The following is a 72,089-nucleotide window of genomic DNA, read 5'->3' as shown; positions in this document are numbered from 1 at the left end:
GCCTACAACTTTTTTTAGCTGAAAAAAATCAAAAATATCCACAGTTAAGCGAAAGTACGTGGTTGAATGATTTACATTTTTTCGCTGATTTCACAATGCATTACAATAAGTTAAATACTAAATTGCAAGGCTGTGGAAATATTGTATTATTATTATCCATGTTTGGGCATATTAAAGCATTTGAGAAGAAACTCGCTATTTTTTCTGTAGACCTTGAACAAGGTCAGCTGAAATATTTTCCTCAGTTGTTGAAGCACTTTACCAGCACCAATTAAACTTATGAACAAAAGCCAACTGCACTCAACAAGTATGTTTTACTGACGAAAGAGGCCAAAAATGTAATGTCGGAAAGGTTTGCCCAGTTCCGAAAGCTAGATACTACATTGCAGTTCATTCTTTTCCCGCATGCAATTCAATTTGAAAATCTTGAATTATCAAACTTCGAATGGCTTCGTCTTTACAACTTGGAAATTATAGACTTTCAAGAAAGCGCAGTTTGGAAAACAAAACTTGTAGACTTAAATCATCTCCTACAAAAAATTGAAATGAAAACGGATATGGATGGTTGTGAATTTCCTGCTGTTGAAAACCATGCTGAAAATATAATTCTTACAAAGTGGAACTCCCTGCTAAATTCGTTTGAAACTATGAAAAGATTTGCGGTAGCTCTGTTAATGTTGTTTGGTTCTTCATATTCGTGCGAATCTTTATTTTCGCACATGAATTCTATACAATCAAGCACACGGAATCGTCTCAGCTCAGATATGAGTGCTGCATGTGTGAAGCTAAAAACTACGGATTACCAACCAAGGATAATAAGACTTGCAGAGAAGATGCAGCAGCAAGTTTCGCATTAACATGTAATTAAATGTATGACCCACTTTTGCTTTTTCAAGGATTAAGGTCTCTTTTGTGACCCATGCACTAAAAAAGGTTCGTCATCCCTGAACTAGGTCTTGTCTAATGCGCTTTGCGATACCCCAAATTTTAGCATAATAACCCCAACAGTCCATCATGTTACTCGAATACTAAAAAATAAATACAAAAAATACTTACAGAATTATTCACTGATGCAGGATACAAATTGTTGATGTACAGGAGGTTTGTGTACCAATACTTAGAACACAGGTCTACCTGAGAGTGGCCCACGCCTGGCCACAATGGACCTTCGCCTAATTTCAACCAAAGCGTAACAGAAATAAATAGGATGAAAGCATAGGTAGGGGTCAACCTGAAAGAACATGTTGAGTCATAAAAAAAAACAAGACCTACGTTGAGAATGAAACAATAAAAGTCCGTCAAACATGTAGCGCAAAGTATCCTTGAAGTAAACATCAGCATTAGAAATCAAATGGACTTCAATTAGAAAATGATTTCTTCCATGAACTCACATAAATGATGGAATGATTAAGGCAATTTTGAAAACGTAACGTTAGAGTTCAACATTCGATCAAAAATGGCGCATTGACTGCAGCACAAGTTTGTTGTAGGCTGGTGATGCACTACGCGTAACGTTTTTGTCAAATGTAAAAGTAGAATTTTCTGGCCAAAAAATGGTAACCTAGACCGAAATGATACTTAATCCATACAATCCAGTGGTTCTCAAACTTGTTTTAGTGCCACGAGTTCAAAATTTGTTTTGTCTTGCGACACACCAACAATGAATTTCTTAAGACTCACATATTAAAAATTTGTGTTGTTTGAATCGTAGCCTACTACATCAATGATATTTAACACAACAGTTTTATTTTATTTTTAATGGCAGTTTCAAAATCGTAAAAGCATGTGATACACATTACACACAAACATCTTCGGAGCCGGCGTTGAAAAAAAAGTGGACAGAGTCAAGCCGGTACCGGATTTCATTCCATCACCATTGAAGCCAGAATTCTAAATAACAAGGCAGCACTCAAGTAAAAATCTGCTATATCCTACCTCATATAGCGATGGAGGTAAAGCTTGAGTACACTTAATTTTCCATCTGTTTTGACAAGATGGGCCATTGTCAAATAAGCCATCAACAAACCGGACAAGAAGAAAAAAGTGTCCACAGAAAACGATGCATTCACGACAGCTTGAAACTCCCAGTGATCGTACAAATATTGGAAGATAGAAGAAGGATTGCCTGAAGAGAAAAAAAACAAAAGTTAAAAAGGAAATTTTGATCTAACAAATAATGAAACTTTTTCTTGAGATGTTGTGGTTTTAAACTTTCAAAAACACGTAAGAACTTGTTTCGTGCAAAAGTTAAGAATGTATTTTGAGCAACTAATAACGCGCAATCAAAAGGCTGGTAATTCGACGCGTATCAAGAGCACGGAGTTTGATCTAAGCTTAATGACGTTAAGGAGGGTGGGAACAGGAAATGGGTTTCTGCTTCCTTGTCGATTTCAGGATTTCATAAAGAAAACAACTTCTTGATCAAAATCAAAAACTTACTGATAGAGTTTATAAGTAGCAACAGGGAATGTCCCAGAATGATCCAGAGAATGCTCATGAACCGCATGCCATGCAAGCAGTGGATGTCAGTTGGCTTTGACGTTGTGTCAAACAATAATCGTGTATTTTTCAGAAGCGAAAACGACGTTAACAAGGCATGGGTTTTGGCTGCAAAGCAGTAAATATAATCTTGACGTTGAATACACATAACAAAACATGTACTCGTCTATTTATATCAAATATAGTTATTACTATCTGAAGCCTTTACAAATTGTTTCACCTAACGGATCATCAGAAGGTCTTATTCAAATAGAATCTTGAATAAGACCTTCTGATGATCCGTTAGGTGAAACAGTTTGTAAAGGCTTCAGATAGTAATAACTATATTTGATATAATTCGCTCTGCTTTGCCTTTTTGCTTAGCATTGAGCACTTTTTGTAGTATTAATAGTTTTCATTGTTTTTACTCGTCTATTTATGTGCACACAATAAAATATGCAGTTATGTTAACGATTTTCTGACTGTTGTTAATGTGGGTCTGCTACTATTCGGTGAGTCCGATTCGGTGAGTCTGATTCGGTGAGTTCCTAACCTCTAACCCCTTTCCTTAACCCCTAACCCTAAAACGGCAATGATAATTAGGGTACGGTACCCGATAATTAAAAAAAAAAATTAAAAAAATTACTGAATAGGGATCGGACTCACCAAATCGGACTCACCGAATCGGCCTCATCGAAACGGGCCATTCCGTGTTAATGCACGGACATCAGTTTAAAAAAAAAACATTGTAAAAAGCACACAAAAAAAAATACGTAACCAGTTTGACCATGATAAAATGCTAGATCTACCGGTAGGTGCGAACATACCAAGCCTGCAATGAGAAATCACCCTAAGGCCATTGCACTTAAAACCTCTTTAATTTACTTAAGCTATGGCAAGCATGGTATTGGACAAAAAGCCGCAAGTGCTTATCTGTCCATTATCTTAAACTGTCAATTATGTGTTCTTATTATACAAGCAGCACTCTGACTAGAAAACCGCACGGTTCGTTGTGATTCTAGTCTATCTATTTGCTCATTATGCATTCAACTTGTAATATTGAAATACAATGGTGAACTGCATTAAAAGCCATGTAACATTAACACGATAAACGTATAATACTTTCATATAATCCAAAAGCATATATTTGTTATATTTCTTACTCGACTTCTTTACTGATTCTTCATTGGGGGGAGTAGCTGACATGTACTCGTATATAGTGGAAAAAAGAGCTAAACAAAGCAGTAGGCTGCAAAGAACTCTGCCGAAAAGCAATGTTAAAATGAAATGTAGCATAGAAATTTAAATATTAATGTAAATAATATTAATAATATTTGATCTTTTAATAATATTTAATTCTTTTGTATCTTTTGATTTTTGATCCTTTGTAAATATTAATAATATTTGATCTTTTCTATTCTTTTACTATATTACCTACTTTTTTAACACTTTCATTAAATTCTATAATCATTAATCATCTTAATAGTATATCATTCTTTATTATTGTTGCAGTTTATACTGATGAAGCCACACTTGTGTGGCGAAAGCTCTGTATTTAAATAAACCAATTCTTCTGATTTGGTGTGATATTGTTTACTTTCTTAATGTAGCAGCTTTAAAATGAACGGTTTGAATTTTGCAGCTAGCAGCTACCCCTTTTCTATGTTACGAAAGTTTGACGTTTTGTTCAGCAAAGAGTTAATCAGAAATGACCTTAATTAAATGAATTTAAGTTAACTTCTATTGTGCGATCTTGTAATAAAAATCAATATAAACTACTTTTATATCCAGGTCCTTAAAGGGCGGGGAAACCAAAATTAACTTTTGCAAGTTTTTTGTTTCAGCGTGATGTCATTGTGTACACTGTACAACATGCGTATTAGAAAAAAAATTCCAAATTTTGTTGCCCTCGTCTCGCTAAGGCCGCTTTTGTTTGATCCCCGTTGGTGAGGCAGCGCGCGCATCCAGCTGTGACGCTGTACTCTGTGACGTTACAAGGTACATACAGTATTGTTCGAATTAATTGAAACTGTCAAAAAAACAGGCTGAATTTGTGTATATTTGGTTTATTGCGATAATTTAACAGATGTGTTAAATTATCCCGCCCTTTTAATACCTAATGTGGCCTCCACCTTTTATCAATATTGCACGAACACGGTTTGAAACAATTTTTAAGTGTTACAAGGTCAAAGCCTGTGTCACAATCAATGTGCAAGGCGTCGCGTCGGGCTACTTTGCGTCTTGACAGAATGTGCTGTTTTCATTATGGAATTTTGAGCAATGTGTTATTATCGGGTATTGACCTGAAGTAACCTTTGAATGAGAAATCTGTATTATGTAACATATTTCCAGAATCGTCTGTAAGCATGCAAATCTGGAATGTTCTGTTGTTTTTCATAATTTCTGAGCGTCGTTTGTCATGACGTCATAAGGATGTTTACCCGTAGATGTCCGATTGCGAAATATTTATTATGTAAGATTCTTCTACCCTACGTGACATTCTTTAAACTTCTTTGAGCTTCTGCTTTACATTAATGCAACTTGACAGAACAATGTGACATTACGTAACCTTCTCGATGTTACTAGACCGAAACAACCTTCTATAAATAGTGGTGTAATTTGCGTAATGATTATTATGGGAGTCGTATTATGAGTTGATTGTTATCATGAGTTGGTGATGAGAGATCATTGTTGTAGTAGTAGCAGCTGTTAATAGTCGCAAAGATTATTGTTGATCGAGAGTTGAAGTATTAAATACGAGTAAAGCAAAGTTGATGCTAATATAATTTCTGATTGAAATTAGAATCGTATGAGAAGCTGTGAGTGGATCACGTTAGACTCGATCAAAAGCCGCAAGCGTTGGAATCTATTGCTGCTTACTGTTACTTTGATTAATTGCTGGAAGTGGTGAACCATTCGTTGGAGTCCTTCAAGCGTTTTCATATATATCATTTCACTAGTAGAACTATCCGTGAATTTAATTGACTGCTTTTCGGTTTAACCCATTAAACTACGTCATTGAACCTTTCCAAGTCTTTTTCCTGGTAAGAGATAGAAAGAAATCGTGACAGCCTGCAACACATAACAGCAGTGTAAAAAAAATCAACTGTTTTTTTTTCGGTAGATAACCGCTGACATTGCAGCATCTGAAAGATCAGGCCGCGAAAAAGTCAGCACACAAGTGCCCTGGAACAGAAATAGCTTCCCAGTTTCTTTGGTTGGTGGACATATTCTCCGGATCCGTTGTCAGCAGGACATTCAGCAGCTCTTTAACGTAACCTTAACAAAAACGTTAAGTGAACGTCTTTGCAAGAATTGTTAAGGTTCATTTTACAAGCATTTATCTTCAGCCTGTTTTCTTGACAGTTCAATTAATTCGAACAATACTGTACTGTATGTACCTTGTGACGTCACAGCGTACAGCTGGATGCGCGCGAGGCCTTGCAAACGGGGATCAAACAAAAGCGGCCTTAGCCAGACGAGGGCAACAAAATTTGGATTTTTTTTCTAAAACGCATGTTGTACACAATGACATCACGCTGAAACAAAAAACTCGCAAAAAGTTAATTTGGGTTTCCCCGGCCTTTAAAAAGGGGAAAGTACAATTGAAATTGTCCTATTTTCGAAAAACATAAACGAAGGCAGTATGATAATCATTTTTTTCATCAATGTATGAAATATCTTAACTTCATTTAACAACACAAACAAAACTAGTCATTAGGTATGAACACAAAAATCACGTGGCTTTATATTCCAACAAACCGTATAATATAGATAGTTAGGGCAATATATGGTTTGACCCCAAAAAAATTGCAACAAAAGATTTTTCAACTGATTTGATTAGTTTTGGGTGTCAGTATTGACATATTCAAAATCTTAAGCGATCCAACTTACGGAAAGTGGTTATTTTCAAGATGGCCGCCAAACCATTAAAATAACAGTAAATTGACCAAAACTCGGTCATCATATGACCAAAACATGGAGTTTTGGTGTCTATATCTAGGTTTTTATACCCTGTGAAGTCAATGAGACCATTTTCAGAATTGTTAATTATCTGATAGCCTATAAATTCAATATGGCAATCCAAGATGGCCGCCAAATCAATAAAATAACAGTAAATTGACCATAACTCGGTCATCATATGTTTAAAACGTGTAGTTTTGGTGTCTATATCTAAGTTTTTATACCCTGTGAAGTCAATGAGACCATTCTCAGAATTTTTAAATTATCTGATAGCCTATAAATTCAATATGGCAATCCAAGATGGCTGCCAAAACAATTAAAAATGAACAATAACAATGTAGGGGAAGGGAAGGTAATTTGATACGGAAGGTAATTTGATACACCCCCCCTACAGAAATGTACAAAAAATATTAGTCAAAAATATTGTCATTAGGTGGAAGATCTGTGAAAATAATGCCTACAAAATTTGCACCATGCAGCTAACTCGTGCTTTTATGGCATAAAATTGTAAAAGTGTGTTTTTTGAGTATTTTCGTAAAATTTTTAACTCATGATTATTTTCGTCTGGAAAATTAAAGAAAAGTTCCTGAAAGATGAAACCAAACTCATTTGACAGTTCATTGATAAGGCTTCAAGGGCATGTCACGTTTTTTCTGCAATGTGCATCCAAGCATACAAAAATCAGAATTTTATAACTTTTTTTGAAAAAGGTAAATTGATACATGTGGAGAAGGTAAATTGATACAGTATATTAAATTATTTTTTGTGACTGTAATAAATGTTGCCATTGATCTAGTTGATTTAAATAAGTTATTCTTTATTAACAAGACCTGCTACTTTGGGAAACAACTATTATATGCGCTTTCATAGGCCTACACGCTATCTGTTGTCAAAAAATGAGAAAAGCGCAAAGCACCCCCCTTGAATAAGAACTCCAGTCAATGATCCTTCCCATGTCCATCCTGCTGCAGAAGCTTCTTCGCACACATAGGCCTCAACAGTCATCTTTGCACCCAAGCACGCCAACCACATATAAAAATTTTCATTTATTGCTTTGTTGTCAAAGGGGATTTCTGTATTAGTTTTACTGTATCAAATTACCTTCCGGGTGTATCAATTTACCTTCCGTGGAAGGTAAATTGATACATTTGAGTGACGTTTTTAAAATTTCAATTAAAAAAAAGTAACAAAAATAGAAAAGTGAAAATGTTTTTAAAAAGTGTGTAAGGGATCAGACTTTCGTTTCAGCTTAAAATCAATAGTTTGTGTCACGTAATTTTCAGTTAACAGGCAAAAATGTTAAAAGTGTATCAAACTACCTTCCCTTCCCCTATTGGTTATTAAAAACCGATGAATTTCTATACATATTTGAGTAAACTAAGCAGGCATAAAGAGTTCATACGATGTGGTCATGTACATCAGTAGACTCTTGACATAATCAGCGTAAAGAAAGCACATGGATCAAGTATTACTAAATCTCATCGCTGTCACTCTCCATGTCATCGTCTGTAATTATGTGATTGCTGTATGGGTTGACACATGAACCAGTTTGGCATGGTCCACATTCAGCATGACATGGTAGCCCATATCTCCGGCAACTGCAGTGAGGTGGACACGATTCGCAATTGCTGTGTATCATTTTCAGTAGGTTGTACGGGGGAAGCTTTCATGTCCGTCATGGTTGGAATCATCTGATTATTGTCTACTTTCCATCCCCAGTCTAGAGCATCCATACCATCGTCAGTAGCCTACCCATCCAGACCATAATCTGGTAGTAAACTCTGAGGCAGTGGAATTTGGTAGAGGATGGTGTAGGTTAGGGTGCACCATTTGCCCCAAAAATTTCAAAACTTCTGTCATTTCATCCTAACTTTTTTTTACTTGTGAGGTTAGCTTAGTAAAAGACAACTTCAAAATTTTGTGTCGTTTAGATAAAGTTTGACCCCCCCAGCCGGCCATTATTTAAGGCCACTTACAACACTTTTTGATGATTTTTGCCACTAGAGCGCGCTGTGGATAATAATCAACTAACAGTTTAGTTTCGGCAGATGCCTTTCTTCTTACTCATTCATTAAAAAAAAAATTGGTCAAAATAGGATGAGAGGGTGCAGAAATATAGGGAATTTTATATAATTTTATGCTTAAGATCGCCCCTAGTGGTGATAATACATTATCAAATAACTAGCTTGTTTGTTATCCAAATCAAATGAAACTGGTGTCTAACCCCCCATTTTCGAGGGTGGAGATTTCATTTTTGATGCTTGGTTTTAACAGATTTGGTACTGAATGACAAAAACATCATATTTTTTATTTTACACTACTGTATGCAAAAGATGAAATTGTGTTATTACGGAGAGTTGCGGTTTTTTATATTAGCTTACACAAAATGAGATGTTTAATGGAGAAGTAAAGCAATGGCTTATTGCAGGGGTTCTTAAACTGGGGTCCGTGTACCTCCAAGAGGTACGCGGACTAGTTTTAGGGGGTCCATGAAGGCAAATGGAAATCTTAGTGTATAATTTCAAAAATGAATTGTTGTTTTGTTGTCTTTGCCACATTGTTGTTTTTACCGCTATTTGAACATTGCAAAATTTTATCAGTTGCAGCTAAGCTAGACGTCAGCTAGGCTCGGTTAAGATTGTGAAAGGTTTTTGGTAAAGAGAGCCATGGCTGCTATAATCCCTTTTGCAACTACATATTTATGTGAGTCTGGATTTTCATCCTTGGTAACTATCAAAACAAAGAGTCGAAACCGATTGGATGCAAAGGATGACATGCGTGTTGCCCTATCAAAGACGAAGGCACAATTTCATGTTTTTGTTGAAGACGAACAGCAGCATCCTTCAAATTAAAGAAATTAAATCAAAGATATTGAAAAACAATCTGCATTCGCTATTTTTTAAATTTAATGAAACATAAATTTTGTTACCTCAAATCAAAGATAGTTACTACTCTCTTCACCCTAAAAGGAGGATCATCAGAAGGTCCTAATTCAAATAGAAATAAATTTTGTTACCAATTCATTTCAATTTTATTTGGTTATGTCCAATTCATGCTGATCTAAAAAGTTTCTCGGACTAGGCCATAAAGGGGGTCCACGCAAACCAATTTTGTTTTAAGGCAAAGGGGTCCGCGTTAAAAAAAGTTTAAGAACCCCTGGTTATTGCAATAAACTATCAAATAATAAATATACAAATAATAAATATACAAAAGAATTTGCCTATATCATTGTCACTTCAATTGAGGCAAATTACACTGGGAAACAACTTTGAAACAAATTTTTGTTGACTTTGATTTCACACTTGATTTAGGCTAATTCCGGTGTGCTGATTTCAAAATTGTGGCCAGTTTTTTTCTATCACGCCAAGTGTTTGCTCTACAGCATACATCCAAAGTATGCAACTTTTCACCACTTTAGCCATATAGCTTTTTTATACGTAATTAGGAATGCACAAGCAAAACATATAGTAAGTTATATACAAGAAGGGTCAACTCAATTATTAAGCAACAAAGGCATAGGCATCGATTTAGGTCGATGCTTTTTCCCACACTTTTGGTTGGAGGATGCAATCATCCAACGAAACTAGATTAGAATGGTAAAATTAAAGTTAGTTGCTTTCCACTTTCAACCATGTATGTAGGCCGTTTGTTTGTTAGAATACTATCATGTCTGCTACTGCGTCTGCTGTTTCTCGTCGTCAGTGTGTAAATAACCTGGTTTCCTTTTGCTATATATATTTGCGGCAGTTTTACTTTCCTAGCCAAAGAAAAGACGTCAGTGCATCTGTCAAATAAGCCTACTTTGCATATTTTAAAATAAAACTTGGTGATAAAGATAAGTCTTGAGCACCCCACAAGGTATGTAAGCAGTGTATCGAGAGTTTGCGGATGTGGACCAAGGGAACACGTGACAAATTGGTATTCGAAACACCTACGCTCGAAGATTTGGATCATGATGAGTGTCTTATTGATGGCAGGCCTAATGATGAAGATTTTGAAATTGAAGATGATTCAGAACTTGGAGTATTCCATCAGCATGAGTTGAATGATTTGAGACTAAGAAAAAAGCTTCGGAACTTAGCATCCAGACTAAATGAGAAAAACTTACTTGGAAAAGGAGCGAAGGTACCATATCGTACTTTCGATCGAGAGAAAGTGTGTTTTTACCGTACTTTCGAAGTGACAGTTGCATTGTGTATTTGTGGCTTTGTGTATTGCCATAATGTAAAAGGTTTACTAGAGGAGTTGGGAATTCCGATCTACAACTTAACTGAATGGCGAATGTTCATTGACAGCTCAAAGAGGAGCTTAGTACAACCTTCTCCATAATGTCAATTTATACGGTGTAGTACCAATTGCACATTCAGTTAGTCTTCGTTAAGAATACGGAAACATAAAAAGAGTTATGGAATCGTTGCAATATCACAAGCACAATTGGATCATATGTGTTGACTTTAAGATTGTATGTTTTCTTCTTGGTCAGCAACACAGATACACAAAGTACCCCCTCTATTTGTGTATGTGGAACAGCAGAGCCCAGATCAGCACTGGATGGAGAGGAATTGGCCTCCGAGATCTGACCTTAAACCTGGTGATCCCAATATTCTACATGAGCCCCTTGTTGACAAAGAGAAAATTATTTTCCCCACCTCTGTATATAAAGCTCGGCCTAATGAAGCAATTCGTTAAAGCATTGTCAACTGAAAGCAACTTTTTCAATCACCTCATTTTGGCTTTTCCTGGCCTGTCAATACAAAAAATTAAGGCTGGTGTATTTGATGGTCCACAAATTCGGCAACTCATCAAAGATGAACGATTCTGTGGTTCAATGTCAGAATTGAAAGAAAATGCGTGGTTATCATTTAAAAACCTTGTCAAGGGATTTCTTGGGAGTACACGGGCAGAGAATTATATTGAAATTGTTCAGAGGCTATTGGAAAGCTACAAAGAACTCGGCTGCAACATGAGCATCAAGATGCATTTTTTGCATTGCCATCTTGCTAATTTCCCGGAAAACATTGGTGTGGTCAGCGATGAGGAGAAAGATTCCACCAAGATCTGAAGGTGATGGAGGATATAGTGATATATGAGTGAATGAGGATATAGTGCCCTATAGTGTACAATTTGTAAAATAAGCATCAAAAATGAATTCTCCACCCTCGAAAATGGGGGGTTAGACACCAGTTTCATTTGATTTGGATAAGAAAGAAGCAAGATATCTGATAATGTATTATCACCACTAGAGGTGCTCTTAAGCATAAGAATGTATAAAGTTGCCTATATTTCTGCATCCTCTCATCCAATTTCGACCAACTTTTTTTTAAATGATTTAGTAAGAAGAGAGGCATCTATTGAAACTAAATTGTTAGTTGAGTATTTTACACATCGCCCTCTAGTGGTAAAAATCGCCAAAAAGTGTTGTAGGTGGCCTTAAATAATGGCCGGCTGGGGGGGTCAAACCTTGTCCGAGCAACTCAAAATTTTGGAATAGTTATTTTCTAAGCTAACCTCACAAGTAAAAAAAAGTTAGGCTTTCTTGTAAAAAGTTGGGGCAAATGGTGCACCCTAGTGTAGGTGGCAAATGTTCAGGGTGAACAAAGGACTTGGATGTTGTAATTTTCTTGACCAATGTATTGCAGCGCTGTGTTTCCAGGTTACTACTGCCATCGTTGCCAAACATAACGGTCATAGCTTTGTTTCCAAGATCCTTAATCAAACAGGTGATCTCTCCATGCAGGAAGTGATGAAGCACGAGCTCAGTACATGCCAACCCGCCTTGTTTGAAGCTAGACATTTTTTCCAAGAAGCCGATAAGTCTCAAATAGCTCCCGCCACCACAGAACATGCCAGCAGTGTGACGTCAGGCGATTATGAAGTAGTGAAAAAATCTGCCCCGAAAACCGATCACTACGTTCTTGATGGGGGGTTCTTGTTGCATCGAGTGCTATGGAAAGCTGGAGACAGTTGTGGGTCTATTGTACAGTCGTATGCAGATTATACCATTCGTCATTATCGCTTAGCAACGGTGGTCTTTGATGGATATGGTGGTCCGTCTATCAAAGACAATACCCATCAAAGACGCGGCATGAACGTCCACCGGGTTGTTCACTTTACTGCAGACACCAAGTTCATTGGAAAGAAGGAGCAGTTCTTGTCTCGAGCGTCCAACAAGGAAGGATTAATTTCGCTAATTTCTGCTCAACTGAGAAATAAAAGCTGCAATGTGATCAACGCACCAGGTGATGCAGATGTTGACATCGTCAAGACGGCAGATGGACAGCCCTCATAGACATGGTACGACTTTAATTGGTGAAGACACGACTCTTTTAATATTGTTACTATACTATGCTAACACTGACCCACACATTAAAGACCTTTACTTCCGCTCCGACAAAGCTTACTCAACCAAGATACACGACATCAACAAACTGAAAGCAATCACCGGGCCAGATATAGCCTATGCTCATTGCAAACAGCTCCTCTTCATTCATGCATTCACCGGTTGTGATTCAACGTCAAGAATATTTGGTATCGTGTCCACTTCACTGTAGTTGCCGGAGATATGGGCTATCATGCCATACTGGATGTGGACCATGCCAAACTGGTTCATGTGTCAACCCATACAGCAATCACATAATTACAGACGATGACATCAAGAGTGACAGCGATGAGCTTTAGTAATACTTGATCCATATGCTTTCTTTACGCTGATTATGTCAAGAGTCTACTGTACATAACCACATCGTATGAACTCTTTATGCTTGCTTAGTTTACTCAAATATATATAGAAATTCACCGTTTTTTTAATAACCATTACCAATACATTGTTATTGTTTATTATTAATTGCTTTGGCAGCCATCTTGGATTGCCATATTGAATTTATAGGCTATCAGATAATTTAACAATTCTAAGAATGGTCTCATTGACTTCACGGGGTATAAAAACCTGGATATAGACACCAAAACTGCATGTTTTGGTCATATGATGACCGAGTTATGGTCAATTTACTGTTATTTTATTGGTTTGGCGGCCATCTTGGATTGCCATAATGAATTTAAAGGCTATCAGATAATTCAAAAATTCTGAGAATGGTCTCATTGACTTCACGGGGTATAAAAACCTAGATATAGACACCAAAACTACATGTTTTGGTCATATGATGACCGAGTTATGGTCAATTTACTGTTATTTTATTGGTTTGGCGGCCATCTTGAATTGCCATATTGAATTTACAGGCTATCAGATAATTCAACAATTCTAAGAATTGTTTCATTGACTTCACAGGGTACAAAAACCTAGATATAGACACCAAAACTGCATGTTTTAGTCATGCGATGACCGAGTTATGGTCAATTTACTGTTATTTTATTGGTTTGGCGGCCATCTTGGATTGCCATATTGAATTTATAGGCTATCAGATAATTCAACAAATCTGAGAATGGTCTCATTGACTTCACAGGGTATAAAAACCTAGATATAGACACCAAAACTACATGTTTTGGTCATATGATGACCGAGTTATGGTCAATTTACTGTTACTGTATTTTAACGGTTTGGCGGCCATCTTGGAAGCCATCTTGAAAATAACCACTTTCCGGAAGTTGGATCGCTTAAGATTTTGAATATGTCAATACTGACACCCAATACTAATCAAATCAGTTGAAAAACCTTTTGTTGCAATTTTTTTGGGGTAAGGTCATATATTGTCATATATTGCCCTAACTAAGAAAGAAAACTCGCACCAAAGTATTAACAGAAAAAACCTAAAAATTTTACCATAACTGCATAAACATTTTCAATTCGTGCGGGTCAAAGACATGTGAATCGTGTCGTAATGACTTCTTTCGCTTTAAGTAACCGACAAGAAATGGCAATAAAACACGACACCACAACATAATTTGAATGGAAAACATGATATATACATAACTACTTACACGGCAATAGTGTCTTTGCTATTCCATTCGTTAAACTGAACAGGGCAGTCAGCCGTCAAATTTTGCTGAATCAATGAGAGCACAGCAGAAATATTTGATGACGAGCATGAGTCAGGAAAACAACCACCAAGTTGTATAATGGGCACTCCCACGTTGGAGGGAATGAATGCGTTCTATCACCAAAAAACATTCATCAAAGTTTGCAATATATAGTCTCAAAAAGTTACCATTATATATAGCTTCAACAACTCTCGGATTGTCCCTTAGCAGAAACAATAATAATTTATTTCACACCAGTTGGGTGCAAACTAGCGTCAATAAAAGTCTCTATAATTAGCGATTTTAGCCTACTGTCGCATCTCTTCGAGGCTGTGCTTTGTAACAGATGAAAAGAAAAACTTTTATACTCGATTACTCGTTTTTAAAAATATTTTGACTTTTTGCAAGGATCGCAGTATTAACAAAAACATGTTTCCGGAGGTTAAAAAAGTGTTGTCTGTAACATTGTGTATACTATTCTCTCCGTTAACACAATTAAACTACGCATTTCAGCAAACCTAAACTGTTAATAGTTTTCACATAACCTCTTACTTCTTCTTTCTGACTTCCCATGGACACATAGCAGTAATGACCTTTGATGAATTCCGTCTGTGCCTGCACACACTCAGAGTAAGATCCAAGCCACTTCAGATTTCCGCTTAAGACTCCACTTTCAAGCTTGCCCCAAGAATCCAGCACTGAAATTACATAGCCTACGGTATCGTATAATATAACTTCAAGTTTAAGCTTAGACAAACAGCAAACAATAGTTGTGTTCACTTTTTTACTCAACCAAGAAAATTCATATGAAATAAACAAAAGCAGCAAGCTGCACAGAAATTTGCAGAAATGACGCGCATCACTCAAGACACGTATCTGGGCGACCTTCAATAACATCTTCCCGTTGCAGAAGACACAATGTTTCAAGGCTCTTTTGTCTTATTAATACTTAATAGTAGGCGGTTGGCGCAGATGTCACGGTCTACTACTGTTCGGAGAAAGCTTCTTTCGTAGATTTGTAAAATCTTACAGCGGCATCTGTTTATTCAAAGGAATTAGCTTATTATAACACTGTAACAGAGGTTAATCAAATAAAGTCTAAGCAAAAAAGTCTCAAGAGAAAAAATAAAACAGTTGTCAAACGGTGTAGTGGATAATCAAATGAAGTGTCAGTGAAAATGTTTCAACTAACGTTGTTAGATATCGCTATATAGCCTATAGGCTACCCGCAAGAGATCAGCTAATTTACATCTACCTCAGTGAAACAATTAATTTTCTCGTTTGCACGGGTATGGAAAGGTAAACACAAAAACCGCTTGCCCAAATGATCCTTACAAATTCTCTAAATGAACAGCAGCCCTCGCTGGATTTAAGAAACTAGAAAATCGTTTTTTTCCGAAAAAGGCTGTCTCCGAATTGGGAATTCTCTGAAACGGGCCATTTCGCATATTTGATAAAAAATAATTACAAAAAGAAAATGAATAAACTGTGATTGAGTTTCTTGCTTTTCTTCAACATAATTTAAATTTGAGTTTCGTTTTATCTAACATTCTTTTCAATACAAGAAGTATAATACTTTGGGGCGCGAAAGGTTTGAAAGACACTGTACTAGAAAACAAAAAACAAAAAAATTGATACCTTTGAGGTGATTGAAAACTTGACAAGGTCTTACTTGTAATGGCGTAAATCTCTTTATTCCAAGAATCCCCACCAAGCTTGACAAGGTCCGATGCGCATGTGTCATTGGTGTCCGAAAAGTAATCCGTGATGTTGTTGTATGCATCAAAAAAAATGTGAGGAAGATTTTTTGCCAATTGCACTAACTCTGTCTCAATCGGTTCGACATTGATGTGGTCAGCAGTGATCACATGAGCAGGATTGATGACATTGAAAGGGGTTCTACTGAGGCTTCCGTTGGAATCGTAAAGAGTGAAAAGTACAAGAAAAAACAGGCATTTTATCGTATGCATGATTATTTAGCAAACAATCTACAAGAAAACAAAGTAAACGTTGCTGTTTTAAAATTGTCTTCAATTGTTCTCCTGTCTTTGCAGCTTAACAACTTTTAATCCATGTTCAGTTTCACAAAGAAATTAGTATCGCTTTGTTAGCCTACTGTAAAAAAATAAGGATGGTGCAGGATGGTGCAACCTCCGGTCCGCGTAAATTTGTTTGCCGGTCAGCAAAATATTTTATTTTTGCTAAGCTAACTTTAATACATATAGAATCATAGGCATTGCAAAATTATAATCCCCTGTAAAATTTATTTCACGCTTGACTGATTTACAGCTGTAAAACTCACATTGGCCATATTCTATCTTGATTCTTGACTTCGTTGATATCACAAAATAATTAAGGTAAAGCTTTTGATGACTTAAATTTTATCCCGCCTATGATTGTTTCGTCATGAACTGCGTGTAGCTTTCAAAAAGTTTTGTAATTTAGTGTTACTGGATAGGTCAGAAATTTTGTCCCTATTTTCTAAAAAATTCTTAGTTAGTGTGGAGAAAAATTTGAAATTAAAGAAGATTGTGAGGTTCCGGAAAAAGGGAGCGTAATGGACTGGAAACCTGCAAAACCGGATAGAGAGGGTGAAAAATCTTTATATTCAGAGTTGATGCAGAAATTCAGGAAAACAACGCTTCGGTTTACAGTAAGCTGGGAGTTGGAAAAAGCAGTCTACAGTAGAACCCGATTTGCGGTGAAGAAATTCTCGTGAAAGAACCGCGATTGGGGCAAAGTTACGGTTACAGAGTTACTGTGAGCATTGCAAATCAACACTTGAGAGTTAGCTTCATCATCAGTAGTCATCTCCGCCTGCAGCAGATTGCGCATCAACATTCAACATGGGTTATTTGCTTCCTAGAGTGGCGATTTTGAGCGTTAGCTTACAATTTAGCAATTGGTTTAGCGAAACATGAAGATCTTCGACATGAAAACTTTTGATTAAACAATTCATTCATCGAAGATGTTAACACATGCAACCTTAATCTCCATAAAACAGTTTGATTGAATGATGTGGTGGTTCTACTTTGCAGTTCAGGTACAAAAAAAATCATTGCCACAATTCTGGATATTTCTTGGAAACAAATATCCCTGCCTAACTGTCGAAGCAATCCAATTTCTGGTGATTTGTTTCCACCAGCAAAAAAATCGGCTGAATGCAAAAGCAGAGAGCTCTACGTATTTCAGAAATTTCTTTGCTGCTTCGTTTGCCTCGCATTCTGGCAGAGAAAAGCAATAAATTTTTCACTAACATTGATTTTGTATGTAAAGGATTGACATTTAGTTGTTTGAGTTGATTTGACTGCCGTTTTGTTGTAGCGTAATTTTCGTCTTAAACACATAGCCAAAATCTTGCGCTTTGGTACGCAGCGACAACATTGGTTAACAAAGGAATTAATTTGCAACGATCTTTTGTTGCCGGTCCGCAAACATTTTTTAAAATTTTTACCGGTCCTCCGCGGTGTAAAAGGTTGAGAATCACTGGTTTATCAGCCCCCGGGTGGTTGATTTATCATTACAAAAACTATATACAAAAGAATATATTTCAGTATGAAAGATTTAAACTTAACAAAACAGAGCACTGACAAAAGTTCATGCATCATAATGGCTTACGTTCGGTCACTAAAAAGCCACGAACTGTCAGTGGGTGAATTTGCACAAATAACATAATAAATTTGTAGCAACGAATCCGTTCCATGAAAATATCTTTAACAAGATTCATAGCTCATAATAAGAGTTTGCTCATACCATTTATCACGCATTGCCAAAGACTTCAGTTTGTCACAAATGAGTCTTCTGATGCAAATGATTGAAATCATTTAATGTATAGAAAGACGTTGAAAAATTATCTACAATCAATGAAATCATAATCATCTTCATCAAACTTGGCATAAACACAAAACAAGAGTGACCCAATGCGGTGCAAGGAATCATATATCATGAGCTAATCGTCTGATGTCGTAACATCAAAATTAAACTTAAAATCTTGTACATCAACTTTTTGGTTGACAACAGAATGTTTCGACAATGACGATGGTTCAGAAGCTGCAACTGCAGGAACACATTTGTTGGTTTCTGGTAAAAGGCATACTTTCTCAGAATAGGTAGAAGTTCGTAAATATCCCGTGTTTGTTTGAGCAGCGCTGGAAATCTTTAAATGTTCTATTTGCTTCAGTGTATCTGTGATATATGATATACACTACAGTCTCAATATACTTCAGTCAACTCATATCCACTATTCTACTGTGCACAGGAAAGTAGATTAGACAGACACTATCAACAACTAATCGATTAAATAGCATAGGTATCCGTTACTATGAGTGGTAAGAGATCTAGTGCCTTCAAGTCTGACGAAGAAAGGGGGGGGGGGGGGACTGGGGAGGGACAAGATGTGTATTGCAACTGGTTTTTGGCAGTCGTGAGCAAGGATGGATCCAGGGGGGGGTGCAAAAAAAAATTTAAATGCCGCGGGAGTGGGGGAGGTGTCAATTGTGTGATTGTCACTATTGAATGTATTGTTATTTTAGGAATATTAATCTTTTCTTTCCATAACAACTTTAAATCATGATATTTATTTGGTTTTCAGATTTTGATTCACTTGAAAAATATTTAAAAGTTAGGGTTTTGTAGAAAATTAAGATCAGTAATCAGTATATGTGGCGTAAGTATGCCTGCAACCAATATTTTGTCATATTTCCGAAAGCGGCCCCGGCTTCATGCACCAAATTCAGATCCAGTTCCGGAATCTGATAGCAACAATAGATCATCTTCTAATAACAACAACTCATCTCAACCGGACTCCTCTTCTAATAACAACAACTCATCTCAACCGGACTCATCTTCTTCAAACACAAATGAACGTTCAAGCAATACAGCTCATTCATCACAAACTTATTTACCCAATGATACTGGCAGCAAAGAATCTGGACCAGCTCAACCAATTCTTCCTGTATATCCCCGAGATGCGAACATCACAAACCCTAGACACTGCAAATCATTCCAGAAAACTTGGTATCAAAAACACAAATGGCTAATCTATAGCATTTCCAATGATAAAGCGTATTGCCATTGTTGCATTCATTTCAGCACACATGCGTCAGGGCACCAAGAGCTGGCATTTACGAAAGAAGGATTCAGAAATTGGAGCAAAGCAGTAGGTGATCAACGGAAAGGTCTGGATAAACATGCCCGAAGTGCTCATCATTTACAAGCTGAGATACTATGGAACAACTATCACTGCAATACAGTCACCATTGCTGATAGGTTGGTACCTCACAGGGCACAGCTCATTGAAACCAACAGAAAATATTTCAGAATTCTCCTTCAGTATATTCAATACTTTGTTTTGCAAGAAATTCCTTACAGACACTTACATGAGCATGATGAAGATGCCTTGAATCAAGGAAATTTCGTGGAGTTATTGAAGATCACTTGTGAAACAAACCCGGTTTTTGAAGATTTGAGAAGCAGCATCATGAAACAATATTCAATCCATCAAGACTACTGGAGGAAGACGATTTTCAATGAGTTTGTAGAAGCTATGGCTGATGAAGTTAGGACCCAGATTGGTAAAAGTATTGCTGAAGCTGGAATGTTCTTTCTTGTTATTGACGAATTTAAGGACAAAGCTGGCCACGAACAGTTGTCTTTGTGTGTTCGTTATTCCGTAGGCTCAACTGCAAAAGAACGTTTCATTGGCCTTGTTCGGTTGTCAGAAAACTTTTCAGCTGCTGCTATTGCTGAAAAGATACTGCCCCTCCTTTCTGCTCTTAGTGCAGACTCTGTTTTTTTTGGGCTTGACAACAGATGGAGCCAGTGTTCTATTTGGAGTTCACAGTGGTGTTGCAACTCGTTTACGGAAAGTTTATGGCTGGATTGTGAATATCCATTGCACTGCACATCGTTTGAATCTTATTGTTGGTCAAGTTGTTTCTCAAGTTCTGCCCTCTACTCTTGGAGTTATAAAGCAATTACATTCTTGTTTCAATGCCTTAAAAACTGCAGACACCTTTGAAAAGTTACAAAACGAACGCAACGAGAAAGTTCGAAAAGTTCCAGGTTATATTGAAGTTAGATGGAGTTCATTGTTTGAATTGACCCGAACTGTTGTTGACAGATATCAAAGTATATCAAAGATGACACTCGCTGAACGGAGTAATGACACTGACAATCAAGGTATTGTGTGTGTAGGTATTTACCACAAGATGGCTAACTCAGCATTTGTTAAAGATCTTTTAGTGTTTTATAAGGTGATTGCACTGCTACAAACATAATTATCAAAATTGCTTCAGGAACGTTTTATCAACTGGCACCAGGCTTGTGCAGAGATCAGATCTACAAGGAAAGCATTAACATACTTAGAGGAAAACCCAAGTTTTGTATCCTCCCTTGTGGATTCTATCAAGAAAACAAGTGAAGATTGTGCCATCCCTTTGAATACAAACAGTGCTTTGTATCAAACTCGTTCACAAAGCGACGAGTTATTTGAAGGTGATGGAAATGTCCAAATGCATGTCCAAGTTCAAGATACATTGAAGAAGGTTGCTCAAGCTGTTGGAAATTTTTTTGATGAACGTTACTCCACTGACAATATGAAACTTCTTGAAGGCTTAGATGCATTGGATCCTCGTAGTGATCATTACATGTCGTTTGAAGGTGTCAAGCCATTAATAGATAGGTTTGGTGAAGCATTGAATTTCTGTGAAACTGAGGTAGAAATGGAAATGCTAAAGTTCAACAGCGGTAGCGGCCTTGCAGATATAAACAATGTGTCTAGCCCTTGCATAATGAGGTTGATGCAGCTAAGAAATACCATTGCTGTATCTTCTGCAGAAGCTGAGAGATCAATCAGTTGCATGAATCGCATCAAAAGTAGAATGCGTACCCTATTAAGTGATGAAAGAACATCAGACTTGACATTGTTGTCTTTTGAGGCTGATATAACAAAATCACTTGATTTAGACACAATCATCAGCTCATTTTCTGCACAGAAAACTCGCAGAGTGCCATTGTAAGAGTATTGTTTTGCCTACAAAGGCTAGGCTATAAAAAGCATGCTTCGTGTCCAGTGTGTCAGAACCTTGGTTGCAGTAGTTGCAGCACAATGCACCTATTCAAAAGTTAAGGCGCCTAAATGCTTTGAATTCTAGGCACATGTTACAACAGTTACTGGAAAGTGTTCCATTTATTGTCTAAACTCTAACTACTTTATCGTCTTTGATAACAATACCATTTATGGCCGTCATGCAATAAGGTTACTTCTAATGCATCTTGTTATGAAAGTTTTTGGTAACAACACCTTCACGATCGTCATGTGATAAGGATGCATCTTAGATAATTATTAATGTATAATATCTTGTTATCAAAGACTTCTCTGTTATAGGACAAAATGTGCCTATTCAATAGGGCAAAAAAATTCGCAATGCGTTGTTATGTTTTGACACACTCTATCATTTCTATATTTCATGGTGATTCCCTAATTGTATTCATTTCAAAAATATCCCCATTAAATCTAAAATCCGTGAGCTGTACTAAAATAATAACTTGGGTGGGTTTTATTCATGCTTGTGTTTAAGACTTGATTTTTCATGCACACTTTTCCGTTTTCAGGTCTTTATTAATATTAAACAAAAACATCTCTAATATTAACAACATGTATGATTAATTATCAGTATGCCAAATACAGCAGAGACACATTTTGACAGTGCCACACTGATGGACTTCCTTGAATGAAAATAGATTTCAGCAGCACCCCCCCAAAAATTAGAGGCTGGATCCATCCCTGGTCGTGAGTATGTACTTTAAATGTAGGGATGTAAAACACATATAGTTTTCCTAATACACCTGTTACGTTGGATCGAAAAAAAAGCACGATTCTTAGCCATGCATCTTCAAATGACATTAAAGTCCGACTGTTACCAGAGAGATGCCACGGTATCAGAAGTACACTGGATGCTTGCGACGGTAAGCCATTACACATGACCATAGAATTAGCAAGAGAGAAATTTTAATTTCTCTCTTGAAGCCCACACTTGCTTAAATCCTTACAGATCATGCTTCTCTTTCTTCCTTGTTGATTCCATGGTCATGTGTAATGGTTTACCGCTTGCGACACGCAAGTCGGCAAACGCTGTATGGACTTGGACGTAACCTTAATTCAACATAAAACCCAAACGGTAAACTTAACTGGAAAATCAATTTTAAAATTAGTGTAAAACAAATCAAAATGAAAAAATTCACACTTTGCAAAATTTGCAGATTTCCATTATAAGGCTTTGCTTGTCATGCACTATTTTACCTTTCTCCCATTTCTTTTCTTCGGCTTCAATTTTCTTTCTGTAATCTCCAAACATTTGATTCATAGCTTGCCGTTTTTTAACTAACGGCGCTTTTGCTGAAGTGAGAGTTTTTATAACTCGCTCGCATTCTTTTACTGCAAAACATAATTTGTATGGTCATGAGATAGGTGGAATGGGCGATTGGGCGGATGTATGACAAAATACACAAAAAAGACTAGAAACAACTAAGTATTAGAGTCATCAATAATTGACGTTACAACTTCACACTACTGTATTTAACATCAATATTAAGCGTTACAATGTTAATAAATTGAATATTTCTCGATTTTATATTTTTTCGCCTAAAGTTTATAGGCCATTAATGAAAATTTGAATCAAAGAATAGCTATTGTAGAACTCTTCAAATCGGGCAAGTCAAGGAGTGATATTTGCAAGGACTTAAGGAGTGAAATCGAACTAAGAAAACTACCGAAATGATATTCTTTAAGGTTCATTGTTGCCTTGGGCAAAGAAACACTTCAAAAAACGTAACTAGTTTTTAAAGCCTTTTAAGCCATAATTTGACAAGCACTTGCCATAGCTAATAACGTACTCATTTTAAGGTCTTCAGTATCACCTGGAATGAAACCCACACGCACCAGTATAAAAGTTGAAGATACTAAGCACTCGCCAACTGAGCTAGTCGGATGTACAGAGCTATACAGTATATTATACATTAAACAAGTTTTTTTTACAGTAATTAATATTTCAAAGTTGATGTTCAAATCGACTTTCTACATTATTGCAACGCAGTTGGCACAGCACATAACGCATACCTTGTTTTTCAGTTGGACGTGTATTAAACATCCCCATTCTCAATTGTTCTACACACCAAGAAACTTCTTTTTGAAACTGCTGTTCATTTGATAAAGAAGGTGCATTGGCATGTAATTGCACATCTTTTTTATCTTTTCCTGTAAAAATGAATAATGAGGCAGTAAGCAGAAAATTATTGCACTTGTGAACTAGAGTGCAGTAAAGTAAAAGAAACTAGTTTAGCGTAGTTCAAACTGTGATGCACATCTCTTTTATCTTTTCCTGTAAAAATGAATAATGAGGCAGTAAGCAGAAAATTATTGCACTTGTGAACTAGAGTGCAGTAAAGTAAAAGAAACTAGTTTAGGGTAGTTCAAACTGTGACAATTTTTAGCCAGCACCAAAAACTCTGTCTTGCAGAAACAATGATAATACAGGCCAATAAAAAAAAAAAATTGGCACAAAAGGTGAGAGTCATTTTAGACTAGAGTAGGCTGCAAGAGTATTTCAAGGTACCTGATTCCGAAAATGCACTTAGTTTTTTTCGAATTAGCTCTAGTTTTTGAGATATTCGACAATAAACATATTTTTGAAATCATTACCCAAAAGCTTTCAATTAGAAAATCACTCATTTTTATCCCTGATTACCAGTATGATGTCATAATTAAGTTTTTCTAGTTCAACTGGTTGCTATTGTAGCAAGTTCAAAATGCAATCAAGGGCTGAAATGAGCTGTGATTAATGAAAGGGAGGCATGAATATTCAATGAAAATGGTTGTGAATTGATACATCACAACGCAAATAGCCTGAAAATCATGTGTATAGAAATGCAGCTTTGTATTGAAAAGGTAGGGTCATGCGGAGTCAAACGGGACACTTTTTCAGTTTTTTGAATGCCACATAAAACCTATGATGAAATAAGACATTTTTCAGAAAAATTAAAAACTTGCAAAACCTCCAAAAAAATACGCTAAGCAGAGGTAGGTGCGGCCCATTTGACCTAGTGTTGGGCGATATATCGAATTTTCGATACGATACGATATCTTTTCAATATCGATATTTATTTCAATATCGTTCGATATTTTAACTATTACAGCCCTAACTCGTACCTGCAAACCCCTACAAAAATGTTGCCGAGGCCAAACGGCAAAAGTTGAAATTGCCTCGGCAATTGCTGTGAACGTTTCGGCAATTGCTGTGAAAGTAGCAATAAAGCGAACAACACGATTACGCACGCTGTTGCGGTAATTCACGTTGAATAACTCATGGGGAGGAAAAGTACGTTAATTTTGGGTTGATTTAATGTTAGAGTCAGCACAAATCGATTTAATTTTCCCGGCGGGTGTATTGCGTAACAACAATGCCCAATAAGAATTTTACGTTTGTTTTACATTAATTGGACATCTAGCGACGTTGAATTATCATAAAATAACGTGAATTGCTCAACTAAGTACCGGTAACAAATTAATAGCTCCCTGCGAGAAGATTGCCTCGATTTACGTATGCACTAACATAATTTCGGCACAATTGGGATACTGCGAGCAACACAAAGTCTGTTTGATGAAGAACTAGATGTCAAAATCGGAATCATCAGATGTTGTACCGGAGGATGAGGTTGTCGCGTCATCACTGGAATCGGACACATCAAGAGGCTCATCGCTTGGCTGTAAATCTACACCGTCTTTGCCGTTCGCAATGAAGTGTCCACGTTTTGCGGCTTTCGTGCTTTGATACCCACCCACACGCCTCTTTCGCAGAGCTCCATCGGGTGTTGACTATAAAGAGCAAATCTGTGGCATAACGACTAGGAGCAGGGCCGTAGCCAGACCGCAGAGCAAGGGGGGGCGAACTTTTTTTAGGGAGGGCCAAAAAATTAATTCATTATAATTGTAGCTGTTGCTCGAGAATGTTGGGATTTTGCCAGGGGGGGGCAAAATTTTTTTCGGGGGGGCAAGACCCCCTGGCCTCCGGCTGGCTACGGGCCTGCCTGGGAGGAATTTATAACCCTAACCTTACAAGCGCTCGTGTGGCCTCGGTATTTTTATTGCCGACGCTAATGCGCCATTCATGCATCTGCGTCGGCAATCATCTCGGCAATTGCCGATATTAATTTCGAAGACTGGGAAACTCTTTTCTTAATTAGAACAAAAATATCGAAAAGTATCGAAATATCGAGTATTTTTTCAAATATTGTATCGTTTTGTTTTTTTCAATATCGCCCAACACTAATTTGACCCCACCTGCTGTCTGGTCAAATGGCAAGGAAAAAAACATTATTTTTGCTATTCTATTACAGACCTGTTGGGTTGCATGTATTTTGTTAAAGTGATGCTCAACAATTTTAGCCATAAAGGCCTTCTTCGCCCTTTTCAGATAAAGGTAGAACACATAATTTGCACTGCTCTTTTTTGCAACTAAAATTGAACGATATGAATAAGGAAACATTTTACAAATGTTCCATTTTAAACTGGCAGTCATAATCAGAGTAGAAAGGGCCAAGTCAAACAGCAGGGTCTATAGTTGACAATTGAAATAGGATACTATACAATAGGGTGATTCGTAAATTGGGGAAAAAATTAAAATTTTGAAATTCAAGTCGGGCACCCTCTAGCGAGTCTGCTACTATTCGACGAATCCGATTCGGCGAGTTCCCTATTCGGCGAGTGCCCTATTCGGCAAGTTTTTGAAATTTTATTTTTGAAAGGGAATTATCGGGTACCATAGCCTAATTACAATTGCCGTTTTTACAGCGTTAAACGTTGAAATCGTGCAGAAAGGAATAAAAATAAAATGTTTGAACTATTAAATTAAAATTTGTTATGTCAGTTCAGTTGAGTTGTTTTTATTTCTGACCATCATATGAAAAACAACACACGTCAACATAGCAAAGGTAGAAGTGACAAAACGCAAATGTTAAAACGCGAACGTTAAAACGTGGTGCTTGAATTCGTCATGTCAGTTCAGTTGTTTTTATTTTTGATCATGATATCAAAAACAATTCACGTCAACATAGAAAAGGTGTAGAAAAAGGTAGAAGTGACAAAACGCGAACGTTAAAACGTGCTTGTGACCAAAGTAAGTTTTTGAGTTGAAAGAAATTTGGCACTGTCGCAACATCTTCAGAAAAATTTAAGAAATGAAGGAAAAATAAAAAAAAGAAAATGTTACAAAAAAAATCATATTTAATGTCTATTATATAAGTTAGTACTTTTGAATAGTTAAAATGATTAGTTTGGATCAACAAATGTGTGGCCTACAGCTTGGATTGAAAGGAAATTATCGGGTACCGTAGCCTAGTTATCCCGACCAGTAGAAATTGCCGTTTTTACATCGTTTTAACGTCACTAAACGTTGAAATCGTGTAGAAAAGAGAACTTTGCTGACTAGGATACGTTGAAACTGGGAAACATTCACAGAAGCCCTTCGATTTGTTCCAAGAACCCATTTAGCCTAACAGTTCATTTGTACATTGATTCAACGTCTGAATACATTATCTTAAAAATGCATAATCTTAAAAATGCAACGTATTGAAGAACTTCTGTGAATGTTTCTCAGTTTCAACCACGTATCCTAGTCATCAAAGTTCTCTTTTCTACACAATGTCAACGTTTAGCAACGTTAAAACGATAGGCCACACATTTGGTTAGTCTTTTCATTCTGTTACTACAATGTAAAAATGAACTGTTAGGCTAACTGGGTTTTTGGAACAAATTTTTGCTAGTAGGGATAACTAGGCTACGGTACCCGATAATTTCCTTTCAATCCAAGCTGTATGCCACACATTTGTTGATCCAAACTAATCATTTTAACTATTCAAAAGTACTAACTTATAGACATTAAACATGATTTGTTTTGTAACATTTTCTTTTTTTTTTATTTACCCTTCATTTCTGAAATTTTTCTGAAGGTGTTGCGACCGTGCCAAATTTCTTTCAACTCAATAAGTTACTTCGGTCACAAGCACGTTTTAACGTTCGTGTTTTATCGCTTCTATCTATGCTATGTTGACGTGTATTGTTTTTGATATGATGAAGGCTACGGTACCCGATAATTCCCTTTCAAAAATAAAATTTCAAAATCTTGCCGAATAGGGCACTTGCCGAAAAAGGCTCTCGCCGAATCGGATTAGCCGAATCGGACTCGCCAAAACGGGCCATTTCGCCCTCTAGCATTGTGTCAATACCTGAAAAAATAATCCTGTCAAATTTTTGGGGCAATTGAAAACATTTTTAAGATTGCTACCTACTTTGAAAGCTTCACAGAATACACTAATAGCAACACGGGATTACATGATAGGAATATAATGACAAAATTACTCAAAATTAATGAGTTCAGTATTGACAGATGTCCAGAATGTTATCAGATATAGTTATTGCATCAATGTAGACTACTACTAGGCCTATTACTATGACTACAATTCTTCTGTAGTCATAGTAATAGGCCTATGTTGACCCTACTGATGTATAGCAGAGAAAAGAGTTTCCAATCCCGTAGTTATAGATATCCCTGGCCACACCACATTCAGTTATGTCATTCACAACTTTCATGCCAAGTAGACTTGGTTTTGTAGTTGTGTAGGTGTCATTGGGTTCCAAAAGAGGTGCGTCTTGACTCAAAAAGTCAAAATGCAGTTCTGTAATTTTAAAAAGAGTGTGGTGTTTGCTGTGGTGAAGTCCTGCAGTTCTTTCCTATTGACAGTCATCAAGTCCACAATGGCATGTTTAGAAGGGTTCTCAAATCTTAGATTTTTCAAAGCCTTACCACTTTCAGTTTTATGCTTTCTATTTTCTTTTTGCTCAAAGAGAAAAGGGACGACGTCATATCAGTTCTCTTTCTAGACATGTCTGGAGCTAGTGATGCAACCAACAGCTATGTTTAATAGTAATAATAGGCCTGTTTACCTAAAAAATACCATATATAACTTAAATAAAATTAATTAGTTATGCAAGTGAGCTAAACCTTGTCAAGAAGCCAATGTGGCCCATTTGACCCCATTTTATTTAAACCAAAAAAATTCAAAAAGTGGGACTATTAATATTTTCAGCGTACTAATTCAGCATTCTTGGGTGTATGCTGTTCAGAAAATTTTCATTCCAGCTTAATTAGTTTTTGAGGTATAGCTTACCAAAGTTTTTTTGGTAAATTTTTAAATTTTCACGTTTTTTGGCCACTTTTTGCATCATGTAAAGTATATTTTCCAAATGTAGATCTGTGTTTGTTTTACATGATGCAAATCTGTGGGAAAACAGCTTTAAAATGAGCTATTAACTTCCAATTTTAGAAAATAATAAGTAGGAAAAAATGTGAGAAGTAAACAGAGTAACAGAATGGCCCGTTTGCCCCTGCGTCCCATTTGACCTTGCTTGACCCTAGGCCTACTAAAATTAATACTTTCAAAAAGGACATTTTATTCTAAGCCTTTGCTCATGACAAGTTTGTGCTGCAAAAGCTTCTTTTCGGATCTATAGAATAATATATATAGGCTTTGTAAAGCCTTGAGGAGCAACGTATTTTATGATGGATACAGCGTTATATAAAAAACAGTATTATTATTATAACATCTAGGCTAATAAAATATGCCTTTGACAAGTAGGATGCTGTCCTAGCAATGCAGATATATTTTAGTGCAACGGTGGGCCGGTGGCAAATATAAGACAAATGAAAACCACTTCAGTCTGCAGAGTTCGATCTTAACGCTAGTCCGCTAGCCAATGGCTAGTGAAAATTTGCGCAGACTAGTAGAAATGTTACAGTACTAGTCCGATTGGCTAGTGAAAAGATTCGAGTTGAAGAACTCGTGTGCCTCCGTGACCTAAAGAGTTATGCTGACCCAACAAGCCAGACAGGTCTGACGGTAGAGGCCTAACCAAACGCAATCCATTCAATAGTCCACTTTTTTTGACAGTGAACGAATATTATGTATTGTGCCACCCTGGCAAGTGGCGTGTCATCTCGTACTAAACGTTCCACACAATGTAATATTAAAACATAAATAAATATTAAGCACATACCGCATGCCACATTAATTTTTTATGTTTTAAAATTGCATTGTTTGCGTTTGTAGTACGAGAAGGTGTTTTTGTGCGTCTAGTTGCTCTCTTGTGCGTACTGAAATCTGAAAGCCTTCACTTTAGTTAGTTTCAGTCTAAGCCAAAACACTTATCTTAATACGTCATCAGACAAGTGAAAAGCCAGTAAACTGGTCAGACCAGTGAAAAATCAGGCGGGCTAGTGAAAACGGGGAGTAACTAGTCCGGTGGGATAGTGAAAAAAAAAAATTAAGATCGACCCCTGGTCTGGGTAATTTTATTAAAAGAGGTTACTGTTTACCAAGCTTATTACTTTAACATGAAGTTGGGAGATCAAGACAAATCCTGGATTCCTCCTAAAGTACGCAAGCATTGCACTCAAACCTGTTTCTGCGCTCAACATAAAATTAACTTTAAGAAGTTTAGAGTTCCATGACATAACTTTTGTTTCAAGTGGTGATTTGCTTGAAACAATAGGCTAGGTAAAACAAGCATGACTGAAAGTAACTTCAATATCTTCAGTAATGTTTTGGAGCAAGGTCAAGAACTTTTTCTCAAAAGCATCTCTTAATGTCTTGGCAAATACAATTAAGCACTGCAAGACACTTCAAAGATACTATTCAGATTTAATGGAGCCTTACCAGATGTTTTTATTGTTACCGTAGGGTATTGATTGCAGATTGTGTTTAAAGCGATATGGTATTTCTAATGCAAGCAAAAACGTAAACTGTTTAATACAATACTAAACAATACAATAGAGATCTGGAGTACAAGATCAACATAAAGGTGGGCTAGTCTACACTACTCTACATGTTAGCAAAAAATTAAAATAAAAACATACCGGTAGGCTGTAGCATATAAAAAGAACTTCCTACAAAATATTTTTATGCAACTCACCAGTTCGACGTGGTGCCATGGAGATTATATTGCTTTGTGAAGTTACTGCACACATTCCAGCCTAGGCAAACCCATTGTGGAAAATCTAAAGTCTGCAAGAAATCATAAAATAAGATGAACAGTTGAACACAAATGGTGATTGGTGAACAATCATCGGCAGCAGTGGCCGAGTGGTTAGCGCGTTGGGCTCGCAGTCGAGAGCCTGCATGTTCGACTCCAGCCAACCGCACTTGCTGTTGTTTCTCTGGGCAAGAAACTTTACGATAATTGCCTCTACCCAGTGATTGATTTCGAGTAATGGGTAGTACCAAATTTAAGTCATAAGTAGAGTAGACAACCGGAAACAGACATTGCCGTCGGCTGCAGCGTGGGTCAGGTGTACGTCGGAAGGCGTACACCGATGCCTAGCGCTCAAGTTCGCTTTCCCGCAATGCAGGATAAAGATAAACCAAACAAACAAAACAAACAATCAATATCAGTTTTCAATTTTTGAAAACCCAAGGAGGATTGCCAGACCTCAAGAAATTTTCCAGCTAGAAACAGGTTTCAAATCAGCCCTAAACAAACGAAATTTTTGCAACAAGCCAAAAAGAAGGTCAGCCAATACACATAGATAATTTGCGCACAGTTAAAATCATCAAAATTCTTCCAAAACAAGTTTCATTTATACATGTTACATGATTATTCAGCTCTGGCTCGTTTATCTATCTTTTGTGAAAGAAAACTTTTTGTTTCTAGCACTATAGTTGCAACGTTCATCTGATCTCAACGTTGCAACTAGTGCTAGAAACGATAATTGTCCTGATGAACACCCAAACTTTTTAGTATTCAGAAAACTTTTTTTTTTTGCTTTCAAATGTCACATCCAACATGTCTCATCAGTTCAACAATTTTGGTGAAAGTTCAGTTCAATTAGTTTATATTTTTGACCATTACTACTACTAAAAACAATATTGCCAAACATAATTTCTAAGTTGTTTGAACATTTCATTTTGTATCACATTGAGCATTTTCTATACACTACTGACAACCCATTTGGCTTTAAGTCGAAACACAGTACTGACATGTGTGTACAATTGTACATAGGCGTCGATTTTTTCTTAGAAGAGAGGAATTCTGGGTGGGCGAGAGTTTTCAAACAGATTTCATTGAATGTGTATGTTTGCAAATTCGCAATAGTTTAGTCTTCAAAATTAGCATATTTTTACTTCGGCAAAAACGTTGCCGAGGCCAAACGGCAGCAATTGCTGTAAACATTTAGCCTAATAGGAAAAGATTGTACTAAAACATGTAAAACGAGAAGCGAAAAATATACTAGAGTAGTCTATCACAAACGCATTGTTTGATTTGTTGTGATGTAATAATACCAAAAGTAGTGATAAAGCGAGCAACGAGATACGCACGCTGTTACAGTAATTCACGTTAAAAAACTCATGGGTAAGGGAAAGTAAGTTAATTTTGGGTTGATTCAACGTTTGAGTCAGCACAAATCGATTTAATTTTCCCGGCGGGTTATATTGCATAACAACAATGCCCAATAAGAAATTTACGTTTGTTTTACATTAATTCGACATCTAGCGACGTTGAATTATCATAAAATAACGTTAATTGCTCAACCAGGTACAGGTAACATATCAGGAGCTACCTGCGAGACGATTGCCTCGATTTACGTAAGCTTATAAGCCAACATAATTTCGGCACAATTGGGATACTGTGAGCAACACAAAGTCTGTTTGATGAAGAACAAGTCAGAATTGGTATCATCAGATGCTGTATCAGCTGGACGAGATAATGGAAAGCGAGGCGCAACAAGGAGTAGATGCTTACAATAATTTGACGTCTACTGGAGTTAAATCAATGCGAATAGGGTGATATTTCTAAAAAAGATTCTCTAGCTGGGCACGTGTCTAAGCGCCGGCAAAGTAGGAAGTAACCCAAATTAAACATCCAGCAATAGTGGTCACAGCGGTAAACCATAATCTCTTCGTGGGAAAATTGTAACATAAAGTTCCCGGATCCGTTTGTGTGCATGTAGTGACCGAAAAAGAAACACTCCTCGAAACGTCTATTCAAAAAGTGTATTCCTGTAAAATTAGCCCGCGGCTATCGAAATCGAGATGCAACGCCGTACACCTCTAAAACTGTCACTACGATACAGATTACTTGGATAAAAGACGGAGAATTTGTCCAGCTAGCAAGCACCAAATAAACCAGTTAAATGTGCGACCGACTTCCAACAAACAACTTCGAGAATGAATCAGATAAATTTGTGATAACTCAAAGGCACGTCAGCAGTTAGTGTGACGCAATATTTCATGTTTAAACAGGTTTGACACTGAAACAGGTTTAAACAGGTTTGACACAAGTCTTACGAACGATGGTGCAATTTTGGCTCATGTTTTAGGAATTTCCATGACGTAATATTCAGTAGACCTGAACGGTTTTTATATGACGTTTGATTAGGTGAACAATTGTCTGGAACATAGCAGCCCCTAGTTATGACAGTCTGACATGGCATAACTAAAAAAGAATTGACGACAATTGTGAGCCAATGAATAAAACACATGATACACAAATTGTTTGAATCACTCACGTTTAAGTTAATACGCAAATACAAAGGACATGCAAAGAATGAACAGCAATAAGAATAAACACGACGATACATGAAATTGGTACCATAGGTAGTAGGTACACGCAAAAAATGACGCTATATACAATGGTTGCGATAATAACCGACTGTTCTGGGCTCAGACAAGTGTCGGCCACCGCAGACAAAACCAGGCTCAAACCCTAACACTTAGGTGTTCTTTACGGGGGCGAGGCACGAAATATCCCTCAACACATAGTCTACTTTCACTTTCCCCGTACTCTCATCATAGTTGCAGACGGCAACTTTAGCTCTACGAACCACAGGCTTCCCTTTCCTAATTTGTGGAACTACCTCATGCACCCTCCCAAGTTGATACTTCCCACGTTTACCAATGTCCTGGAGAGAACCTACCACTACAAGTTGACCAGGCTCCAAATTCTCCGCCATTTTTAGCCATTTTTTCCGGCCCTGAAGACCTGGCAAGTAAAAATCGATCCATTTACTCCAAAACTGCTGAGAAAGTGACAAATTGAACCGATAATCCCTTCTTAATTGGTCACGATCATGTGGTTGCCCAACAGCACAGTATGGGTCTAAGTATGGGGTCAAAAGTGAGGCAGGGGTGATGACAGTAAAATCCCTAGGGTCGTCACTCAAAGGTACCAAAGGGCGTTCGTTCACGATCCGAACGGCACTGCCTGTGTACGTAAGCAGTTCAATAAAATTGGGCTTACGAATTGAAGAGTCCAAAATGTGAAAAAATGCAATTTTAAATTGTTTAACCATTGCCTCCCAGGCGCCACCTTGCGCCGGAGCATACGGAGGTATAAATTCCCAGTTTATCTCTCTCTGTCTCAGGGCGTTGTGAAATTCAGCTGATTCCATCAACTCGGGTAACTTTATTTGAAAGAAGCATTTAGTCACATCAGCCATGAGACCAAATCTACTAAGCCGAAATCTAGCCAAGACATCTACCAGAGGGTTTAACAAGTCAGTACCCGAAAACATTACATCATTAACACAAGTTCCTCGAAATTCAGACTTGCCATCGTAAACAATGCGCTTTTTTAATTGTGACGTCACAAAGTATGGTAAATACCACTCAGAACCCTTCACATTTCCTGCTTCACCAGCACGCTCAATATAACCATTAGATTTAAGATCTTTCATGGTGTCAGTAAGGAAATCACGAAGTTCAGGTTGTTTTAAAGCTTTCTTTCTTAAAGCAGCAGCTCTATCTGACGCCAACACAAAATGGTTAGGTAGTTCAATATCTTCCTTCAACGGAACAGGTATCTCAAATCGACCATCTTTCAACTCAATATTCGGTTCGACAAGTTCTCTAGCCAAATTATCATTGCGAGACAATTCACAGGTTTCATTTTGCAACGTCAAATCCTGAATGACTTTATTCAGGTCTGCTATTTCCATATCACGAGACTCAATTTTACGCTGAAAGCCAGAGATGACATCCGACTCTGAAGACGTCTGCACTCTGCACACTTTAGCAACGCTTTCATCTAAGGGTGACTTACCACCACAAGCCAACCAACCGAGAGGAGTGAGCAAAGCATGTGGTTCACTACGATTTTCACCAACACGCTCTTTTTTGGCCCACATCAAATAAGCGTTATCGTTGCCAATCAGTACATCTACAGTACTACAATCATTCAAATGAAACATATTCACGTCATGAAAATGACGAAAACCACTTAAATCCTGCTTATGGGGTAAAGTTTTAACATCGTCAGCCCAAGCTGGGTTAACCACCGAAGTTATATCACAAAACAGTTCATCTGTCTCTAACGACTGGATGTCTACTGTAGTAGTCTACATTGATGTCAGCCCAAGCTGGGTTCGTCGTCAGCCCAAGCTGGGTTCGTCGTCAGCCACATCATCAGCCCAAGCTGGGTTAACCACCTAAGTTATATCACAAAACAGTTCATCTGTCTCTAACGACTGGATGTTGAGTTTAACAAGGTTAGCACAAGTAGCTTTCTGACCAGCCAGGGTATCCATTTTAAACGACGCTTTATCGTACGGTTTAAGATCAAGTTCACACACCAAATCACTCGAAACAAACGTCAACTGCGAACCAGGATCATGCTGACAATACACCAACTTCGATTTGCCAGTCATTGGATTCAAAACACGAGCAGCAGTAACGCGGTTAAAGGCTGCTTTAACATTTCCAATCTTAACATTACGCACAGGAACTCTGGCACGAGCATCATCTTTCCCAACAGAATCAAGAGAATCACGTGACGTCACATAAAAATCATGCAGAAGAAAATAGTGTTTCCTATCGTTGTTAGGCCCACACTTACGACAGTTATTTGCATGAACGCAATCCCTAACCATATGCTGGCGCAAACAATTCAAGCATTTGCCAGCTTTCACAATGACATCTCTCCGATCTTTAGGTGTCAAGCGCAAAAATTCTTTACAATTAGACAAAAAATGATATTCAACTTGACCACGTGACGAACAACAAATACATGCCGGCAGGTCTTTACGTCTAGCCACACCACCGCGCGGTGCGCCAACAACAGTCGAGTACTGCGAACTCCCTGACATCACATCATCATGGGGTTTTACCGACGTCTGCCTAACCGGACATGAAGGCAATTTTCCTTTGCCAAACTTTTTAAATTGCTGCGACTCACCAGAATCGCCCATTAGCATAATGCTAAAATCAGTCGACTTACGCGTTTCCTCCCGTACTACAAATTCAAACAAACTCTGAAAAGTAGGCTCATCAGTGCCACCATACTGATCACCTAAAAAGTCAAGATAACGCTGCTTAGCGTCAAACGGGAGTCGCTTAGCCAAATCCAAAACAAAACGTCCTTCCAATTTGTCACGCTGACCATAAGCTTGCGCGTAAAGCAAACACTGCGATAATTCATCTTTAAACTCTTTCAGATCACTGGAAGAGGTCGAAGTCAATTTGCTACCATAGCGATACTTTCTAATTTCCGGTTCTGCAAAGAGACCTCTGTGGCTGACGTCAGATGCTTTGACAGCGTCAGCAGTTTACCAGCCTGTCAGTATAGGTTTTTAATGCGACAGCCTCCTCTGGACTCCAATGTACAACCACGCCAATTGAAATTGTTGTGTATATTGATTGATGTCAAGGTGAAGACTGACGATAACTGCAATAAAGAAACGAAACTAAGACAGGTGCCTAACCTACACACATATTTACACTCGCACATAATAAGCCAAACAGTGTTCATACAATGTATGCTGCTATTCTTAATTGTCTTATTCTTACGGCATCATTTGTATCTAAATACAGTAAACCAAATCGCACAAAGTATGTACCTGACGTTGGCGAAACCAAGACCCAAAGAGAAAACTGAAATTCTTCCAAACGAACAATCTACAACAATATTTACCAATGAACTCAGGCTTCAACAAATCTAAGTAACCATAGGGCAGATGAGAAATTATATCAGGGCATGTTAATAATGATAGGCTACCCTATGCATCAAACATCAAATAACATTACACACAAACTACAACATAAAGGGTATGCCGGATATGAGCCCAACAGCATAGCATTTGATTAGACCAGGTTTACTATTAAATTTGTATACTTGCACCTTAGCACAGATTGAGCACAACACTAGATACCAGGACAAGTAACACAGCAATGCAGATAGCACACAACAGATAAATGTGAAATTACATACCAATTCAAGTACAGATTTCCTTGTGGCAGTTCCGATCGACTTAATAAGGACAACATACAACTATTCATTTTCACTAAGTAATGACCATTTAAACTTAGTTCTAAGCTTTCTTTTAAGTGATTTCAAACTGGCCACATTTTAGAAAGATAAGAAAAACAGGGTTGCCGGATAAAACACAAACATTAAAAAATACGCAAGGAGCGGAGGATCACGCAGCCGTAACATCGCCCCCCAAAAAACAGCTTTATCACCATAAAGGTTTTTTTTACAGATTTCACAAGTTAAACGTCGACTGGGGCAGTTTACAATGAATGAATAATGAGATAGGCCTATTGCAATTGTTTCTCTTCGCGCACGTTGCTCCTTCTGTCATCCTCGAACTTAGTCCTCATCCGTGGGTAGAAGTAGAATCACCTTGTGGACGGGCCTACTTAAAAACGAAACAGTTTTAGTCGGTCTACCGCGATTGTCAAGATGTGCATTAGCCATGCGTAGTTTGACTTTGCGTACTAGTCCATCATCGCTAGGAATAACCGAGTCAATTCTGGCAAGCGGCCAGTGATTGCGTGAAGCGGCGTCGTCAGAAACAATCACGATGTCGCCGGTCTTTAGATTGCGTCGTCTGGAACACCATTTCCTTTTGGACTGCAAATTGTGAATAAATTCTTTCCTCCAACGAAACCAAAACTCATTGGCAAGATGTTGGACTCTCTTCCATCTCTTTCTTGCATAAAGGTCAGCCCTCTGAAATATTCCTGGGGGAGGAAGTAGTATCTTAGGTTTCATTGTTAACAGATGATTAGGAGTAAGTGGGGCAGGACATTCTGGGTCGCATAGCTGATCGGTTGAAAGGGGTCTGGAGTTAACAATGTTTTCAACTTCTGTCATCAAGGTCCGAAATAACTCGTCATCTAGTTGACTGCCACACGTTTTAAGCATCGGGTCAAGAGCACTTCGAATGGTGCGGATCTGTCGTTCGACCGCTCCATTCATGTGACTGGAGTGAGGTACATTAAATTTATTTGTGATTAAGTCACAGTGATGCTGTAAGAGAAAGTTACCGATGTGTTTTTCGTCCATTTCACGTTTAGCTTGCATTAAATCATTATTGGCGCCAATCAGGTTAGAAGCACAGTCTGATCGTAGTTGACATATTGGGCCTCGTCGTGCAAGAAACCTTCTAAGGGCGTTAATAAACGAGCTCGTATCCATTGTGTTGGCGGTCTCTAAGTGGACAGCTCGGCTCGACATGCAGGTAAATACCACACCATACCTTTTCAAGATCGATCGCTTTTCTCGGAGATAGTATGGACCAAAGAAGTCAACGCCGGAAAACGTAAAAGGGGGCTCCTCACTCAATCGCTCACTGGGAAGATCAGCCATTTTTTGTGTTTGAAGAGCACCTCTCCAACGCTTACAAACTACGCAATTGCTGATGTGGTAACCTACTGCAGAAGATCCACCAATTATCCAGAAACCACTCTGTCGCAAATGATTGTGGGTGATTCCGCGACCCATGTGGCTGACTTCCTTGTGACAATGGTCAATTATCAGATGCGCTACATGAGTTTTTCTTGGAATAACCGCCGGGTGTTTGGCAAGGTCAGAAATGGAAGCATTTCTAATTCGACCACCGACTCGCAAGATACCATTTTCATCTAGAAAGGGATCTAATTTGTAGAGACTGCTAGTCCCTTTCACAGTTGTACGTGTCAGATGAGAACGACCTTCCTGTTGGAAACTGGAGAGAAATAATACTTCTTCACTAAAATGTTCCTGTTGCAAGCCTTTGATTATCTCTATCTCTGCGGTTCTCAAGAAGTTTGCAGATACTGCTTCAGCGAATACAGAAGTGTTCTTCCTAATTTTGTGTAGTAGCTTAGCCTTAAGAAGCAGACAGTTTGCTATCGCCCTTTTGGCGCTCAGCCAAGAAGAAAATCGGTCCAAACGAGATGTTTCAAATTGATTGGTTGGTTTTGAACGTTCGTTGACAGCCAGTGTTGTTCGGACAGTAGCCTTGCACATTTCCTTTTGCATTTCGCTTGCGGTTGCTTCGTCCAACGTGGACCTTGCAGTAGCAGAAAGGTCAGAATCACCCCATAGAAATTCTGGGCCTTGAAGCCACATAGATCCTTTTAAAAAGCGTTGTGTATTCATGCCTCTGCTAGCTTCATCGCTTGGATTGGCCTTGGATTCTACATGGTACCAGGAGTCAGGACTGCAAAGATCTCGAATCTGTTGCACTCGGTTGGCCACATAAACATGGAATCTTTTGGCTTCGTTGTTTATGTAACCAAGTACAATTTTGCTGTCAGTCCAAAAATGTTCTACCACATCTGAATACCCCATCTCTTCTCTAACATATTTACTCATTCTAGCTGACAGCAGGGCGGCAGTGAGCTCTAGCCGAGGGATGGTAAATTGTTTCAATGGAGCTACTCTAGCCTTACCAATAAGAAAGGAACAATGAACTTGATCAGCACTGTTTTTAAGCCGAATATATGAGCATTGGCCATAACCGTGCTCACAAGCGTCTGAAAAGTGATGGAGCTCTACCTTTTGAACTGTTCCAAAACCTTCAGGCTGGATGCATCTCTGAACTTCAAGGGTGCTTAAGGCACTAATCTCAGATCTCCATTTACGCCATCTGGAAGCTAACGTTTCAGGAATAGGGTCATCCCATTTTGCACCCTCTCGACATAGTTGTTGCAAGATCTTCTTTCCCTCCAGAACCACAGGGGCAACGAACCCAATAGGATCAAAAATGGAACTAACAGTAAACAGTATCCCTCTTCTGGTGAAAGGAAGGTCTTTTAGTATAATTCTAAACTGAAAGGAATCATTTTCAACGCACCATAGAATTCCCAGTGCATGCTCAAGAGGAAGAGGATCCTTGTTAAGATCTAATGCTTTCACACCATCAGCTCTTTTTTCTTCTGGTATTGCATCAAGGACGGATCTATCATTTGACAAGCATTTGTGAAGTTTTAAGCCAGCCCTTTCACAAAGGGCTATACTTCCTGTTATAAGAGAAACAGCCTCATCAGCTGTAGGGACTGAAGTCAAGCCATCGTCAACATAAAAGTCATGTTTTATGAACTCAGAAACATCCTTACCAAATTCCGCTTCCCCATCTTCAGCTGCTTGTTTCAAACCGAAATTCGCACAACCTGGTGAGCTGGTAGCCCCGAATAGATGGACTTTCATTCTGAAGACTTGCAAAGGCTTGCTGGTATTTCCATCCTCCCACCACAGAAACCTCAAGAGATCTCTGTGCTTTTCTGAAACATAGAACTGATGAAACATCGATTTGATATCGGTCATTAAGGCAATCCTTTCTTTTCGAAATCTGCAAAGGACACCCACTAGTTTGTTTGTTAGGTTGGGACCTTGCAACAAGTGGTCATTGAGAGACACACCTTGAAATTCTGCTGAACAATCAAATACCACACGAATTTTTCCAGGCTTCTTTGGGTGGTATACTCCAGTATGAGGGATGTAATTAATTTGGCCAGTCTTCTCTGCACCATGATCATCATCCACCACCTTTTCTGCACATGTGGAAACAACGTCTTTCATAAAGGTTACATAGTCCGATTCGAATCTGGGGTTTCTGTCAAACCTCCTTTCAAGCTGATTAATTCTCTTTAGGGCTAGAGCTTTATTATCAGGCAACATGACTTGTTCAGATTTTACTGGTAAGGGCATGACATAATGGCCATCTTCTTGTTGTGTGATGTCATGAGAAAGGATGTTGAGAAATGTTCTATCATGTACAGACATAGTACCGTCTAGGTTGTGATCAATAAAATCAGACTCCATTACCTTTCGAATTTGAGAAGGATTGATTACTTCTTTGGCATTGGTGGGATAAACAAATGCGCTGGGTATGCCTTTAAGCTTTGTATTTTGCTGATGTTCCAAATTCTCGACATTGACACGGTGAGCGACTGATACACTGTTCCCAGTGGAATGGCACACTACTCCAACAATTCCCCAGCCAAGCAACGAACGTTGGCCATAAGGTTGGTCGTCTTCACCAGACAAAATCTCTCTTGGTTTAACAGCCTGCGGAACGTTGTTACCAATTAGTAGACTGACTGGAACTTGTGGCAAGTATGGTGCTATTTTCTCGGCAATAGGCTGTAGATGGTTCCACTTTCGAGCTACTTCGGGTTTGGGAATCTGGGATCGACTGGCTGGGATGTTATCTCTTGTAAAAACAGCAGGCAAGTTGATTTTAGTGGTGCGGTCAAAACTAACGACTTCTAAGTCATTTAACTTTCTTGTTGAAATTGTGGCATTACTTTTGTAAACAGTGGACAGGGTCAAGTTGGTCTCACACCCAGCCAAGCCTAATTGCACTCGCAGCTCATTAGAAATGAAGCAACTATTGGACTGATCATCGAGAATTGCGTAGCATAGAATTTCTTTAGATGGATTATGCTTGCTACGAACCCACAATGGAACAATCATGGAGTTGTCACATCCTTGGACTTCATTTTCGCTCTTGCAAACTTCTACGCACCTGGAATGCAACTGTCCACTTGTTGTTGCCTGATTATCTGGTGACCTTTCGAAATGAAGTCCAGTGAGATGACGTCTCCGGCAAATTTGACACACTGGTCTGTGCAAACATTGTTGAGCCCGGTGGTCACTACAGCACCCGCAAGCAAAGCAAAGTCGATTGTCCTTCAAAAATTGAAGCCGCTGATCACGCACTATCTCCAAGAATTTAGAACAATCATTGATGACGTGCCTTCCTTGGCAATAGGTGCACTGTACCACACAGTTATAGTTTCTTTCTTCGCTAGTCGTGGCAAATGTCCTTGCTGGTTTGGGGTCTTTAATTGCATTTTTAAATGACAGCACTTCAGGATTTAGCCCTGTCAGTTCGGGAATATTCACTTCTTCTGATCCAACTTCGACAAACTTTACTAATTCTTCAAAGGGTGGGTACTGGCCTGCAGTTCTTTTGTAAAAGAAAACCCTTTCTCGCCATTTATTTTGCATGTAAACTGGAAGCTTTTGAATGATTTTGGTGGACTCTTGTGGGAAGTCCAGAATTTGAAGACCATTAACAGACTGTTTTACTTCAGCAACCTGTATCAGAAAGTCTGACAGGTGCTGAAGCTCCGCCGTCTGTCGAGGACTGATCCTTGGCCACGAGGAAAGCTTGTGAAGAAACGCCTGACCAATCGCGCTTGGATTGCCATACCTTTCTTTCAGGCGATTTCTTGCAATAAAGTACGCATTTTCGCTTTGGTGTAGAAGCAAACCGGTAATGAGCTCCTTTGCATCTTTATCCAAATATTGACCAAGGAGATTCAGCTTGTGTTTAGGACAATAGACCCTATCTCCTATTAGGGCATCAAAGGCAGTTTCCCAAGCTGGAAATTCAATGATGTTGCCCTTGAACACATCAATCTTGATGTCAGGGATGCGGTAACTTGCAGTTGCCCTTTCAGCATATAAGGGAGCTCTATTGTTGTATTCTCTTTCCATGTGCAGATTTTCCATAGACGACATGATCCGATGTTGCTGCTCGTGTTCTGATTCTACAGGAATATTGCGCAGCATTGAATTTAAACTTGATTCATGTGGACCACGGTTTATTGCCGTGGATCTGGCTTCTTCTTTTGGAATTTTTAAGGTTACATGTCCATTATTGTTTCCTTCAGGAATGGGATGGGATTTTGTGGATGGGTTCTTGGGACCTACAGGTTGCTTTGATTTTCTTGAGGCCCCAGAGACAAGAGACATTGAGTCACTGGAACTAAACTCGATTGCAAGTCTTTGAAGCGCTTCTTCAACACTCTTGTTGGCTTGATCGGCAAGCTTCTCACAATTTTCAAACTCTTCTTTGAATTTTCCTTCTTCATCCAGGTTGCTTTCTCTTGCGCTCACAAAAGACTCTTCTAAGGCATCCAATGACGAATACAATTTCCCAACTGCACGTCGAATCTCTGCACTGTCACTGGATGTAACTTTTAACCTATTAATAGTTTTTAAACATTTCTTGAATTCGTCTAAGAGTGAACCGAACTGCTCATGTTTGGCAATTGTGTAGAAGTAATGTTCAAATCCCAAGTTAAATAAACAATAAACAAGTTAGGGTCAGCTAGGTTTAGGCTGCTCATAAATAAACAGCGTCAGTTATTGTGGCTGACGTCAGATGCTTTGACAGCGTCAGCAGTTTACCAGCCTGTCAGTATAGGTTTTTAATGCGACAGCCTCCTCTGGACTCCAATGTACAACCACGCCAATTGAAATTGTTGTGTATATTGATTGATGTCAAGGTGAAGACTGACGATAACTGCAATAAAGAAACGAAACTAAGACAGGTGCCTAACCTACACACATATTTACACTCGCACATAATAAGCCAAACAGTGTTCATACAATGTATGCTGCTATTCTTAATTGTCTTATTCTTACGGCATCATTTGTATCTAAATACAGTAAACCAAATCGCACAAAGTATGTACCTGACGTTGGCGAAACCAAGACCCAAAGAGAAAACTGAAATTCTTCCAAACGAACAATCTACAACAATATTTACCAATGAACTCAGGCTTCAACAAATCTAAGTAACCATAGGGCAGATGAGAAATTATATCAGGGCATGTTAATAATGATAGGCTACCCTATGCATCAAACATCAAATAACATTACACACAAACTACAACATAAAGGGTATGCCGGATATGAGCCCAACAGCATAGCATTTGATTAGACCAGGTTTACTATTAAATTTGTATACTTGCACCTTAGCACAGATTGAGCACAACACTAGATACCAGGACAAGTAACACAGCAATGCAGATAGCACACAACAGATAAATGTGAAATTACATACCAATTCAAGTACAGATTTCCTTGTGGCAGTTCCGATCGACTTAATAAGGACAACATACAACTATTCATTTTCACTAAGTAATGACCATTTAAACTTAGTTCTAAGCTTTCTTTTAAGTGATTTCAAACTGGCCACATTTTAGAAAGATAAGAAAAACAGGGTTGCCGGATAAAACACAAACATTAAAAAATACGCAAGGAGCGGAGGATCACGCAGCCGTAACAACCTCCACGAACCCCAAAACGCTGGGACAAGCGAGCTAACGACATTTCTATCCTGTCTTCCTCTGACAAGCCAGGGGTGTCAGAAACCAAATTAGCAATCGTTTGCGCAGCTGTCCTAACACAAACTGCTTGTAACAAAGTCAAACGAGTCCCCTTAAAGGGCGAAGCTGCCATTAAGGCCGTAACACGATTTTTAAAGAAGATAAATGGCATATTATTACCATCGTAACCAATCAAGGCCGCCTTATCGAAAAACGTCCTACTATTTTGGTATTCAAAAAAGCAATCCTGCTGTTGAGAACTCGATTTAGCGGGAGAAGACAAGCTATATCCCTTAAGGGGCTGAGTGGGCTCAGTCACATGCACAGCCCGATCACGATCCTCACACACGTTAAAATCAGGAGACGCGATACGCCTCTCACAACCACCCAAATTACGTGTAGCTGGGCGATCAAAACCTAGCGGCGCAGAAAACTGTGAAGGGGGCAAAGCATTACTACTAATGGCGGCCCCGTGACCTGTACGCTCTGGGGGAGGAGTTCGGTTGTAATTCGCAGACCTTGGCTCTACAGCATTCGGAAGACCCTTAGCCGCGGCCCCGAGACCTCCTGAAACAGCTGGAAAACGTGTGGATTGCCCTGGTCCACTCACAGGTTGAACGGGCGTTTGGAAAAGGTTATGTAAATTAAACTGCGATTGATGTTCATTTCTGGAATGCCTAGAAGAGCCCTTCTTAGAGCTACGCCGAGAGCCCACCTCTGATCGATATTCAGCTAAAACTACCTCTTTACGTTGTTCAGCCCTCAACTGAGCGTCTTTGAGTGCGAACTCAGCAGCTCTCGCTTCGGCTCTCGCGGCGGCCTCAGCTGCTCTCGCTTCGGCCTCAGCTCTCGCGGCAGCCTCAGCTCGTATGGCCTCAGCTCTCGCGGCAGCCTCAGCAGCTCTCGCTTCGGCCTCAGCTCTCGCGGCAGCCTCAGCTCGAATGGCCTCAGCTCTCGCGGCAGCCTCAGCAGCTCTCGCTTCGGCCTCAGCTTGTATCTGGAGCTCCTCTCGTCTTAGCTGCAGGTTAATTTGTGCCACTATCCGAGACGAAGTCCTAGACATCCTAGTGCTTACATTTGAGGCGCTATTCTCAGGATGTATGTCAGCATCCAACATATCTGAGAACTCACTTACTTTTTCTTCGAAGTTATTTTTTAACGAGTTAAATTCGGGATCTACCCTATCACGAAGTTCTGCCAAGATTGCAGAGTTAACAATTTTACTCAAAAGAGCATGGAAATGCCGTAATTCCTCTTCTAAAGTAGATAACTTAGATCTAAAAATTAACAGTTCCTGCTTATCACTCAAAGAACCTAGGGCTACAGAAAGTTCCCCAATTTCAGTCAAAATATCCCTTCTAAGATGCCGGGCCTGTCGAACTAACTTAGCCTCATCGTTACTGGGTCCCTCCCCAGAATGGCCTGCCCGACCGCAAAGAACATCATCAGGCTTAAACTCAGTCGAGTCTACGGCGGTCGAGTCTTTGTCGCCACCGAGTGTAGACATATTAAATGTTGGGGCTAAATTAACAATTAAAAAAATTAAGTTACACAAACACACAAATTTATTAGGCTACAGTAGTTATAAAAAACTTAACTGAAAAGACCGTAAAAATACAAAAAAGAATTTAAATGCACGATACCGTAGCTGTACGAGTATGAAGTCCTAAAGTCCACAAAACTTGCTTGGATTCTTCCACTTGAATCTACAAGCACAGATCAATTGTCTTTTAATCTTCTTTCTTGCCAATGAATGTCAAAGTTATTTTTCTTCAGTACCAAACTGAGAAGAAATGTCTTTACTTTTCTTTGCTTCTGTAAGAGTGTAGACTACCAACCAACAAATCTTCTTTTATTATTTCTTGTACTTCTAAGTAGTTCTTCTGCACTAGCTGACAACAAACACGTCGTTTATTTTTATGCCTTCAAGTGCTTCTTGGCCTACCAGCTAACAAAAATCGTCTTTTATTTTTTTGCTTTAATTTCTTCTTGACCTACCAACTGACAAGAACTCGTCTTTTATTTTTTATGGTCACAGCGGTAAACCATAATCTCTTCGTGGGAAAATTGTAACATAAAGTTCCCGGATCCGTTTGTCTGCATGTAGTGACCGAAAAAGAAACACTCCTCGAAACGTCTATTCAAAAAGTGTATTCCTGTAAAATTAGCCCGCGGCTATCGAAATCGAGATGCAACGCCGTACACCTCTAAAACTGTCACTACGATACAGATTACTTGGATAAAAGACGGAGAATTTGTCCAGCTAGCAAGCACCAAATAAACCAGTTAAATGTGCGACCGACTTCCAACAAACAACTTCGAGAATGAATCAGATAAATTTGTGATAACTCAAAGGCACGTCAGCAGTTAGTGTGACGCAATATTTCATGTTTAAACAGGTTTCAAACTGAAACAGGTTTAAACAGGTTTGACACAAGTCTTACGAACGATGGTGCAATTTTGGCTCATGTTTTAGGAATTTCCATGACGTAATATTCAGTAGACCTGAACGGTTTTTATATGACGTTTGATTAGGTGAACAATTGTCTGGAACAAATAGTAAGATTGAATCATGGCGACAGATCGCCATGGATTGAATCAACATCCTAGTGTGGTGTAGTCTAAGAAAATTAGTTTTTTCTTGTAATCTTGTGGTCCTTACAATTACCTCGGCAATTGCCGACGGTAATTTCGAAGAGTGTGGTTAGTCTTTCTCACAAAGACTGCGTTTAGCGTCGCTGCAGCAATTAAGCTTTAATAGGTTGGATGTTTTCTTTCTTGCACCTTGCGATCTTATGAGTGCTGCTAAACTAAACAAACTTCTTTTATGCTTTCCTTTGCGACCTAAAAAGCGCGTGACTCATGACCTGTTATCTTGAAAGTGGCGCCTTCGGATTTGCCGCATTTTGATTTGTAAAAGCGATTGTTTCAGTACCGTACGTCTTTAGTTTGTATCGGTTATTTTATTGTCATGTTCATTATGATATCATATTCACATTCCCTTACGCTGACCGGGAACTGAAGTTTGATTGTGACGAAACAAAAGTGAGATCATTCTGAGAAAAGATCAAACGTGGCTTTCTCTCACCAGGAATTGCCAGCTGTGGCGGTTGCCGTAACAGCAATGCAGTGAGTACCCCTTTTTTCCACGCAGCGTTGTTGCGGAATTGCCTTGTTCTGTCGGATACTTAGCGAGAGACATAGCATAAAACAAGAAGTTGCGCTGCACTTGGTTGGATAATCCAGCGTTTAAGAAAAACGGAAATAATTATAACGAACACTTCATAAGTGTCATGAAAACAGGGTGGGCGAAACATATTTTGCCCACCCTCGTTTCACGGCAGGGTGGGCGTCGCCCAACCGGCCCACCCTATTTCGACGCCTATGTGTGTGTACTGTGTACACATGCTTAAGCACTTAAGCAGGCTATTTCTCACTATGTCAGTCATGGTAGCTATGTCAGTCATGTTTGATACTACTTACCTAAAGCTTAACCTGCAGCTAGGGATGGGCAATATAGAATTTCGAATAGTTGCAATCCGAATATCTAATTATTCGAATTGAAATCACATTTCGAATTGAATTTTCCAAACCGAAATGAAACTATCCCCTTTTCCGACTACCAAAATTTTTTATCGATTTTTCTCCGATTAATTACATTTGGCTCAGCGATAGCTATTTGCTCTAGCGAAAACGACTAGCCAGCTCCCATTACCAGTACGGTTTATGGACGTCGGAAGACCGTTGTGCTATGGATTTGCATCTATTTTTATCGTACTAAACATGAAACGCAATTCAACTGTGGGTGAGGCTACCGCTACACCTAGCGTCAGAAGTTCCACAACAATGCAGCAATCCAATATAGATTGATCTATGGAGCTCCGGTGTTGAAGTGACAAATACTTCAGCATCAAGTAATGATGACAACAAACAGCTTTCAGCTGCTGAAGAAATCCGATCGTACCTTTAGGCAAAAGTGAAAAACAGAGATGCAATTGAATGGTGGAACAAAAATTAAGAAAAGTTTCCGCTGCTGTTTGATCTTGAGAGGAAGTATTTAGCCACTCCTGCAACCTGCATCCTCAGAAAGATCCTTTGCGAGTGTGGGATTAACAGCATCAAAACTGCGATTGCGGCTCAGATAGCTGGCGAGCATTTAGAAGCTTTAAACATTCTTCACTGTAACAATTAACAAAGACTTGCTCTCCTGGGCAGTTACTGTTGTTTTACGTTTCGTTGCCGCTTTTCCATTATGTGTCCTCAATAAAACCAGAATAAAAACAAAGTTTTTGACATTTTCTGAAATTAAACAAAATTATTCTAGAATAGGTATTCGAAATTCTAAATTAGAAAAATTATTCTAGAATAATTCTAGAACTATTCTAGAAAATAGAATATATAATTAGCGATTCTAGAATTATTCTAGAATAGCTAATTATATATTCTATTTTGCCCATCCCTACCTGCAGCCCAAAGTCAAACTGGTAACCTCTTACATCAAATTTGTTGACACTGTCAAGTATCTAGGCATTGTTATAAACAAGTTTTTGTCTGATGACGATGACATTAAACACCCCGTTAGAGCTTTATATTGTACAGCGAACATGCTACGTTCACGCTTTTCTAACTGCTCTTCCGCTGTAATGAATGTACTATTTCGCACGTATTGTTTACCTATGTACTCCAGTCAACTGTGGTCCAGATAGGGGAAGGTGGGGATGGTTCGGACACTTTTTTGAAATTTGGCCGTAAAAATTTTTTTAAACTCTTTTTGAAGCTTAAATGTTATGTCAACTTATAGCTATGTCTTTCTGGAAAAAAGGGTGCACAGCATAGATTTCTCAAAATTTGTTTTCTTATTAATTTTCCTAAAATGCTGACATCACTGAATTGTCTGAACCTACCCCAATGAGGGGGTCGGTTCGGACAAGGTATGGGGCTATGTCGGACAAACCAAAATATTGTTGAAAATAGTCTTGAATAACATGTATTGTACCAATAATATTTACAAAGAAATCCTGCAATTGTTTCATGTTGAAGGGAATAACAAAATATCAAAAAAATTACAGAAGGTCTATACTCTATAGCCTAGGCCTAGGGGATACCCCGGACCAATGCTGCCACAGCAAAATCGGAAAAAGCACAAAATTTAAGAAAAAAAGCACAAGATTTGGATACAAAAGCACAAGATTGCAAAATTGAACCTTTGCAACCCATTTTATGCCAATTTGAAGATTAACATTACTCTGAAATCAACAGTTTAGAGAAGATACATTCTTACTATTCACTGTTCTCTTTCAGTTCGTGGTTTTTAATTTAATATCACAAATCTCACAAAAGGCTAGCCCACATATCGATCAGTTTTGTCTTCTTGTGTCAAAATTTTAAAATCAGGATCATTCAACCATTGACAATTAAAAGGCTGTTTATACCACTTTTTCGTTTTGGGACTTGGTGAATGATTGTCATTATTTGATGCTGATGTACCGGTACTCTTTTTGCTGCTCTTGTTATCTAGTATCAAGCAACACGGTAACGCCTAGAACATCACATAACTAAGGCGAAAGAGAAAATTGAATTGAGTCCTGTCTTTGTGATGAGTTACCAAGGGGGGTGGGGGGACTTGTATACCTGGGACTGGTATATAAGTTCCCCCTATCCCCCTTGGTAACTCATGACAAAGACAGAACTCAGTTCAATTTTCTCTTTCGCCTTAGTTGTGTGATGTTCTAGGTTTTTCCGAGCAACACAACCTCTGAGGACGAGCACATACCGTACTCTCTTCAAATCAAGTTTTTAGCTAATCTTGTCAGGCTTGATAACTCAATGAGGAAAATTGGTCAATATGCTTAAGTACGGTACCAGAAACTTAGTTACCAAAAGCTTTTAGTTCCGGTCCTTAATTCTCCACCAAACTCAAACCATGGTATAGCAACGATTAATTTGACTTCAAAAAACATAAGGTTTAGCCAAAAATCGATCGGAAAGCACAAGAACACAAGATGAAAAGTAAAAACACAAGATCTTGTGCTAAAACACAAGCCGTGGCACCACTGCCCCGGACACTTAGATATATTATGTCCGCGGTATCCCCATGGTCACGTGTAGCAAACAATGGCGGATTTCTACTAGTACAAAATGCTCTACAAGAAAACTCTTTTGCTGTAAAGAACTTGCTATCTACAACGTATATACTACACTAAAGGTTAAAAGCTTTACTGCACAAACTTTTTTATAAAAGCTTACGACGTTCACTGAAAATATTACCTCTTTGAGAAAAAAATCTACCAATGGTGACTGGTGAGAGTTGGCGTGCAAACTGCGTGGCAATGTGAAAATTAAACCGGAAGTTGCTTGTCCGGGGTATACCCTTGTCCGAACCATCCCCACCTTCCCCTACTTATCCTTAAGTATGAATAAATTGCGTGTGGCTTACAATAATGCATTTCAAACATTGCATAAATTACCGAGGCATGTTAGCATTAGTAGTATTCAGACGTACCATCATATTCCTACGTTTCATGCCCTATTCCGAAATCGTATATTTAATTTTGTCAACCGCTGTCAGGTCTCATCTAACAAGTGGTTAGTTGCAGTTTTTACCTCAGAGTGTTATGCTTCTTCTGACTATGCAGTATGCGTCTCACTATGATGTGACTATGTACGCATAAGTTTTGCTTATATAATGTAACCTTGTGTGTTTTGTCACTTGTGTTGTCTTTATGAATGTGGGCCTGTCTCTTTAGTGCCTGATGCAAATAAATAATAATAATAATAATAGAGGTCTAAAAGAAAGTAAAAGCGACAAAACGCGAATGTTATAACGTGCATGATACCGAAACAGGACAGTCAGTTTATAATATGGCACGATCGGTTGCAACACCTTAGCCTAGTACAGCGTGGTCCAACTACAGGCCCACGGGCCGCATGCGGCCCGCGGATGGAATTTTTGCGGCCCGCGAACTTTCACAGTTTTGATTAAATTTGTATTTATGTTACAGAAAGTAATTTCTATTAGAACAAGTATAGCATGTGGATAAAAAGTCTCAAAAATTTAATTCAAAGTTGTAGACAGCAGAGTAAGGTGTGTCATATTTTTTGATTTTTAGAATCTGTATAAATATTCTCTCGGCTACCCCAACAAATGGTGCAAATCTATGCCTAGTACTGGGGGAAAAAAGTTTTAGCAATATTGAAGTTTGTTTACCTACATCATTTTGCATCTGAAATTTCGAGAAAATTTGAAGTTTTTTCAATTTTTTTAAAAATAAAAAAAAATTGAAAAAACATTTAAAACACAACAACACATTGTAAAACACGTAGATAATTGCTGCACAACTACAGAAACACAACAAGAGTTGGCAAAATGGATATTTAAATTGTTCCGAAACTGCCAAACTGGATCAACTTTGCTATGTCTTGTTTGGAATGATTTCTGGACATCAGCATACGGCTAACCTGCTGGGATTTGATGTACCCTTCCCTTCGTTCTTGTGTAAAAACAGTTGCTGCTGCTTCAGACACCATCTTTACACACCTCTCAACACTTTGTGTGTGGCTAGACCACATGGGCACGTCCATAGGACCAGCATAAAACTTTCTCAGTTCCCTGCTTGTAAGAGAACATGTAAGAGGTGGCTCATAAGCCGATGCTTCCCACTTTATCATGTCTGAAATTTTAGTTGCATCGATATTAATCTCTTCCACCCGTCTCACTCGCACTGCTTCATTTCCGACTTTGCTTTCTCCTTCTCCTCTCAGTTCAATGATCTTGTTAACGGCCCAAACCCTTTCACTTTCATCCTGGGAACAAAGCATTGCCTGCAAAATTGTCTCGCTGAAGGCGTTCCAAGCTGATCTTTGCACTGCAGGAATGACCAGCTGCTGCACTTCGGTCTTTTGCTTTCTTATCTGTTCTAGCATGAACAACAAATTGGCGGGACCTTCTGTCCATTTATGTTTCACTTTAATATTAAACCAGTTAGGAAGATAGACCCCCATGATAAATTGAACAATGCTTTGAAGATTTTGTAGCTTTTTTCCCTTTAAATTATGCTTGGAAATCCAAATTCGGCAGAATCGAAGAGCGGTAGTGAGCCAGCGAGCATGATTTACAGGGCCAATTTCCATGCGAGCGAGAGATGCTGAGAGGTTACCAGTTTTTATAGCTTCATGGATTTTGTATGCATAGCACTGATCTGTAGACAGATCTTTTATAATTTTTGGTTGAAGATTAAGAAGTGCTGGACCACCACTAATCGTGGGAAAACTTGGATTTATCTCCATCTCCGTCGCATCGTCTAACATCTCGCCTACGGGGTCTGCTACTATTCGGTGAGTCCGATTCGGTGAGTTCGTAACCTCTAACCCCTAACCCTATCCCCTAACCCTAAAACGGCAATGATTTCAGCATGTTTCTTTTCTTTAGTTGCAGTATCTGGTGTAAAATGAAATAAAAATTTTCCTCCTGGCTCACTACACACCGAGTAATGTTCCTCCTTTACCATTCCTGGGTACTTTTGGCTAGATCCTTCAACATAGAAATAAGAATTAGGATTGTCTATCCTTCCATCAAAAAACACACAGGAAATTCCTTCCGTTTTGATCTGCTCTTCAAGCTTGGATTCGATGCTTTTCATCACTTCTGTTTGTGCTCTTCTAAGCTTGTTATGGTCAATCACCTTAGATAGGTCATCCTTTGTTATAATCCCAGCATCCATCCAAGCTGCACTGGCTATTTCAGCTGCCTCTCGTAAGCCTGTGTTGTGTCGTAAACTAGCTAATGCAATGTTTGGTATTTTTTCTGTGTTACGCTTACGTCGCTTTATAGTAGAAGGCCCAGCAGAAGCTTCTGGAACAAATTCCTTATCTTGTGGACTTTCGTTTGCTTGATAGTCATCTTGTTCTTCTTCTTGAGGTTCGAACATTTCATCCTTCTCTTCTAGTCTAAATTTTCTTTTCTCGCTGGCTTCCATCTTCCTTTTTTAGTTTAAAGCACTTGCAATTTGTTTTCTTGTTTCAGGAACATCCTTATGAGACATTTGATGGGGCCCCTTGCTGCTATTTTTTTCCCTTTGTCCCTTGATGTACTCTAAATCCATAACTGGAATCTTGTGTTCACGGGTGCAGGTACAGAAAATACGAACCACTTTTTCACAACCCGAACCACATTGGCATTCATCACATGTTTTTATAACACAGTTGCAATGAAGGATGTCAAACAATGAGTCTATGCTTCCTAGAAACTTTTGGCGTGCTTCGGTCTTTCCCTTACCACTTGCAATCTCATTTGCTCTTTTCCACAGTTTTTTTAACCGGTTCATTATGATTTTTTCTGCAATAATGACAGGGAATTTGAATAGGGCATTAGCTTTTTGCCACTGAGCATACACCTGGTTGTAGATATCTGTAATGAGCTCATTCTGTGTATAATATAATTTCTGCGATTAGTCTCACTTGTTTCTCGCAAAAAGAGACCCAGCTTCAGCACATCTCTGACAGTTGGAAGTTCTGATGGCAGCATCTTGCTGCCACATCCTATCATATTACTTAAATGACAGCTGGAAGCACTTCTTGTGTTAGTAGCCATAATGACTGTTTAATTAAAACTGCAGTCAAGTTTTACTAACAGTAAAAATGATCTGGAAACAACAAAAACAAAACAATGACTAAACTTTTTGCAGTACGGTAGCCTACCTGTAATAGCTTGTGCTTAGTATGTTACTTTGCATGGTAAACCTTAGCTGAATGCTTAGCTTAAGTTATAACTTATATTGTACGAGCACTGTATATCTGGTTAAAACAATGCCTGATGAATCTAATCAAAAAGCGATCTGGATAAGCTTTGAATGACATTGCAGACATAGGCTACTGCAAAATTTAACAATCTTAGGCCGGTATCTCTAAATACCCATTGTCAGGCATTGTCGGGCATTGTCGGGCATTGTCGGGCATTGTCGGGCATTGTCGGGCATTGTCGGGCATTGTCGGGCATTGTTGGTTTTTTGGGGGGTTGTGGAGCATTTCTAGGGGTTGTCGAGCATTTTCAGGGGTTGTCAGGCATTGTAGAGTAGCTACTTTCAAGCATTGTTGGGAATTTTCAGGCATTGTCTAGGATTTCCAGGCATTGTCGATCATTATCAGCGGTTGCTGACGGATTTGTTAGGCATTATAGAACATTTTAAGGCATTGTCGAACATTTTCAGGGGTTGTCGAGCATTTTCTTGGGTTGTCAGGCATTGTAGAGTAGCTAACTACTTTCAGGCATTGTTAGGAATTTCCAAGCATTGTCTAGGATTTCCAGGCATTGTCGATCAATATCAGTGGTTGACGGGTTTGTTAGGCATTATAGAACATTTTCAAGCATTGTCGAGCATTTTCAGGGGTTGTCAGGCATTGTAGAGTAGCTACTTTCAGGCATTGTTGGGAATTTCCAGGCATTGTCTAGGATTTCCAGTCACTATCGATCATTATCAGTGGTTGACAGGTTTGTTAGTCATTATAGAACATTTTCAGGCATTGTCGAACATTTTCAGGGGTTGTTGAGCATTTTCAGGGGGTGTCAGGCATTGTAGAGTAGCTACTTTCTGGCATTGTCGATAATTTCCAGGCATTGTCTAGGATTTCCAGGCATTGTCCATCATTGTCAGTGATTGACAGGCTTGTTAGGCATTGTCGAACGTTTTCAGGGATTGTCGAACATATTCAGAGGTTTTCGAGCATTTTCAGGGGTTGTCAGGCATTGTAGAGTAGCTACTTTCAGGCATTGTCGATAATTTCAAGGCTTTGTCTAGGATTTCCAGGCATTGTCCATCATTACCAGTGATTGACAGGCTTGTTAGACATTGTCGAACATTCTCAGGGATTGTCTAACATTTTCAGGGGTTGTCGAGCATTTTCAGGGGTTGTTAGGCATTGTAGAGTAGCTACTTTCAGGCATTGTTGGGAATTTCCAGGCATTGTCTAGGATTTCCAGGCATTGTCGATCATTATCAGTGGTTGACGGGTTTGTTAGGCATTATAGAACATTTTCAGGCATTGTCGAACATTTTCAGGGGTTGTCGAGCATTTTCAGGGGTTGTCAGGCATTGTAGAGTAGCTACTTTCAGGCATTGTTGATAATTTCCAAGCATTGTCTAGGATTTCCAGTCATTGTCGATCATTATCAGTGGTTGACAGGTTTGGTAGTCATTATAGAACATTTTCAGGCATTGTCGAACATATTCAGGGGTTGTGGAGCATTTTCAGGTGTCAGGGGTTCTCAGGCATTGTAAAGTACTTTAGATTCTTTCTGGCAGGCATTGTCGGACATCTTCAGGCATTGTCTAGGATTTCCTGGCATTGTCGAACATATTCAGTGGTTGATTGGTTTGTTAGGCATTGTGGTCACAGCGGTAAACCATAATTCTTCGTGGGAAAATTGTAACATAAAATTCCCGGATCCGTTCGTCTGCATGTAATGACCGAAAAAGAAACACTCTTTCGAAACGTCTATTCAAAAAGTGTATTCCTGTAAAATTAGCCCGCGGCTATCGAAATCGGGATGCAACACCGTACACCACTAAAAATTGTCACTACAGAACAGATTACTTGGATAAAGACGGAATTTTCGTCCAGCTGACAAGCACTAAGCAAACAGTTAAATGTGCGACTGACTCTCAAGCAACCACTTCACGAATGACCAGAATAGATAGCAATATCTCAAACTCACGTTCGCAGTACTGTGACGCAATAGTGAAAGACATTGTCACGCAATTCAAACAGGTGTTCAAAGCTGGTGATCCAATATTTCATGTTTAAACAGGTTTGACACTGAAACAGGTTTAAACAGGTTTAAACAGGTTTGACACAAGTCGTACGAACGATGGTGCAATCTCTGCTCATGTTTAGGAAAAATTCCATGACGTAATACGCTAAGATTCAGTAGACCTGAACGGTTTTTATATGACGTTTGATTAGGTGAACAATTGTCTGGAACATAGCGGCCCCTAGTTATGACAATCTGACATGGCATAACTAAAAAAGAATTGACGACAATTGTGAGCCAATGAATAAAAACACATGATACACAAATTGTTTGAATCACTCACGTTTAAGTTAATACGCAAATGCAAACGGCATGCAAAGAATGAACAGCAATAAGAATAATACACGACGATACATGAAATTGGTACCATAGGTACACACTAAAATGACGCTATATAGGCTACAATGGTTGCGATAATAACCGACTGTTCCGGGCTCAGACAAGGGTCGGCCACCGCAGATAAAACCAGGCTCAAACCCTAACACTTAGGTGTTCTTTACGGGGGCGAGGCACGAAATATCCCTTAACACGTAGTTTACTTTCACTTTCCCCGTACTCTCATCATAGTTGCAGACGGCAACTTTGGCTCTACGAACCACAGGCTTCCCTTTCCTAATTTGTGGAACTACCTCATGCACCCTCCCAAGTTGATACTTCCCACGTTTACCAATGTCTTGGAGAGAACCTACCACTACAAGTTGACCAGGCTCCAAATTCTCGGCCATTTTTAACCATTTTTTCCGGCCCTGAAGCCCTGGCAAGTAAAAATCGATCCATTTGCTCCAAAACTGCTGAGAAAGTGACAAATTGAACCGATAATCCCTTCTTAGTTGGTCACGATCATGTGGTTGCCCAACAGCACAGTATGGGTCTAAGAATGGGGTCAAAAGTGAGGCAGGGGTGATGACAGTAAAATCCCTAGGGTCGTCACTCAAAGGTACCAAAGGGCGTTCTTTCACGATCCGAACGGCACTGCCTGTGTACGTAAGCAGTTCAATAAAATTGGGCTTACGAATTGAAGAGTCCAAAATGTGAAAAAATGCAATTTTAAATTGTTTTACCATTGCCTCCCAGGCGCCACCTTGCGCCGGAGCATAAGGAGGTATAAATTCCCAGTTTATCTCTCTCTGTCTCAGGGCGTTGTGAAATTCAGCTGATTCTATCAACTCGGGTAACTTCTTAGATGCTGCCTGAAAGGTACTTCCATTATCGGAATAGATAGCATTAACCTGCCCACGTAAATCTGTAAACCTAGTAAAGGCAAGTAAAAAATCGCTCAGCGACAATGACGTAACCAGCTCAACATGAATAGCGCGAGATGCCATACATGTGAACAAGAGTCCCCAAGCTTTTATGTGACTTCTACCTTCAACAAAGGTCAAAGGTCCAAGATAGTCTAAGCCGCAATCAAAAAAGGGTTTCCTATGGGCAGTTGTGCGAGACAAAGGTAAATCAGACATGAGCTGCCTTATAGGTCGAGCTTTCTCAATCGCACATACACGACAATCATTAAGATACCTCTTCACGGAGGCATTACCATTAGCGATCCAAAACTTCTGTCGCGTAGACAACAAAGTGTGCTGTACTCCACAGTGCGCATTTCGATTATGATGCGACAGTACAACAAGCCTAGTGAAGGAGTGTTTTGAAGGCAAAACAATCGGATGCTTTGCTTCTAGAGAAATCTCTGGAGAATTACTTAAGCGCCCTTCAATGCGGATTACACCAGCGTCATCTACACAAGGTCTGTACTTTTTAAGTGAACGCAATTCTTTTAAGCGTTCCTTCTCACGTTGTGAAGCGCCAACACTACCCCGCTTTATCACTTCCTCAAGGGCATCCGGCGATCGTTTGGTCATTAAATGTACCACATCGCCATACACGCTTTTCTGAACAAACTTCACAGTTAAGTCTAAGGCTCTATTAAGATAAGAGGCGTCCAATTTTGGCTTCACAAAGCTACGCTTTCTCGTTTTACAGCACAAAAATTCAACAAAAGCAACCAAATAAGCGATTCTCTTTTTCATAACATACAAAGAAGGTGCGGCCTCGATCAATCTGTGAAGGCCACCCTGTCCAACGTCAAGCGACTCCTCTTCGTCACGAAGATATAGGCTATGGATAGGTACTGAAGTGACATTTTCTACAGATGGAATTTCTTCACATTGATAGAGAAGACTAGAACCATTCAACCACAACTCTCGAAATTCTTTCTTTGTAATAAGATTTGGCCGTGTGCCAACATCAGCTGGGTTCATATCGGTAGGGCAAAAACGCCAATCCTGGGCTCCAGACAACAATAAAATATGCTCAACTCGACGCGTGATAAACTTATTCAAACGTAAATCAGGGTTTTTAACCCACTGCAACACAGTCCGAGAATCACACCAAAAATACTTAAGGCAGTCGGGCATCTTCAATGCCTCGTAGGCCTGCTTCACGAGTCTTGCTGTATTCAAAGCGGCAACAAGCTCTTTCCTAGCTATCGGCCAAGAAAACTGATTTCTTACAACAATGGTAGATTTACCCAAAACGAAAGACACACTAGGAACTCCATTAACCAGTCTACGTAAGTAAACAACAGAAGAGAAAGCTTGATTCGAAGCATCACTAAACCCATGCAATTGATATGAAACAACATCATCCGGACTACACACACCAGAGTTTCCAAAATACCATCTCGGTAACGAAAAATCCTTAAGCAGGTCCAAAGAGCGAAGCCACGACTCCCACTCTTTAACAAAGCTATCAGGGTCCTCGGTGTCCCAATCAAACTTGTCTATCGCCAATTGCTGAAGTATCAGGCGTGCTTTTAGAAAAAATGGCGCTCCAAAGCCTAGCGGGTCAAAACTTTGTCCAAGCTGACTGAGCATACTTCTGCGCGTGTGTTTAGCTAAGAGCTTTAAAGAACATGCGATACGCATCTCGTCAGACTCGGTTTGCCACACACAACCCAATGTCTTCGCTGATGGCAAAGTCATACTTTCAGTCTGAAAATCAATGTCGCGAATCAAAGGTGAAAGCATCTCATTATCCAAATTTGACAAGACAATCATAGCCTCCTTGTTAGCACTCCACTTAACAAGTTTAAACCCACGGCTATCAAACAAAGCAATTGATTCATGAGTGATTTGCTGAGCTTCCTCTAAGCTATCAGCCGAAAATATAAAATCATCCATGTACATATTATTTGCAATATTGCAGAGAGTTAGTTCACCAGCACCGCTGGGATTCTGCTCGATCATTTTCTTTATAGCCAAGCAAGCGATATATGGGCTACTTTTTATTCCCCAAGGGTGTACACAAAAACGAAAGGGTACCATTCTACCATTTTCAAGGTCATCATCTTCAAACCACAATACACGAAACAAATCCCTCTGCGACTCAGGTAACTTTATTTGAAAGAAGCATTTAGTCACATCAGCCATGAGACCAAATCTACCAAGCCGAAATCTAGCCAAGACATCTACCAGAGGGTTTAACAAGTCAGGACCAGAAAACATTACATCATTAACACAAGTTCCTCGAAATTCAGACTTGCCATCGTAAACAATACGCTTTTTTAATTGTGACGTCACAAAGTATGGTAAATACCATTCAAATCCCTTGACATTTTCTGCTTCACCAGCACGCTCAATATAGCCATTAGATTTAAGATCCTTCATGGTGTCAGTAAGGAAATCACAAAGTTCAGGTTGTTTTAAAGCTTTCTTCCTTAAAGCAGCAGCTCTATCTGACGCCAACACAAAATTGTTAGGTAAATCAATATCTTCCTTCAACGGAACAGGTATCTCAAATCGACCATCTTTCAACTCAATATTCGGTTCGACAAGTTCTCTAGCCAAATTATCATTGCGAGACAATTCACAGGTTTCATTTTGCAACGTCAAATCCTGAATGACTTTATTCAGGTCTGCTATTTCCATATCACGAGACTCAATTTTACGCTGAAAGCCAGAGATGACATCCGACTCTGAAGACGTCTGCACTCTGCACACATTAGCAACGCTTTCATCTAAGGGTGACTTACCACCACAAGCCAACCAACCGAGAGGAGTGAGCAAAGCATGCGGTTCACTACGATTTTCACCAACACGCTCCTCTTTGGCCCACATCAAATAAGCGTTGTCGTTACCAATCAGTACATCTACAGTACTACAATCATTCAAATGAAACATATTCACGTCATGAAAATGACGGAAACCACTTAAATCTTGTTTATGCGGTAAAGTTTTAACATCGTCAGCCCAAGCTGGGTTAACCATCGAGGTTATATCACAAAACAGTTCATCTGTCTCTAACGACTGGATGTTGAGTTTAACAAGGTTAGCACAAGTAGGTTTCTGACCAGCCAGAGTATCCATTTTAAACGACGCTTTATCGTACGGTTTAAGACCAAGTTCGCACACCAAATCACTCGAAACAAACGTCAACTGCGAACCAGGATCATGCTGACAACACACCAACTTCGATTTGCCAGTCATTGGATTCAAAACACGAGCAGCAGTAACGCGATTAAAGGCTGCTTTAACATTTCCAATCTTAACATTACGCACAGGAACTCTGGCACCAGCATCACCTTTGCTGATCGAATCCAGAGAATCACGTGACGTCACATAAAAATCATGCAGAAGAAAATAGTGTTTCCTATCGTTGTTAGGGACACACTTACGACAGTTGTTTGCATGAACGCAATCCCTAACCATATGCTGGCGCAAACAATTCAGGCATTTGCCAGCTTTCACAATGACATCTCTCCGACCTTTAGGTGTCAAGCGCAAAAATTCTTTACAATTAGACAAAAAATGATATTCAACTTGACCACGTGACGAACGATAAAAATATGCCGGTATGTCACTACGTCTGGCCACACCACCGCGCGGTGCGCCAACAGCAGTCGAGTACTGCGAACTACCTGAAATCACATTATGATGGGTTTTACGGACGTCTGCCTAACCGGACAAGAAGGCAATTTTCCTTTGCCAAACTTTTTAAAATGCTGCGACTCACCAGAATCGCCCATTAGCATAATGCTAAAATCAGTCGACTTGCGCGTTTCCTCCCGTACTACAAAATCAAACAAACTCTGAAAAGTAGGCTCATCAGTACCACCATACTGATCACCTAAAAAGTCAAGATAACGCTGCTTAGCGTCAAACGGGAGTCGCTTAGCCAAATCCAAAACAAAACGTCCTTCCAATTTGTCACGCTGACCATAAGCTTGCGCGTAAAGCAGACACTGCGACAATTCATCCTTAAACTCTTTCAAATCACTGGAAGATATCGAAGTCAATTTGCTACCATAGCGGTACTTCCTAATTTCCGGTTCGGCGAAAAGACCTCCACGAACTCCAAAACGTTGAGACAAGCTAGCTAATGACATTTCTATCCTGTCTTCCTCTGACAAGCCAGGAGTGTCGGAAACCAAATTAGCAATCGTTTGCGCAGCTGTTCTAACACAAGCTGCTTGTAACAAAGTCAAACGAGTTTCTTTAAAGGGCGAAGCTGCCATTAAGGCCGTAACACGATTTTTAAAGAAGATAAATGGCATATTATTACCATCGTAACCAATCAAGGCCGCCTTATCGAAAAACGTCCTACTATTTTGGTATTCAAAAAAGCTATCCTGTTGTTGAGAACTCGATTTAGCGGGAGAAGACAAGCTATATCCCTTAAGGGGCTGAGGGGGCTCAGTCACATGCACAGCCTGATTACGATCCTCACAAACGTTAAAATCAGAAGACGCGATACGCCTCTCACAACCACCCAAATTACGTGTAGCTGGGCGATCAAAAACTAGCGGCGCAGAAAACTGTGAAGGGGGCAAAGCATTACTGCTATCAGCGGCCCCGTGACCTGTACGCTCTGGGGGAAGAGTTCGACTAAAATTCGCAGGCTTTGGCTTTAGATCCTTCGGAAGATCCTTAGCTGCGGCCCCGAGACCTCCTGAAACAGTTTGAAAACGTGTGGATTGCACTGGTCCACTTACAGATTGAACAGGCGTCTGGAAAAGGTTATGTAAATTAAACTGCGAATGATGTTCACTTCTGGAATGCCAAGAAGATCCCTTCTTAGAGCTACGCCGAGAGCCCACCTCTGATCGATATTCAGCTAAAGCTACCTCCTTACGTTGTTCAGCCCTCAACTGGGCGTCTTTGAGTGCGAACTCAGCAGCTCTCGCTTCGGCGTACGCTCTCGCGGCAGCCTCAGCTCTGGCGGCGGCCTCAGCAGCTCTCGCTTCAGCCTCAGCTCTCGCGGTGGCCTCAGCAGCTCTCGTTTCGGCCTCGGCTTGTATCTGGAGCTCCTCTCGTCTTAGCTGCAGGTTAATTTGTGCAACTATCCGTGACGAGCTCTCAGACATCCTAGTGCTTACATTTGAAGCGCTATCCTCAGGATGTATGTCAGCGTCCAACATATCTGAGAACTCTCTTACTTTTTCTTCGAAGTTATTTTTTAACGAGTTAAATTCGGGATCTATCCTATCACGAAGTTCTGCCAAGATTGCAGAGTTAAAAATTTTAGTCAAAAGAGCATGGAAATGCCGTAAATCCTCTTCCAAAGTAGAGAACTTAGATCTAAAAATTAACAGTTCCTGCTTATCACTCAAAGAACCTAGGGCTACAGAAAGTTCCCCAATTTGAGTCAAAATATCCCTTCTAAGATGCCGGGCCTCTCGAACTGACTTAGCCTCATCGTTACTGGGTCCCTCCCCAGAATGGCCTGCCCGACCGCAAAGAACATCATCAGGCTTAAACTCAGTCGAGTCGACGGCGGCCGAGTCCCTGTCGCCACCGAGTGTAGACATATTAAATGTTGGGGCTAAATTAACAATTAAAAAAATTAAGTTACACAAACACACAAATTTATTAGGCTACAGTAGTTATAAAAAACTTAACTGCAAAGACCGTAAAAATACAAAAAAGAATTTAAATGCACGATACCGTAGCTGTACGAGTATATGAAGTCCAAAAGTCCACAAAACTTGCTTGGATTCTTCGACTTGAATCTTCAATCACAGATCGATTGTCTTTAATCTTCTTTCTTGCCAATGAATGTCAAAGTTATTTTTCTTCAGTACCAAACTGAGAAGAAATGTCTTTAATTTTCTTTTGCTTCTGTAGACTACCAACCAACAAGATCTTCTTTTATTATTTCTTTGCTTCTGTAGCCTACCAACCAACAACTTCGTTTTTATTATTTATGTGCTTCTAGTGCTTCTTGGCCTACCAGCTAACAAGTCACGTTTTTATTATTTATGGTCACAGCGATAAACCATAATTCTTCGTGGGAAAATTGTAACATAAAATTCCCGGATCCGTTCGTCTGCATGTAATGACCGAAAAAGAAACACTCTTTCGAAACGTCTATTCAAAAAGTGTATTCCTGTAAAATTAGCCCGCGGCTATCGAAATCGGGATGCAACACCGTACACCACTAAAAATTGTCACTACAGAACAGATTACTTGGATAAAGACGGAATTTTCGTCCAGCTGACAAGCACTAAGCAAACAGTTAAATGTGCGACTGACTCTCAAGCAACCACTTCACGAATGACCAGAGTAGATAGCAATATCTCAAACTCACGTTCGCAGTACTGTGACGCAATAGTGAAAGACATTGTCACGCAATTCAAACAGGTGTTCAAAGCTGGTGAGCCATTTCATGTTTAAACAGGTTTGACACTGAAACAGGTTTAAACAGGTTTGACACAAGTCGTACGAACGATGGTGCAATCTCTGCTCATGTTTAGGAAAAATTCCATGACGTAATACGCTAAGATTCAGTAGACCTGAACGGTTTTTATATGACGTTTGATTAGGTGAACAATTGTCTGGAACACATTGTCGAACGTTTTCTTGGGTTGTCGATCATTATCAGGTTTTGACAGGTAGGCTATGTCAGGCATTGTCGATTTTACACACTATCCACAATACACAGCAAAAAACAAACATTAACACATGTTTTGATAACAAACAGTCATACAATCCTGATATAGGCTAGCTTGAACAGTTTTTGCGTTCTATCTGTGAAATGAAGTCACAAACTCGATCCAAACTTGTTGCGACGGGTTTGACTTCTGGAAACAAACTCATCTACGGTTTCGATGAGATCGAGGGCTTCCACATGATCTCAATAAGTACTTATGATAGCCAGGTCATTTAAACGCTGCTGTGTTTGTGTATACCGTAAATACGTTACAACCTACGCAAAATAAAAAGGGATCATTCTGCTGCGCATGGAAAATGTTCGACAATGCCTGACAAACGTGTCAAAAACTAATAATGATCGACAATGCCTGGAAATCCTAGATAATGCTAGGAAATGCCCAACAATGCCTGAAAGTAACTTAATCTAGAATGCCTGACAACCCCTGAAAATGCTAGAAAACCCCTGAAAATGTTCGACTATGCCTGACAAACCTGTCAATCACTAATAATGATCAACAATGCCTGGAAATCCTAGACAATGCATAGAAATGCCCAACAATGCCTGAAAGTAGCTACTCTACAATGCCTGACAACCCCTGAAAATGTTCGACAATGCCTGAAATCGTTCTATAAAGCCTAATAAGCTTGTCAACCACTAATAATGATCGACAATGCCTGGAAATCTTAGACAATGCTTGGAAATTATCGACAATGCTTGAAAGTAGCTACTCTACAATGCAGACAACCCCTGAAAATGCTCGACAATGCCTGAAAATGTTCGACAATGCCTTAAAATGTTCCATAATGACTACCAAACCTGTCAACCACTTATATTGATCGACAATGCCTGGAAATCCTAGACAATGCCTGGAAATTCCCAACAATGCCTGAAAGTAGCTACTCTACAATGTCTGACAACCCCTGAAAATGCTCGACAACCCCTGAATATGTTCGATAATGCCTGAAACTGTTCGACAATGCCTCACAAGACTGTCAACCACTGATAATGATCAACAATGCCTAGAAATCCTAGACAATGCCTGGAAATTCCCAACAATGCCTGAAAGTAGTTAGCCTACTCTACAATACCTGAAAACCCCTGAAAATGCTCGACAACCCCTGAAAATGCTCCACAACCCCCCAAAAAGCCGACAATGCCCAACAATGCCTGACAATGCCCGACAATTCCTAACAATGCCTACAATGCCTGACAATGGGTATTTAGACTAATTTAGACGTACCCCCTGAAAACCCCTGACACCTGAAAATGCTCGACAACTCCTGAATATGTTCGACAATGCTTGAAAATTTCCGACAATGCATAATAAGCCTGTCAACCATTGATAATGATCGACAATGCCTGGAAATCCTAGACAATGTCTGGAAATTATCAACAATGCCTGAAAGTAGCTACTCTACAATGCCTGACAACCCAAGAAATGCTCGACAACCCCTGAAAATGTTCGACAATGCCTGAAAATGTTCCATAATGACTACCAAACCTGTCAACCACTGATATTGATCGACAATGCCTGAAAATCCTAGACAATGCCTTGAAATTCCAAACAATGCTTGAAAGTAGCTACTCTACAATGCCTGACAACCCCTGAAAATGCTCGACAACCCCTGAAAATGTTCGACAATGCCTGAAAATGTTCTATAATGACTAAAAAATCTGTCAATCACTGATAATGATCGACAATGCCTTTAAATTATAGACAATGCTTGAAAGTAGCTACTCTACAATGCCTGGCAACCCCTGAAAATGCTCGACAACCCCTGAAAATGTTCGACAATCCCTGAAAATGTTCTATAATGCCTAACAAATCCGTCAATCACTGATAATGATCGACAATGCCTGGAAATCCTAGACAATGCCTGGAAATTCCCAACAATGCTTGAAAGTAGCTACTCTACAATGCCTGACAACCCAAGAAAATGCTCGACAACCCCCCGAAAAGCCGACAATGCCCGACAATGCCTGACAATGCCCGACAATGCCCGACAATGCCCGACAATGCCCGACAATGCCTGACAATGCCTGACTGGCCTGACAATGCCCGACAATGCCTGACAATGCCCGACAATGCCTACAATGCCTGACAATGGGTATTTAGAGGTACCCATCTTAGGCTACTAACTGACCACTGAACCCAGTGAACAGGTTTTGTTTTGTTTTATTTATTATCTTTATCCTGCATTGCGGGAAAGCGGACTTGAGCGCTATGCATCGGTGTACGCCTTCCGACATACACCTGACCCACGCTGCAGCCGACTGCAATGTCTGTTTCCGGTTGTCTACTCTATTTATGACTTAAATTTGGTACTACCCATTACTCGAAATCGATCACTGGGTAGAGGCAATTATCGTAAAGTTTCTTGCCCAGAGAAACAACAGCAAGTGCGGGTGGCTGGAGTCGAACACGCAGGCTCTCGACTGCGAGCCCAACGCGCTAACCACTCGGCCACTCCTGCCGGCCGAGTGGTTAGCGCGTTGGGCTCGCAGGTTAAACCAATCTGAACTAAAGCTGGCTTTTGTTAAATCAGCAATCTTCACATTGATTCTATACATTGGTGTTGGATATTGCTAAATTATCTTTGAAAGCCTACTATTTCCTTGGTTTTTCATTCCCAAACAAACTGGAAAACCAGCAACCTTTAAGCGACCATTATCAAGCAACCAGAGTTCATTATTGCATCACAAATGATTTGATGCACTTGGAGAAGGTGTTTTAATCACTTTATCACATATTTATCTTGTAAACTTTTGTTTATCACTTTATTGTTAATGTTGTTTTAGAATGTAATCATATCCTTTGATATTCTGCAAAACACAAGCATGTCAGGATCCTCATTGCCCTCAAATCAGAAAGTCAATAATGGAGACTATTCTTGGCTTTTTTTTTTCAAAATTCACTGGTTTTTGACATTATTTACAAGAATGTTTTTGGAGGGTAGAGCCATTTAACCACATTTAGGAGGGAGAGTGTAACTATTTTGAGCCATACTGGAGTCAAAAAAGATGAAAAAAATTGTTGGGTATCAAATTATAAAATCAAGAAAATTTTTTAAAAATGCAAATTTTGGCCAAAAATGAAGATTTTCAAGTGAAAATCGATGTAGGTAGACCTTCTTCAAATTCTTTCAAATTATCAGGACTTGCTATTGTCATTAAAATATCACCTTTTTTAGCATAGCCGATAAAAAAAAAATTTTTGCAAAAGTATGACACACCCTAACAGCAGAGCCTATACTGTTTCAACCTATTAGGTCTCGTCAGTACAACTGGACTTCTTAAAGGCTGATATGTACCTACAGTGTTCCGAACGTAGAATTCAGTGATTTTCCACTTAAAACAAATGTCAGATGGCTTAGTGCTGGAAAAGTACCGGTACTGCAACATTTATTTGGTCTTCGGAAGGAAATACTATCATTTCTTCAAACAGAACAATTGGGCGAAACACAAATGTACCAAACTCAGTTATGCGACAAAAACTTCCTGTGCAATTTTGCTTTCCTTACAGACATGACAATGCACTTGAATGTGTTAAACCTAAATTTGCAGGGGCGAAAGCAAACTGTTTCACATTTAGTTGGACACATTGAAGCTTTCCAGCGGAAACTGCGCCTTTTTGCTAGGGCCTATGCTTGAAAAATAACGATCTTTCACACTTTGATTCTTTGCATGCACTTGTGGACTGTGGTAGATGATTATGAAGTGGAATGCTCCCGTTTTATGAAAGATATTAAGGATTTATCTTGTGAATTTGAGAATAGATTTAAAGATTTTGACAGATTAAAACCTAATCTCCATTTGTATAACAATCCTATGGATGTTAATGTGGAAACATAGCTACCAGAACTTCAGCTCGAACTCTGCAAGCTTCAGTGCAACCAATTCTTGCTGTCAAGGAAAAATGAAACCTCAGAGTGCTTCTGAAAATTAATCAGCAAGGATAGATTTCCCAAACTGAAAAATTTTGCATTAAAAATGCACTCAATGTTTGGAAGCACATACATGTGTGAGAGTACATTTTCTAGAATGAAGCAAATCAAGTCTAAAAACAAAAATCGAATGATAAGAGAGAGAGAGAGATGTTTGTTTATTTGCCTTTCTAATATGAGTCGAGAAAAAGAAACACAATTAAATACAAATCAAAATATAGCAATAGAAAGGTCTGGCAGCACCGAACAACCTTGCGGTTAACCAGTCAAGGTGCTGCCTGACATCAGACATGATACATTGCAGCGTTAGACATTACAAGTTATACATTGATAAGGCTTTTGGTTCCCGCGCTTTTCAAGTAGGCGGCTAAATATTTACTCTTCCGGTTTAAATTCAAAATTTGGACAAATAACAAAATCAAGAGTTGGAGACACGACAAGATCAGAAAAATTGAATAGGCTAAAGAATTTGTTTGCAATTACTCCAATAGTAAGTTTTTTGAATTTAATCAAGAATTGGCAAAGAAAAAGCAAATTGAAGAAACTTTGATTTAGGATAGCTGTAAAATAGTTGAAATCGGCAGCCTTTTAAATGTGAAGAAACTTATTCATCAAAACCTAAAATGTAAAAGAAAAAAGATCAAGACTGGACTGTAATTCTTTGGATGTTACAACTCATTTTTTTGTTTAAATTTATCTTTTTTCTCTGTAATTTGTAAATCTGTAGGCCTACATCAGTTAACTGGTAGCCTAAATGCCTAATATGTTTAGCAGCAGTGCTGCCAGAGCTTTTTTGAATAAATTGTACTGTGTGTCGTAAAAATCACTTTACTTCGGTAGCTTTGTTTTATTCAAACTGTGACAACTTGCCATATTGTCTCTTCTCAATTTGCTTTCAATTAAATTTTCACCTTTTTTCTCACTAAAGCAGTGGCTCTCAACTAGAGTTGCCAGATATTTTTCCTCAAAATAGTGAACATTTTGAAAGCGCGCGACCGCATCCTCAAAGTTCTCAAAGCAGTGGCGTAGCCAGGAATTGTCAAAGGGGTGGGGTTGACGGCCGGCGGGCTTCGCCCGCCGGCGTCTTCGCTAAAGGCGACACCCAGTGGCGGGGGGTCTGGGGGCCTCCCCCAGAAAATTTTGAAAAATGACTTTGAATTTGGTGCATTCTGAGAGCATTTTCAACAAAAATGTGGGTATAAATATTTCTGTAAAATGGTGCATTTTTCGGTAATAGAGCTATGTCTCTATGTTTTCTTATTGCTAATTCCCAGCTGAGATATTTGAATGTTTGGTATTGGCAAAACTCGCTCTTTTAATGCAGTTTCGTTTAAAATTAGGCAAACTTTGTTTTGAGGCATAGAGACTGAAAGCATCATTCTCAATATGTCACACGCGTGACAAAGGGGGGGGGGTTGTAACCCCCAAAACACCCCCCCTTGGCTACGCCACTGCGCTCATCTGTCCATATGTTACCCATAACACTGAAAATTCTCTCAACATTGGCATTAAATACAGGGATAGACATTGTATACTGGACAAATTTTAACAATTTAGGTGCAGTTTTTTTCTGAAAGAAGTTAGTCCACTTTTCCAGCGATGAGCTTAATTCTTAACTTATTAGCCACATCACACATGATTGAGTAGCTGGCCTACACAGTCTATAAACAAACAGTTAAATGGCCAAACTTCTAGGTTGTTAGTTGCTCAGGCTAGTGGCTTTCAGTTTGTCAGCTACCTAGGCTGTACAGTGTACACTCCACTGTTGGACTTTGTGCTGGCCAAGCCTGGCTTTGGCGAAATTACACTGGGGTAGCATATTAGGGGTTTTTCCTCAAAGCACCAGACTCATGTGCTTTTACTTTCTAAGCAGCAGAAGTATATAGTCACTGGTTAATCCATGGCTATTGGCTAAAATATATTGACAGAATTGTAGACAAAAATTAATTGTCAAAATAGTGAACATGTTCACTATCACTATTAGCAAAATAGTTTACAGTGAACATTTTCTTAAAATAGTGATTTGTTCACTAAAATAGTGAACATCTGGCAACCTTACTCTCAACGGGGGCGGTACCGCCCCCCGGGGGGCGTTTTAATTTTGCAGGGGGGCGGTATGATTACCTCGGCTTAAGAGGGGCGTTTTGATTATTTGGGGGCATTATGGTTTAACTCATCTACCGCCCAGCGTAACGATTTCGTCCAAGAGCTCGTATCTTCGTGGTAACATTTCCTACCTCATACGGTGCAAGTATAGAATCCGCCACCCTGGTCAACATGACGTCACAAAACGGACGCAACTACTACATAAAGGGTGAAAAAAAGGATGTTGAAAAGCGGCGGAATGAAGGTGATAAAGCGGAATGGATATGGATTTTTTGACAATTTTACTGTGTTTTTACAATAAAAACATTAAACCAACGTCGAGTTCAATCAATCAATCAATGTTTTATTTGTCAGTAACAGGAACATAGGTACATGTTTGAAATATGCAATATACACAGTACAAAAGTTACACAAGTTCCCATACCGACAGGGAGACAACGAGACGACCATACGGTCTACTAGTCAATTGCCACCCTACGGAAATTACGATTTTGCCATTTAAAATAAGCTTACAAGAGAAAAATAATAATTGAAACGTTCCCGCGCTTCAACAACAGCATACGCACAAAAAAAAACATATTGATGATAACGTAGGCCAAAACACAAAATTCCATGAAGCAAGCAAAGAATAATAAAGTTTCCGAAGCAACTGACAAGTTGGTTTCCATAACATATCACTTACGATGCACTGTAGCTTTGTAAAATTAACGTTTTGATCTCTTTTTTGAAACAATGAAATGATAAGTTTTTTAGCCTACTTGGAACCTCTGACCAGAGCATTGGTCCCAATACCTGCATGTACTTCTTGCCAAATTCTGTGTTTGATCTGTTTATAAAATAATTGTTGCCTGTTTGATATCTTGTGTTATGCTGATGAATAGATGAAGCATTTGTAAATAAATCACAATACGTAGACGGATACTCATTCATATGAACTTTGTACATATGTTTTTTTATTTCAATGTTATGTATGTCTTTTAGTTTCAAGATGTTCATTTTGAAAAATAAAAAATTAGTGTGAGCATAGTAATTTTGTTTCGTAATTATTCTTATAACCTTTTTTTGTAATTTTATTAATGGATCCAGTGCACTGTCACAGGCCTTTCCCCAGCTTGAAATACAATATTGCAAATGACAGTAAATCAAAGCGTGATACACATCTTTTAAAGTGTCTGTGTTGACATAATTTCTGAGTTTAAGCAACGCCCATGAACCTTTTGCTACTTTTCCGCAAATTTTATCTATGTGATATTTCCATGTTAATTTGTTATCTATGTAAACGCCAAGGTATTTTATTTGATCTTTTTGTTGAATGCTTGTGTTACCAATGTTAATGTTAAAATTTTTTATGTGTTTCTTATTTGTTATTAGCATGTATTCAGTTTTTGAGAAATTTAATGATAATCTATTAAGCTTCAACCAGTTGTAAACTTTTTGCATTTCGGCATTCACATTGTTCTGCAAATTTATTTCACATTTGTCGCTCATCGTAAGATTGATGTCGTCAGCAAATAGTTTAACATTCATGTTTGTTGAATTTGGTAAGTCATTTATATAGAGTAAGAAAAGAAGGGGTCCCAATGTCGATCCTTGGGGCACACCGCAGGTAACCTGTCTTGAGTTTAAAGAGATTCCATTGACGACCGTGCGCTGTAGACGATTGCTGATATAGCTTTTTAACAATTGTAATGGAAGGCCCCGAAAACCGTATGTTTGCAGTTTCTGTATGAGAATAGTGTGATCAACTGTGTCGAAGGCTTTAGCTAAATCAAGAAATACAGAGCAAGTTGTATCTTTATTATCTAGGTTAGTTAAGATGTTATCACAAACGTTTGACACAGCTAACGAAGTGGAATATTGTGGTCTAAATCCATACTGATGTGGTGTGATCAGGTCTTTTTTTGTTAGATAATTGTACATTTGTTCATACAGGCATTTTTCGAATATTTTGGTGAAGGGGGACAATAGTGATATGGGCCTATAGTTGGAACAATTTTTCCTGGAGCCACTTTTGAAGATTGGGGTAACTTGAGCGACCTTTAGTACATCAGGATATACACCTTTATCGATACACTCATTGAATAAGTTGGTGAGGAAAGGGGCGATTATTGGTGAGGATAGTTTGACAAATCTCATAGGTATTCCATCATGTCCTGTACTTTTAGAGACAGAAAGATTATTAAGATGTTTTAATACTTCTTCTTGATTGACAGGTTTTAGGAAAAAGGAGAATGGGACACTTTGCAATTTCAATAATGAGCCAGGAGACGGTAGAGGGATTTTAGATGCCATAGAAGGACCAATTTCTGTGAAATAATCATTAAAACAGTTACTTATTTGTGCAGGGTCAGATATTTTTTCATTGTCAGTGCTAATTATTTCTTCTGGTATGTGAGCTGTGTGCTTATGTTTGTACTTGATGATGTCATTTATGGTTTTCCATATTTTTCCAG

At 39.0% G+C, this 72,089-nt stretch overlaps 3 protein-coding genes across 7 annotated transcripts in view; all 3 read right to left on the bottom strand.

The window, feature by feature from the left end:
* The window catches only part of LOC145764773 (nose resistant to fluoxetine protein 6-like), a 14,490-nt gene extending 10,757 nt beyond the window's left edge, over positions 1 to 3,733 (bottom strand). Inside the window, exons 1-4 of the mRNA XM_082576443.1 lie at positions 3,642 to 3,733; positions 2,440 to 2,607; positions 1,936 to 2,125; positions 1,057 to 1,231 (exon numbers count right to left, since the gene is read on the bottom strand). Of these exons, the coding sequence (XP_082432569.1) occupies positions 1,057 to 1,231; positions 1,936 to 2,125; positions 2,440 to 2,607; positions 3,642 to 3,684 (576 nt within the window). The 5' untranslated portion in view covers positions 3,685 to 3,733. The remainder of the gene's footprint in view (positions 1 to 1,056; positions 1,232 to 1,935; positions 2,126 to 2,439; positions 2,608 to 3,641) is intronic.
* Positions 3,734 to 16,402: 12,669 nt separating this feature from the next.
* LOC145764856 (UPF0488 protein C8orf33-like) lies at positions 16,403 to 36,855 on the bottom strand. 5 transcript variants are annotated; one of them, XM_082576545.1, is made up of 7 exons: positions 36,728 to 36,855; positions 36,357 to 36,414; positions 36,026 to 36,184; positions 30,440 to 30,531; positions 23,534 to 23,671; positions 22,718 to 22,852; positions 16,403 to 18,600 (listed from the first exon to the last, which is right to left on the bottom strand). In XM_082576545.1, the coding sequence occupies exons 4-7, from the start codon at positions 30,492 to 30,494 to the stop codon at positions 18,365 to 18,367; spliced, it is 564 nt and encodes a 187-aa protein (XP_082432671.1). In that variant the 5' UTR covers positions 30,495 to 30,531; positions 36,026 to 36,184; positions 36,357 to 36,414; positions 36,728 to 36,855; the 3' UTR covers positions 16,403 to 18,364. The 5 variants fall into 5 exon arrangements, with proteins under 5 accessions (XP_082432671.1, XP_082432670.1, XP_082432673.1 ...); XM_082576544.1 differs by lacking the exon at positions 36,026 to 36,184; XM_082576547.1 differs by lacking the exons at positions 36,026 to 36,184; positions 36,357 to 36,414 and having other exon boundaries at positions 36,728 to 36,831.
* A 253-nt stretch (positions 36,856 to 37,108) lies between these two features.
* Positions 37,109 to 43,170, bottom strand: LOC145788504 (uncharacterized). The gene is made up of 2 exons (XM_082600266.1): positions 43,166 to 43,170; positions 37,109 to 42,722 (listed from the first exon to the last, which is right to left on the bottom strand). The coding sequence occupies exons 1-2, from the start codon at positions 43,168 to 43,170 to the stop codon at positions 37,109 to 37,111; spliced, it is 5,619 nt and encodes a 1,872-aa protein (XP_082456392.1).
* Between the last annotated feature and the right edge of the window lie 28,919 nt (positions 43,171 to 72,089).

Source organism: Aplidium turbinatum, chromosome 2, assembly GCF_918807975.1.
Source record: "Aplidium turbinatum chromosome 2, kaAplTurb1.1, whole genome shotgun sequence".
NCBI lineage: Eukaryota > Metazoa > Chordata > Ascidiacea > Aplousobranchia > Polyclinidae > Aplidium > Aplidium turbinatum.
This window is presented reverse-complemented; position numbering and strand designations above follow the sequence as displayed.

Excerpts from the sequence above, each read along its gene's own strand:
- LOC145764856 (XM_082576545.1), bottom strand. The coding sequence starts at position 30,494 with ATGTGTGCAGTAACTTCACAAAGCAATATAATCTCCATGGCACCACGT. Across the intron at positions 23,672-30,439 it reads CATGGCACCACGTCGAACTG|GAAAAGATAAAAAAGATGTG; the intron begins GTGAGTTGCATA and ends TCATTTTTACAG. Across the intron at positions 18,601-22,717 it reads AGAAAAGAAATGGGAGAAAG|ATACACTGAAGCAAATAGAA; the intron begins GTAAAATAGTGC and ends CATATATCACAG.